General features: G+C 31.1%; 1 protein-coding gene and 1 long non-coding RNA gene across 3 annotated transcripts; one reads left to right on the plus strand and one right to left on the minus strand.

The window, feature by feature from the left end:
* Positions 1-290: 290 nt before the first annotated feature.
* LOC132935223 (uncharacterized) lies at positions 291-31,260 on the minus strand. Its single transcript, XM_061001701.1, is given in 13 exon segments — positions 291-2,039; positions 2,336-2,542; positions 2,838-3,137; positions 3,741-5,111; positions 8,423-8,707; positions 9,203-9,346; positions 9,452-9,534; positions 9,632-11,454; positions 11,456-12,182; positions 13,021-13,244; positions 14,510-14,643; positions 15,975-16,172; positions 30,974-31,260. Coding segments are annotated over 13 exon segments (5,811 nt in total). The 5' UTR covers positions 31,134-31,260; the 3' UTR covers positions 291-1,884.
* LOC132935224 (uncharacterized) lies at positions 6,192-16,033 on the plus strand. Of its 2 annotated transcripts, none has more exons than XR_009663184.1 (5): positions 6,192-6,382; positions 8,293-8,757; positions 15,229-15,341; positions 15,718-15,797; positions 15,869-16,033. It is a non-coding gene; the product is annotated as an uncharacterized LOC132935224 (long non-coding RNA). The 2 variants fall into 2 exon arrangements; XR_009663185.1 differs by having other exon boundaries at positions 8,431-8,757.
* Positions 31,261-72,089: the final 40,829 nt, after the last annotated feature.

The following is a 72,089-nucleotide window of genomic DNA, read 5'->3' on the forward strand; positions in this document are numbered from 1 at the left end:
ATTAAAACTTTGGGCGACTAATAAACATTATTAGATAGGAATGACATTTATTATTCATTTCAACATATCTAGTAGCGCCTACTAATTATTGTTCATACAATACGTAAATGGCTTAATACATAACATAGACTATAGATTATAGGTAATGTATTAACTGAATGATGATTTGTAAGACCATAGACTTTTGACAACTATAATAATATCAGTAAGTAATACTAATAGATAGAAAGTAACCAAGTGTATAAAGTTTAAATTAAAAATCACTCGTTATTGATACTAAAAAAGCTGTTTATTATATAAAAACCTTAGTAGGTACGTAAAATGAAAACACATACATGAATATAATTATAAAATTATAAATAATGATAAAAATATCAAATTAAAAAAAAAGTATATAATAATAGTTGAGTTATTTAAATATAAAAAAAACATACATAATGTTAAAAAAACTAAATCATAAAATAAAAGTAAACACAAATATCAATATCAATATGTACCAGGAATAATTAGTGTATATCATATTTTTTAGAATAATAGTTCTATTATAATCAAATTTACCTACCAAATAAACAATACAATATTAATTAAAAAAAAAAAATGATAGTCATAATATATTCATAATATGTATCCTTAAACATTGAATGAGATACACTTGTATTTATTAAGATTAAGTAAATAAAAAGAATATTAAATATAAGCTTTACACAAAATAGAATAATGAAACTGTAGCCATATTTATGATCTAGATTGTTAGAGATCACTAGAAGTGAAGTCTATTCATACTTTATGTTCGGTGGGAAAAGTTACTTCATCATAAATTACAATTTAACTACTATCTGTTCTGATTTTAATTTATATAGTATCGATAATATTGATAATTTTTTCGTTGTCCATAATTATTAAGACGATTCTATATTCAAATTGTATTTATTTTAGTTTTTAGAAAAAGTGATAAAACTTGATTTAATAAAAATAAAAATTGTAATAATAGGTATTGTACGAATATATAAAACTTAAACATAATCCAAATTCCAAACCAATCAATTTCATACTGTGAATATCATTTCTTTTGGATCATCTATTGACACCCATAATTTTATACTTAAATTTAAAATAATTTGATAGCATGACTTAATCTTTTAAGCAGACATTCTTGAAAAAAACTAAACCCAGAAAGTATTTTAATATGACTAACATTAGAAATATGATTTTAAAAATGTAAGAAAAATATTTAAAGATCTTCTAAATAAAAAAATTCAAAAAAATTATACTTAATTAATATAGGTTATCTAACATTTTAATATGTTATTTATATTAACCTATATGTATAAAGTGAAATGGATATTATTGATCCATAGTGTTATACACCAAACTAAACCTACCTACTCAAAATGCACCTAATTATAATTAATAATAATACTTACCATCATTGTACGCTTTCTCAATGACGAATACGGAATATTACGATAGGTATTAATGAATTACTTTATGAAAATGTATAAAAAAAATGTTATATGTTTTTATTTTATAAGTCTACACTTTTAGACTTATATACTCTATTCAAAACTAAACCAGTACCGGGCGACCAACTTGTGCGCAGGGGCGTGGTTTCGGAACATGGAAAATACGTTACCGCTTGTTACTAATTTCATTTTGAATAGAGTATGGTTGGTAAGCCAATCAAGAATTTCTACAAAAAGTTTGTTAAGTTAGATTTTCAAAGCAGTATTTAATCGCTTGTGAGTATATATTATATTTATGGACTGAATTAATTTCACCTATCCCTTGAGTCGGACCTAGATTATGCATTAATCGGGTTTGAGATTTTACTATTATTACTATAAACTATTGTACAAACGTTGTGTTTACGTTTGATCAGAAAATTTAATTGAAAAAGCGACGTGCTGTAAATAGAATAACCGCTAGTATGACGATTCTCTTGTCGGCTACGGTTCGGAAGCTATGGTTGGTTTTAGGGGGTAGATTTGCTGACTGTGGACGACGATTTTGTTCGTTGTGACGTGATGTAAATGTAGCGCCTGTGAACATATAACAACGTTTTTAGTAAAAGAAAAAACTGAGAATGTAAAATTAACAGTCTGTTGCTAAATAAAAATTTAAAAAATTTAACTTGTAATGTATGCATGTACCAACATTATTAGATTAAAAATTATGAAAATTGACAACAATGATTACACAAATAAGATAATATTTATTAGGAGAGAGCCATCGTAAATTAGACTGGAAATAGAACCAGTTTGATCTTAACTTGATTGTCAAAATATTATAATATAATTAAAGTATTTGCAACCAAATTTTAAAAGTTAATACTAACCATTACCACCGGTGTGCCTGCCTGTGAGGATAGGCGTCATAGTGGTTGGACCTTGTGCAGCGATCACGGGAACAGGCGGCGCAGCGTACCATGCTCCTCCTCCGTTTTCAGCACCGGGAATGGATGGAGAAATTGACTGTGGCTTAAGGGAGTACCATGAACCACCAGTGGTGTCTTGTACTGGTTGTGCAGATCCTTTACAAGCACCTGAAAACAGTATAACATTATACGTCTCTATGAGTTTTAAATTGAGTACCTATAACTTCAATATTATAATAAGCAGAACTTGATAGAGAAAACAAGAGGAAAGGTTTTAGTCGATTTATAATTATTTTCAAAGTGGGAAATTAGGAAATGTTATAAGAAGGAATGAGGAATATGAGAACAGAACTAACCCAAGTATACATAAATATCACATGCATATTAATTTTATAATAAATCGATTGAAAATTTTCGATAAGGAATTAAAATTACTTTATTGTTATTAGTTTTTAGTTATTACCTTCTTTCTTAATTTTGGTTCCGACTAACTTCATGCCGGAGCGGTATGGGTCCGATAGGCGACTGCACTTAGTATCTGTTCCTGCTTCTGTTAACAATATTGTGGTAGTGGTTTCAGGATTTAGACCTTCATCGTTGGGTATTGGCGTTCCAACGAAACATTCATACTGGGCCCCTTCTTTGGAGACAGGACTTAAACGCTTTAAATAAGTATACGTCAACATAACTGGTTTTTCACCAGCCACCGGGCTGAAGTGTTCCTGTGGTTCAGTCCATTGACCAATACACTGGTACTCTCTTTCTGTACCAAAAAATTTTTAATCAATTAGCACACATTTATTACAAGTGATTATATGATTATACAATTTTGTCTTTAAGTATTTTGTATTATTAATAGTGTATTTTTCATAGACCTATTAAGTAAATATATAAAGATAACGCAAAAGCACTTTAAGCGAAACAAGGAGATGCATTTTTAATTCGATGATATGGTTTTCGATACATTGGCTTAAATTGTGATTATATCATGATATATAATTCATAGGTTTTCAATAAAAATCATTATCTGGGATTTAAAATCATCCATTGTTTTATTTTAAATTAATCCATTAACTTAATAGGTCTATCGTCTATGTTCTATGATTTAAAAATGTAATATAGTCAGCGGTGGTAAATATTTTGTATACAAACGAAACATATAATATATAATATAATGGCGATGGTGTAGTGCGAGGAGGTGGTTCACAAAGAGTGAAGAGAGTAAAAGACAAACAGAAAAATAATGTGAAGACGAAGCTATATAATTGTGAAGTATTCAAACACAGGTGACTGTAGTGTTGGTAGTAGTGTTTCGTGTGCTGATGATGGTCGAGATGTCAACTATAGTTCAACAATCGTAGTATACCTTGATAATATCGACTCTCAGACTTAGGCCGTAGTTGGTATGGTTGAGAAGAGGTTTTAGTAGTCAGCGTTGGCAGGTAGTAGTGATTTGGAGGTTTTTGTTGTCGACGCGGATGCAGTGGCTGTGGCGTAGGCATCGAAATGGTGACGGCACCCTGTTCGGTGTGCAGTGGCGGCAATGGTACGGGTGGCAGTGACAAGATTCCACCCAGACCCCGGTTGTTTTGCTGCTGCCGTTGCTGCTGCTGCTGCTGCAGTTGTAGTAGTAGTAGTAGTTGTTGTTGTTGTTGTTGTTGTTGTTGCTGTTGCTGTTGCTGCTGCTGCTGCTGTTGCTGGTACCACCAATGTTGTTGTGCTGCTGTCGTCCAACCACCATTATAATTACTACTAGTACTAGTAGAGCCGTTCCAAGCAACTGGTGCGTCTCGGTTGTTATCCCCTCCACCACCACTACTTATGTATAGCGGTCGGTCGCCACGAACATTCCAACTACCACCATTTGGATGTTGAAGCGTAAGTGATGAGTTATGTGGTGGCTGCGGTGTTTGTTGCTGGCGATCATTGTTATGTTGATGGTTATGATAATTTTGCTGTTGCTGGCGATAGTAATAATCACCTGTCCTGTACCCACCGCTATCCATCGTTTGATGTTGATAACCATTACTATAATCGTTGGTGGCAATAGGATGTTGTTGAGGCAACCAATGTGGTTGTGCCTGTGGGTGTTGCTGTTGCCACTGCTGTTGCTGTTGTTGCTGGATAGAATAGTAATTATTATCCATACTGGTGCTGCCAGGTGGTGGTGGGGGATAATGTTGTTGCCGTCCTCGGTAATAATAATAATCATTATTGTTATTATTCGGTTGTTGGTGTTGTTGCTGCCACTGTTGCTGTTGACGATATTGATAATCGGTAATTTGATGATTGGGGGAGGTAGTGGTAACAGAGGCGGTGGAAGTAGAAGGAGTAGTTGTAGTAGTAGACAATTTTGAGAGTGACGGTAGTTGTCGTTCGGGGGGAGTCTCTTGCAGCGGTGAAGACAATGGCAATATTGATGCCGTAGCAGTGGTAGTAGTAAAATTTGTAGGGTCTATAGTAGTGATGCCTGCATACGGTGGAATTTCAGTAATGCTGGATATCATAGAGGATGGAGTCATAGGACTCGAGATGGTGGCTGTCGACCCAATCGTATGGTGGTCTGTTATGTTGTCTATAGTCCCTGTTGAAGGGCTGTGACTACTGAATGGTACAATTGGTATGTTAGATGATGTAGATGTTGTTACCACAGATGTGGCAATGGTTGACGTATTTGTTGGAGCTGAGTGACGTTTATTCCTCCGCCAACTTCCACCGACAGTGTACCCTCTAGACGCTGCTGATAGTTATCACCATAAATATGCGTAAATAAGATACACACAAACAATAAACATAAAATGAAAAAATAATATAATACCTATACCCATAAAAATGTAATTAACAGGTATAACATGTTATGATCATGAGCTAATATGGAGCGATATGTGTGTGCGTGTGTGTTTCTTTTTTTGATATGCGTATAGTGTTCGACATGACGGCAACAACGACGACGACCAACAGTGTCAGTGATAGCCAGAGTCGACAAAGAATTGTTAATTTGACTGTCGCTGGAACGACGGAGAGGGATCCAGAAGACAAGACTCAACTGTGCACTCTGTAATCGGTATTGAACACCCCATACACCTTTGGACACCACACGCCATGCGTATAAACACGTTGTTGATGGAACGCGTGGCGTGAGGCTCGTCTGGCACCACATTTTGAGATTGTAAGGGATGTTATTTTGGTGAGCGGGAGTTAGAGATCCCGGAGCTTGTAGTTTGATGATACTCGGTGGCGTATGGATTGGCCGGCGGACGGGGATCGGCAGTCGGAATCGCGCAACCGCCTGCCGCTGTAAAGGCGGCGGTAAGGCAGCGTACGGTGTAACGGTCCCACCGTGTCTGTGTGCAACCAACGTCTAGCGTTGCCTAGGAAGTTGCAAGTCAGTAGTTTAGAGTTGTTTTGGTGTGTTAACGCATTTTGTAGAATTGATATTTTATTTGTGTGTGTGTGTGTGTGTATGTGTGTATATTTTGTTTTTTTTTGTTTTGTCTGATCACGCGGACACACATTGGCCGCCGTCCAAAGTGTAATGACAACATTTTTGTACGCTCTGAGAACGGCGGTTTATATTTTTTCCACATGTGCGTGCGTGCAAATTTCCTTTCAGCAACAGGTACAGTTAGGCAAGATGCTCTTGATGCCACCACGTTTGTAACAAACGACGTTGTTGGTGGCTGCATTTAGAAATGATCACGCTTCTCAAAAAAAAAAGGCAAGTGCCTACTCAACGTTTCGTTATCTATTTATCAGTGTATTTGTTTAATAAAATTTGAAAAATAATAGAATATGTCTGTTTAATATGTTTAGCTATCCGTATGAATGAATGAATTTTCTTCGTTGGTAATATGTCTCGGAAGATATTGAGGTGAAATTATATCGGATCACGGAGAAAATAAAATATTTTATAAATGCGCTTTCAAGAAAATTATATGAAAGTTTTATTTGACAATTTCATGTACGGAATTCATCATACACTAGATGGAATTCAAAATATTATAAAAGGTACGTACACATATTAATCATTATCTTATCTTCCTTAATACGTTAGTCACATAAATAGTTATTACAATCAGGGTTCTTTTTAGAATTTAATTTATACTGGAGCGTGAGGAGTAAACTACAAATTGGGTATAGGTGCCAATGTATAAAATAGAAAATAAAATCGTGTAGGTTTAATGTAACTACTTATATTAAGTAATATTAATTAAAAAAAATTGGGCAAGTGGGTACCGCTCTGCTGTACAATAGGTATCTAGAGAGGCCATTGCAATGAATGTGTTAAATTTAATATATTTTACGATATTAGACATTAATAATAATGCACTAATAAAGTAAATTTTACTTAAAAAAATTACATTTTGAAATGTTATTAAGTGTATAAAATACGATAATACACTTTAAAAGTATCAATTACCCTTGAATAATATTTTTAAATTACAACAAAATAACTAAAATAGTTATTCATTGATTAAATATCCAATTCCATCCTAATTTAAAATATCTGTAAGGAAAACTGCAAAAATATATTTGTTTAAATTTTTTCGTAATAGAACAGAGAAAAACTTACTTACGAGAAACCTTGTTATACATTTCCAATACTTAGCTATACAAATTTAACATTTTATAAATTTTCAACTAAAAAAATCACTTGCCAATTTTCAAGATTTTGATGAATTTTGTAAAATTTTAACTTTAGATCGCTGATAATATGATAAAAAAAATTCTGCATAATATATATCTTTAATATTTTTCAACTTCTACTATAAAAACTTATGAGACACCTTATTGTAGTAAAATTTCATGCATTTTTAAATTACAAAAGAACTTTTTATTGATAACTACAATAAAAAAAATATAAAAAGCTCAAAACGAATATTTTTATTTAATTTATTATTTTTATCTTAAATATGAAAAAAAAATATATTTCAAAAATTGTATTAAGTATAGAAGTTTATAAGTTACCCATTTTTTGAAAATTTCAAATACTTACCTATGGTAACTCATTCTTTTTTGTATTAAAAAATAATAAGAAAATCCTTTGATGAGAATTCGTTAATGTATGGAGAATTTTAAATGTCGAACATCAAATGCTCAAGAAAAATTAAATTGATCTTCCGGAATTTTTATTTTTTTAGGGAAGAAAACTTATAAAAATCTTGTAGGTATTTAATTTTTAAATCTTAGATATTTTAACATTTTTATAAATATTTATATAAATAATTTTCAATTTTAATTATTTTGACATTTTTTTTATCAAAATTCTAACTTTAGACTATCATAAAAAAATATTGTGGATTTAGTATAGAATATTTTTTTATATCCACGAACAATAACTTATGTGGAACCTTGTATTAAATATTCACATTTTTTGACAAACAGAACAATTTTGTATTGACAATAATTAAACTAAATACAATTTAAAATGTATTATGCCTATAAATAGCTCAAAAAAAGTTAAAATATATTGAAAATGTTAATATAAACAATCAGTAAAAAAGTTATGTATCTATGCTACTTATAACAAAAAACTATCGATTTTGTTAAAAATTGTTGAAAACTAAATCGATTAATTTGGTTGAAAATTGATTTTGCGTAAAATCCTCGTTTTCCTTAATTTATTTTTTGTTTTTCCAACTATATTCATTTTCCCACCAGAAAAGATACTGAAGTTAAAAATCAATGCACTATTTTGTCTAATTTTCGTGTATACAATATACATACACAATACAAAGACATCATCATTGTAAAATTAATTCAACGCTCAGAATCTTAAATATTTGAGTTTTTATAGAATAATTAGTAATTAGTAATGTAAATCAACTCTAATTATTAATGATTGAACTTTAATTAACATTTCTTTGAAAGGTAAAATATCTTTTTAAGTTGTAAGCATGTTCATTTTTTTTTTTTAGAAATACATTCCATTACTATTTGGAACATATGATAATCACGCAAGTTTTACAATTTTTATTTAAGTTAGAATACTGATACTAATGATTTGCACTACAAAATAAATAATATTAATAATAATAATAAACTGACCTTCAAAGATTGTTTGTTGAGCAACCTCTGTTTGAGAAGTGCCAGTTGAGGAGTCTTGCTCAACGCATTCGGACACAGTATATTTCATTTGGTCAGCTGGTCCCATTTGTCCGGCCGTACAGTCATCTGCAGAAGATACCAACTTGGCACAAAGTCGCAATGGTGTAATCTGATCTTTGTTTGTGGATACCGTAGAAGGTGGTGGTGGAGCTGGGACCACGCCATAAAACACTATACCTGGGGGCACGGGACACCTGACAGGCACACGTTTCTTATCATCGGTTCCTGTGGATTTTTGATCATTTAAGAAACAATTCAACAGCAGTCTTTCTTAGGTAAGAATCATATTATTAGGTTATGGTCTTAAATATTTACTACGAGTAACTACGATACAATCCTAATGATGATAGATAAAAAAATTTAAAAAAAAATTATGTTTAAGTTAAGTTTAAAATTAAATATGATTGAGTAAAGAATATATTAAAACGAAATGACTTTTTTTAAAATCTTGGTATATTATTTTAAGCACATTTACATCACATATAATAATAATCTGTAACGTTATAGGTACTTGCTATAGTACGTACTTGCAAAGTAAAAAAAAATCAATAGATCTAGAACGATCATTAAACATATTAAATTTCTTGTACTTTAACCCAAACCTTTTACCAAAAACAGTCCCTTACATAGGTTCCTTTCACCTAATATTACCTACATATAAAAAAACTAGCTACTGGTATGTAAGTTTACCTAACTTATATAGCTACTGAGCATACTCACGTGTTTCGGTTACCCATGATGACCGGCGTAGGCGAAGCTTTTTCTCATTTCGTACACCAGTGTCCTTACCATGATCATGGTTTTCGTTGCACAATTGCCGTGCGAAGGTCTGCATGCTTTGATTTTTTGACGGCATTCCAGTTCCTGAATATTATTAAGTTACATTTTTATAAATTTTTTTTCAATCATTATATTTTACTGTTGAAATTAATGTAATATAATATATTATAATACATAACAAATGCTCACCTAATATGGAAAATTCTAAAATGTTTGGCCCTCTAGGCACTAACCACAAGCAACTGTAAGTCATTTTTGAGTCTTGTTCATTTCTATTAAAACAATATAATATGCACACTTATTATAACATTATATTCGTTATAGTTTATGAATTGTACATTCATATAATAGTTTAAAAATTTAACTCACTGTTGATCATTGCCAGTCATTTCATTATTTTCAACCACACGACCACCATAAGTAAGGAACTTGGCCCCATTTTCAAACTGTGGAAGTTGCTTAACGTCATTGTCAACAGCCATTTCACAACGCCATGCAAATGTTGTCGTTGCATGCTGTTGTTGATTCTGCTGTGTAGAGCTGCGTCTCCTCCGTTGATTTAAATTTTGGGTATTTCCTTTGTCTGTACGGTCATCCATATCTACAACATGAATGGGACCAAACGCCGTGGCTGATTCTTGGGAATTACTTGACTGTTTTTGATCAAACGTAGTACGACGCGATAGTCGGGGTTCTAGTTGGTAACCACCTGGAAGTGTAAGAGCCTGGTAGGCTATCGGGTCATCAGCTGTACCTTCAGGGTGCATAGGGTCAAAGTCATATTCTATACCATCGTATGTTTGATCAAAATCTCTCATAATGATATCTGGATGGATTTGGCCGGGAGAGGCAGTGTAATGGGTTTCAGCTATCCGCTGACGATACGTACGTTCCATATTCCGCCAATTTAATAATGCTTGTTTATACGGGACTCCATGTGCCTCAGCATATTTAAGATACCTTACTGAAGCTGTTGCTCGTGTATTGTCATATTCATTATATTTAGTGTCTCCATTTGACTGCCGCACGGGACTATTTTTGATATATTCAATAGCCCCCATAATATTCCACAAGCGTATGCGTCTACTAGAAAAATCTGTAACCTTAATTTTTTTAAGAGCTTTCTTCTCATCGTCTTTTATAACTTTGTCTACAGATATAGACCTCCTTTTTCTAGGATAAGTGGGGTCTTGTGTTGTCCCAAAATGTACTTCTGGCTTGTAAGATGGATCCCTTGGTTCCCCCCTGTAGGGGTATTCAAATTGTAAATCTCTGTAACGCTCCGTTGTCGTTGTTGTCGCTTCTGACCACAAACATTTTTTTTTTCGATGCTTTATGTCTTCCGTGTTATGATCATATTGGTCATCCAACTCCCTTTTCTTTCGAACTTCAAATATGTTTAATGGATTATTTGATTTATCTGTAACCTTAATTTTTTTAAGAGCTTTCTTCTCATCGTCTTTTATAACTTTGTCTACAGATATAGACCTCCGTTTTCTAGGATAAGTGGGGTCTTGTGTTGTCCCAAAATGTACTTCTGGCTTGTAAGATGGATCCCTTGGTTCCCCCCTGTAGGGGTATTCAAATTGTAAATCTCTGTAACGCTCCGTTGTCGTTGTTGTCGCTTCTGACCACAAACATTTTTTTTTTCGATGCTTTATGTCTTCCGTGTTATGATCATATTGGTCATCCAACTCCCTTTTCTTTCGAACTTCAAATATGTTTAATGGATTATTTGATTTATCTTTCAGTTCTTCATGATATGTTGTAGTGTTTGTTAGATGATTATGCAAGTCGTCGATTACTTTCTTTATAAATGTGTCATTTTCTGTTAAAAAACCTTCATTATCGCTATAACAATAGCATTTCTTTTTATTATTGAAAATTTCTTCTTCACCATAATTAAGTAAGTGTTTCACATCCCTTTTTTTTCGCTGTACATAATCGAATGGATACAATTTTTTGTTAAAATTCGTTGTTTTCTTTTTAGTTGAAAATGTATACTTCTCATTTAATATTTTCGGTATATCCATATCACCCGGTGTATAAGGTTCAAAATCTCTATCATGGTAATTTATCTTTTGTCGATGCTTTGTGTCTTCCTTGAAATCTTGGTCGCCCAAATCCCTTTTCTTTCGTTCAAATACATCAAATGGATAATTTGATTTCTCTTTCAAATTCCCAGCGTTTTTTTTGTGTTGATGAATATTTATTTACTTTATTAAAAAGTTCCATTTTATCTTTATTATTTTTTGGTATAAAAACTTCGAAATCTGTATAGCAAAAACATCTCTTTTTTTCATTGTTTGTTTCTTTCTTGCTATCATCATGTGGGTTACCCAGGTCTTCTATTTTTCGAAGTTGATCAAGAATGATTTTCCATTTAAATGAATTTTTGTTCAAATCTTTAGAATTCTGTGGACCCATTGTAGTAGTGTCTTTATAATTAAACCTGTTAGAGGATTTCACTGATTCTGGAAATTGCATATTAGTGTTTAAGAGAGGTTTTGGTGGGTCTGAGAATACACTACTTTCTTCGAGTCTATAATTAAATGAATCGAAAATTCCCATGTTATCGTTAAATAATTTTTGTATTATCGAATCTTGGCTGTATTGGTCGGTACTGGTCTGGGTTCTAAACATTTTAGCGGTATTTATATATGGAATGGATCGTCGGCCTCTAAGCGATCGTGAATCATGAGAACTTGAGTGATAGATACCGCTTATTCTAACAGGAGCATGTCGCTGCGACCTTTGCATGTATTGATCACCACCAGTGTTTTCTGGATCTCCGTCTTTTCCATCGTCGTTTTCTTGACCGTAGTCAACGTCGTATTTATCATGGAAGGCAGGTTCATAGCGTATCAGACTTTCATCTACTTTTAAATCTGTCCATGACCCTTGTGACCAATCTGGAAACCTAAATGATACATGGTCGTTTACTTTTACTAGATCTATATATATTTATATATATACATATATGTATATATATTTATATATATATATATATGTATCTACTAAATATAGTATATAAATAATTCGACTAAATTAACTATTTGTCTCGTTAAAAAAAATTGAAAATTTATATATTAGCCATTTTTAGGAACTTTAATTTAATGCACTAAAAACCCATTAATTTATTTAGTTTTTCATTAAAAAATAGATAATATGCATTTAAATAATAAAATGTTATAACAACGTAGCTTTAAAATTAAAATATCAAAACAATTATATTTAAGGCCTTTCTTATCTTTAAATTTAATAATACCTAGGTCGATTCACTCTAATATTTAAATGCGCAATGTTATGCGTTATTAAAACGGGGACTACACATTAATATAATTTAAATTAAATTCCTTACTAAGTCCTAGCATATATTATTATCAGATACCAGTGCTGTAAACTATATGTACTTTGTAAAATTATTTTTTGAGTAAATAAGTACTCAAACATCTAACAATACATATATTTATTATTTTAATACTACTCAGATATTACCAACTAAATAAGTTGACATTTATTATGTTCGTTTGCTAACTTATTGTCTTAAAAGGACATGTTTTTATAATATGTAGTATGTTGGTTATGAAGTTAACTATAAACTTGTATTTAGAGACCAAATAAAAAAAAATTAATTATCTATTGAGTATGTAGAGTATAAATCTCATCTCCTTATCAAATTCCTGGGTACGCTACTGTATATGATGTTATAATATAATGATATGTCGTGTAAATAATGTGGTCGCTACGACACTAACCTGCATCCACGGCCCTGTTCCTCGGACCGCTTTTTCCTCCACATGGGCGTTGGTGGTAAGTCTCTAGTAAAAAGAAGAGCTATCGATCCATCGGCGATATGTCGGAACCCGTTGGGAACTGCATGCTCAGATTGTTCCATTCTCTTCGATAGACCCTTGCACGATTGGTTTCCACTAATCACCATCTGGATGATTGGTGGGTCTTCATTAACGGTTTCGTATAACTGAAGTAAGGTGAACAGAAAAAAAAAAGAAATAGATTAATCAACCGTAATGTAAAATATATGTATACATATATATAAATAAATATATTATATAAAAGCAAATATGGAAATCTTTGTAACGGATTGGCTCTGAAAATACCCACCCAGTAGTTATGCGGTTTTTTTAAATTATAGAGTATTTCGCGGAGCAGGTTTAAATCATAGCTTTATTGATTAAACTTCCAGAGGTAGCATTTATTACAGGCAACAAATTACACAGGGACAGCTAGTATATTATAATTATAAGTACACCAAGACCCAACCCTATCCCCAACCATCAACGTCGTTGTGGTGACTTTAGCTTGCAGATTTCACTGTCATAAGATTATAGTTAAAGAACAAGTCATAAAAGTTTAAAGACAACGATGAACAACGATCAGTGATCTACGATAACTATAGTAATTTTAACTATTATCCCGTGAAATATATATATATATTTTTAAAAGCAATTATGGATAAGTTGCTGATTGGTGTTCGTTGATGATTAGTTGATTATTAGACGTCATTATTGACATAACGCATACATTTGTTTATTATAAGAAATATATATATAATGTATGAACGATAAAATCATCAAATATCGTTTGGGTTAGTTAGTTTTTATATATAATATGAGGACCTTATTAATTTAGTTTGGTTTAAAATGTTATAAGTCGATCAAAGTTGAGGGTGATGCCAGGAGCACTTTGGGTAGAGGTATTGTTTGCAAGCGATATTTATAATTCTGCGATAAAAATAATAAAAGCCTATTATTCGTTTTTTGATTTCTCCAAAACCACAAAATAGTAATTTATAAAAATTATCCAAACACACCTATATGTGTTATATCACCAGTCGACCACGTAAAATGAAATCGGGTTAATGTATAAAGCTTCACAGATTCAAAGCTCCATCGTATGTTGTGTCGTGTCGATCAAATCGTATTGTGATTGAACATTACTTTTTTGGTGTCATGTAATAACCAAGTTTCCCAAGTTTCATCTGAGTATACCAATAGTTGACTACAGCTCAATTTTTAAACAATATTGGTTACCAGTTATAAACATAATAATCAAGCTAGCACTCGCACGGCATAACACACGACGAAGCTGTTAATTAAGAATTTGCGTCGTTGTTTGCATGCGCTCCTCCACTCACCCAGTTGGTTAATCAAATTGTTTTTCATAGGAAATCGTATATAATATAATATTTTATAGAATATGTATGGGTAAACATAATATACTCACAGCACATCTGTAGTCTTCACGTCCGGACCATCGGGCAGTCCGGTCGTATAACAATACATACCAGCCCTCTAGTGTGTCTTCCTCTGTGAAAAACGGGTGTTTTGCCATACACTCAAACGTGTAGTGGTCCATATCTGTTAGTTCAAGAACAGAAAAAATACATGAATATGATGAATATAATATTTAGCCTATTTTTAATAATTAATTTTTATGGAAACAGTATTTTTGTTGACACATTAAGACGTAATCCTTAGCGCTCGTTTTGTGTGCACGTTTACGTGCGAATACGTCATACCTTTTATATTTGGATGTTCTTAAAATTATACCAAGGTGATATATTATTAAATATAATTACGCTCGAGGATTTCATATTTGTGTTATAATTGAGACTTGAGAGAGTGTATGTATGTATGTCAATCGATGGTGAAATGTATAAAAAAATTACAATTTATGTAGAATATTAAAATAAAACATAACATATTATAGGTAAACTAAATATGTTTTCCGAAAAATATATTTTGTCTAGTAAGAAAGACGAGACTGTAGATACGAATTGTTGATCATATTTACTAAGACATTTTATTCTAATACTATAAACTATTAGTCTAATATAATAGTAGGTCCGTATTAAAAATATATTTTTAATACGAATTTTGAGTAAAATTTTGGATTTTTATTGTTCGCAAGCTTCATATTAAGTTTTGCAAAATCTGTTATAGGGAAAAATTTGATGAACATGTTGCTGTACCGCTGTTATTGCAGTATCAGATGAAAAATACATACAAATCTGTACGAAAAAATTAAGAGGACAAACGATCGAGTCACATGACAAGTAAATATGATTTTAATTGTAATGGATTATATAGAGACTTCATATTACTGACGGTGTCATACGTTTACCTAAACTATAGATTAAATAGCACTATGGATAGGCTACGTCAATGCAATTATGTATCACTCATTATTTAAATTTGGATTTGACTCACTAGTGGCAGAAGGGAGTGGGAAATAAGTTTCTATACTCGTATCTATAGTCACCATGTGTCACTAGTGAGTCAAATCTAAATTAAAATAATAAGTGATAAATGATTGCATCGGCGTTGAAATGTTTTTTTATATTTTATTTCTATAAACGACCATTTAAATTCAATATATATATAAATATATGTGTACCCATGTGAAATTTGTGAAATTTGTTCTCTGTGCAGGTGATCTGCAGAGACGTACATTCGGAAACTGCAGTCACAACAGATACGATCACCTGTACAATTTGCGGTGAGATTAAAAGGTATTTATTGTGTGCGTTTTTAAATTTATACGAAAAATATCGATTATAATATATTATACTATTTAATATAGGTACACACAATTTTAGACGGGGAGAGCTTTCTTGAAGCATAAGACCTGACGAAGAACCCGCACCCATCACTCTTGTGCTGTAACAATAAATATTTGTTGTACTTACTTTTCTCGTCGCAGTTTCCGCCGCCGGTTTTGGGACTGCCCAGCCACAAATTAAACGATGGTACAAGATCGTGGTTTGTTGGTCTCATGGAAGCACATCCGCCTATTTCTGGCGATATAGTGCCCAACACCGTTACGTTAAATCTGTTATTCGGGTGGCCAAATGGTGGACAGGAATCTCTGATTCTTTCCAAGACAGCTACAGAAAAGAAGACAAATACAACATCAAAATTAAATTAAGTGTATTATATTGCTTGTATTCAAAATTGTTATTGTACGTACACTCATATAGCCGTATATAAGCAAGACGAGTATAGGTTTAGCCTAGGTGTTAATAATGTAGATAATATAGGTATTATGACAGCGAAGAATCGTCGTAATGCAGGTCAAATTACACTTGGATATTTTAATTAATACTTCCGATAAGGATAGTGAACACGCTCACGATACTGTAGATATGCACATTACTTTTAACCTTGGTTAATACATTATAATCTCAATACAACGATTCAGGCGACTGACCTCGTCATCGCAGCACCACCAAAAATATTATCGCGTTACAAAAAATGCCTATACAGGAACTCGATTAAACGGATTTTTTTTACAAGAACATATAATTATAATTTCTCTATATAACAACTATTATATCATAGATTTCGTATTTTGTCCCAGTTTTAATTACCGGAAGTTCTAATAAATTTCTAATAAATGTCCATTATATACTTTAGCCACCACGGTCATGCAAGTGTTCTTGGAACCGGCTAAGGCGTTTATGGCTAGACGCAAAGGTTGCGCGAGTGTTCGCGGCAAGTCCCGGACCCGGCCCCGAACCGCCCGCGTGCCCCTCACTTCGCCGTAGTACTTGATTCCCTTATATTTGCCCATCTCAGCTAAGCAGACAACCCCGCGTTATCATATTGTTACCGGACGTCGGTCCTCACGTGTCAACTGTTACAGTTTATCATATATCTGCATGTTTCTAAGCGGTTTCGTTTAGTGCAGTGCAACAGGTATGGTTTTTTTTTATCTATTACCTACGCTGCACTAGCGCCGCGTTGGGTAGGCTAGGAGGGGGAACCGCATATAGGTGATGGTGGTATGTGCAGTTGAGGTGAGCGATGTCATAGAAATCTATAGCAGGGGCACGGACGACCGCTCGTCTGGGAACGGACTACTTGTTAGGCGGATTAGGGAATGAGTAGACGTCTCTATATGTTTAGGATAATGTGTTGTATTTTTTTTTTTCTAACCAAAAGTAGGCAGGGTATTTTCATCGTGTAAAGTCTGAGCCACGGGCGGGCCGAATACGGGTGTTATCCGGAACCACCGGGGCCTACCCGTCGCCCGCGCCTGATGCATCTAACCTAAACCGCTACCGCGATCGGACAATTTCCAGGACACAGCATATACCCGGTTAAAAGGCTCACGATGAGAAAATTTTCGAAAACATAATTATTCGCTGTGATCATTAGATTTGAGTTTTCTAGTCAATCATAATATAAGTACAAATATAGGTACCGGGTACATCCATCATTAACCAAGGATTATCTGTTATGAATGTATAACCTTTGATTTATATTCCAAACCACCACCATAATATTATGATACCTATTATAAGAGGACGTTACACCGACATTTGTTGTCTCCGCCTTACAAGTGCGGAATATAGCAAATTGTACGCTCAGCAGACCACGTTTAGCTCTGCTAATTTAAACATTTGAGCGAATTATAAAATACTCATAACACGCTTTAAAATTAAAATATAATTAAAATCCGATGAGAAGTCCTTGATAATAGCCTTACCTTTACATTTTATAAGAGGTAAATTCACTCTATTTTTTAAACTAACGGAGCTACACGTATTCCGCTGAGCGTATAATTATATGTTACACATTTGTAAGACGGAAACAACAAATGTGTGTGTAATGTCCTCTATATTTTCTTTTACAATTATTACCATATATAGGTATATTAGGGGCAATGCATTCTAACATAACGTGTTTTACTCCCCAATCACACCATCAGACTATCTACGACGATTCAATGCTTCATAATATTATAATAAATTAACGATGTACACATTTATATAAATTCGGAAAAACCTTTCGACACACTTATTAATCGATCTAAAAATAATCGAGCCCCAAAAAGAGCCACGTCCCATTTTTTTAGCTGAAATTCTCTCGATTGATAACAATTTTTGTATTCGCCCTACCTGACACAAAGCATTGGCTAACGCAATTGATATGTATATAATATCAAAATATGTAATTGTTAGGTCGTGTTGGTCTTTTATATACTTTACTGTAAATTCAACTTATTTAGTACATAAATAAAGAACTCAAAAATTAATGGAAGCAAAATCATTAAAACTACAACGCAACTATATATGTGGCTGTATATGGAAAATATATAAGTAGCTCTATGTTTCTCTATGTATATGCAACTATTAAATTGCGTTGTTGTCTCGTATATAGTTTATATGATGACTTTAAAATTTAAACATTTAATGCGATCATCCTAAACGATAAAATCATTTTTTACCTACAATTTTGGGTGGGTGTATTTTTAATTTTTTTTTAAAAATAATATTTAATATAGCGTGTTTCTTTTTATATATCTCAATATTAATGATGCTTGTTTGGTACGTAAGTAAAGTACGCGAAAAGTATAATGAATACAATAAAATTGTAATTACAATGCAACTATATATGTGGCTGTATATGGAAATATATTGGTACTAAATTTTTATATACATGCATCTATAACTCGTGGTTTTGTCTCGTATATAGATTATACTAAATACTTAAACTAGAAATCAACACGATCGTTCTCAGGTACATACACAAAAAAATTCGAGTAGGCTTCATAGTATTTTCCGTGGGGGGAGGGCCAAAACTCCCCCTGTTTAGCACCTGATCGTTCTATATATCGCTCTTATGGTGGCCATAACGTAATATTCGATTAGATTCGAAAATAGTTAGAGAAACTATAAAAGCATAAAGCGGCGACGTAATTATGAATAAATTCACTTGAAACGTTCGACATATACGTATAAATCTTAACGATAAACCTTTTTGATTGTAACTTTTTTGGTCATAAAGACCGAAGAATTTGATTTGTGTATAATTTGTGCGCCACGGCAGGCACCCGCTTTGGCGTGCCCCTCCTTGTTTACTATTATATTCTTATGACTCTTTTTTTCTTTTTCAAATTTTCAGTCGTGAATCTAACCCTTTTGATTGTACGCCAAGGCAAAATAAAAAAAAAGGGAATCGTACTACAAAACGACCCCTACCCCCGTATTTGTCTCATTTCCGTTTTTTAGCCGCAAAATCTCTTGATTGGTTTGTACTCGCCCTACCCTGCACTAAGTACGGGTAGTGAGCTATTGTAGCTAACGCGATTTATATATATAAGTAGTATTATAATAAATTATAATTATTGTTAAGTCGTGTTGGTTTTTCATATATCCTACTGTCCATAAAAATTATCTGGTACGCAAATATAGTACGTGGAAATGATTGAATACAAAAATTTTTTAACTACAATGCAACTATGTGCTGCTATACTAGATGAAAATGTAAAATGCAGGTATGTTTCTCTAAGTATGCTACATACAACTTGCGTTTTTTTTCTTGTATATGGTGTATATGATGACTTTGGAAATTAAAACACTTGAAGTATATCCAGCGCGACGGTAGTGGCGCGAAGCTAAGTAAAAAAAAATAGCGGAGTAGCCACTAACGTATAATAACAGGACACCGAGTTTTAACATTGAAAAATCGCCCTAATTTATTTCGATTCTTTGCCAAGCTCTACAGGGCAAACGGCTGAACATATAAAGTAGTATGAGGTATCAATCGATCAGAAATATTGTGGAGGTGGGAATTGTGGAATTCTCTAGCAGATTGGTTAGATAGTTTGTAAGTCATAAGTAAAAATGTCCAAGTACTTTTAAGACCGTATTTTGCGTACGGAACAGTGGTGATGGACAAGCGGTGGCGCCAGCGGAACAAAAATATCGTACAAATCCCCTGAACCACCGCTTATCCGTCCCACTACTCTCATCGCGGCGGCAGCGACGATGTACTATGACGACGCACGGACGATATTATTACTCTATGGTGACAACTGACAATTTCAAAAACAAACCATTTCGTGACTTGCACTCGATTGTTCGCGACGTGTTTATATTTTTATTATTATTTCCTTCTATATTACTATTAGGAGGCCAGCGGTTATTAAATATTATTATTATTAAATAATAATAATAATTATTACTATTATTATAGAATACCAGATAATTAACACATCAACATTAAAAATAATTGATATCACACAAAAACACTTCGTTATAACTCGGTGTAAAAAAAAAAAAATTACTAATGATTAAATTATTAAAAGACGTGATATAATATGGAAATTAAGTAAAATGCCATTTTATAATATTACAAATACCTATGATGACAAATAAGATCAATTGTAATGTTAAATACTTAGTCAACATATTGTTGATACATCATTAATTTCTGTAAATACTGTAGTGGTTACTTAATTGTATTTATTTAAGTATACACTTCTGCGTCCTGCCAAATAGTTAAACATAATATGTTGACTGAGTATTTAACATTACAATTGATCTTATTTTTCATCATTACTACATTTTGTTTTTTTTAACTTAGCTTTTTTTTTACACGGAGTTATAACGAAGTGTTTTTGGTGTGATAAATTATACACCAATGCGACCGCCTTGTAATCATTATTTATATTATAATGAACTGTGTTAATAATAAACGGAGAAATGATAGAAACCTATTACAAGTGTATTGTTGTTATTTGTTTAATTGTAATTGTCTACTCATAACGTACCACGAATCTTACATATTGTACGTCATGTATAATTAATAAATGATAAAATAATAAACAATAATGTTATAAGAATTACATGATTTGTTATTTTTGTTTTATTATCCTACCTCTATTATAGTAGGTACTAGTTAACTGATATGCAACATAATGTTTAGTGAACCGTAATAATGAGTCTATGTGCACGATACGATACGATAATAATATTATTTGTGAGTTAGATGAGTTAGAAAATAAATATCACAACTTATTAATAAATAATATTTGTGTTTTTGTTTGTTTTTTATGTCATAAATTACACAACCTAACGTAATTCTGTTAATCTGTTTAACCTGTACAACACAATATTCATATAAAATATCGATTTATGACATTCATACTAAATGTTTTAACCACAAAAATTGTTTTAAAAATAATAATGTACAAAGCGGATTATTTTTTACTGGCCTGGGGGGGGGGGGGCATAATAAGACACGCACAGTATAGTATGGTCCAATATCCAAGGCTGGGTATTAACGAGTTAAAAACTTAAAGTTAAGGTAAAAAATGTATTTTGTTTTAACTTTTAAACTTAACTAGTTACTTTTGGCTGTTCATGAACTTAACTGTTAACTTACTAAATTTCTTTTTTAATTAACGTTGAATTAACAAATTAATTTTTCATTTTAAAAATAAGTTAAGTTAGTTTATTTTGTTTTTAATTTAATTACATTTCACTATTTCAAAAAATCAACTTATCCAGCCTTGCCAATATCTACCACTGAAAGACGTTTACGCTGATTTGGTACGACTAGCAAAGCGACTGTATACAATAATTAATATCGTATTACACGTATGAATGAAAGCTTTGCTGAGTAGGTAACCTATTGGTGAAACTAGTACACAAACACCACGAGTATCTCATCCCTACTGCTTACTGTTCGTGTGCAGTAGCGCCAAACACGGGTATCAACTGGGGAAAATTCCCCAGAAATATTTATGGTTGGGTCAGGTGGGTGATAATAAGTGATCAGTCATTAGTGGTATTTAATATTTAAACATCGTCATAATTTAACAATAATGGCAAGTGTAAAGAATAGGCAATAATAGTATGAGTATGGCAGGTCACCAGGCAGTATATTGCGATTATAATGCACTGTTCGAGAGTAGCTAATACATTTTTTTATGTAGATGGGCAACAGTATTTTTTCCTCATAACATGAAATATAGATCGGCGCCACTGTTCGTGTGTATAATATCAAACATGCGAGCGTATATTTAATCTAGGTATATGGTAATATACACAGGTAGGTATATTTATCACGGTATCGGGTATACTTACTGACAATTGTCATAATTTTATTACGAATGTAAAATAAAATAATAAAACATACTAAAGATATGTAATTTATTATAAAGTTAATGTATTAAGTATAATAATATGTATATATATTTATATAACAGTAAATTTAACAATAAAAAGGTATATAGGTACTATGGAGCAAGCGTGTGAGTACAAAAATAATTCGCCTTCATATGATATTATACTATTATGTTATAGAATATAAGATATAGATACTTACATGATGTGCAGAACATTGACAAAACAAAAGTTTGCTCGAAGAATGAAAAATAAAATAACAGTAGGTACTTTTAGAATATACGGAATAAACTTAATTCCTAAAAGACAATACACGTATATAATGCGGATGTAAATAATTATCATCTAACTATTAAGACTATAAACATTAATAATAATACGAAATACAATCAACATAATATAGGTATTGTAATACAAACTATAGTTCGTCCGATCCGAGGTCCGATCAATATATTATTACAACTGACGGTCGACGTAAAAAAGTAAAAATACGACGTAAATGAATTGGACAAATCGACTCATACGCGGACGTCTCCGCTCTTGGGGCGCCGCAACTTTGGACTTTGGTGACTTGGGCACGCGCGAGTGCTCTGTCCGATCGCAAGCCGGCGGCTGTTCTTCCGCCCGGAACGTGACATTTACGAGCAGCCGAACGGTCGGCATGACGCCAAATCTCTGAAGTCTGGACATGCCGTCTAAAATGGAGTACGAAGTACGCGATAGACGACGGTTAATAAATAAACGGTTGTTGTGGAAGTATGGTGAAGGGGGGGGGGGGGGACACACGCTGTGAGCTCGACCGCCAATGACAATAAATGTATAATATTTAACCGCTCGCGAAATATCATCACCTCAATATACGAACAATAATAATTACCACAGATATTCATGACACAATTATTTGTTTGGCACGATGATACCGGCAGGCTTTGGTATTGCATATATGGTGCACAGGAAGTAAGTACATACAAGTTGCGTTCATTTGAAAACATACATATTATTATATATAAACATACGATCACACACACGGTCAAACATTCCAAACCGAGAACTTAATAATAGTATTTTCCAAGGCTGGGCAAGTTAACGATTTTCTTAACTCGTTAAGTTAAGTTATTTTAAAATAATAAAGTTAAGTTAAAAGTTACTCGTAATTTTTTCGCCAACTCGGCTGTAATCAATACATTCATTGCTCCGCTCAGAATCTGATACAAATCAAATATACGACAAATTTTCTACAAAAATATAGAAATTTTACATTGGAACTAAAAAATCTAAAATATACAATTTCGATTTTTTTTTTATAGATATTTAAATATCAACTTTATTTACGAAATTCGAAATTTAAACAAAGAGTAACGATTTTAGTTATTTTGTTGTAATTCAATAATATTTTTCATGGAAATTTGATACATGTTATACACAAACAATGATTTTTTTAAATGCCATATTTTCGGCAAAATTTAATTCAATCTAGTGTGTTATAGTATAGTGTATTACTTGTAGTTAAATAAATTTCTCTAATAATAATATATTGTAAAATATACTAGTAACAGTATAGTAACATAGACTAACTTTGCTCAGAATCATTTTTCGTATGCAATGATACATTTTATCATTGAATTCAAATTTATTATAGTATTATATTTTTATTCCTCAATGACGATGTGTACTTTACACCTAATGTACAGCAGAGTGGTCATCTACTCTCCCCTTTTTTTATTTCAGATTTAAATTTAACTTTGTAAAATTACACAGACATATTGGAAGTTGTAATAGTATTATACATAATAATATACGAATGCGTATTCACTATTCACGTAGATACGCGTTTCGGTACGCATGCGCGTGTACTTGCTTGACTGCGGGATGGACTCGGCGGCGGCTTTAATTACATTATGTACACGAGCGATAATAATCCGCGATAACCACTGTTGGAAACACACGGCCAGACCGGAACCGTGTTTCCGGTTTATGCGGTGCCGCTTTGTTTTTTATTCGCGAGTAGACACACACGTTGTACATGTCATAGACATTGTCATATTGATGTACGAAAATAATAAAATATAATGTGTCCGTATGAAAAACGCATATTATTATTAAAACCGAAACCGTCAACGGCGGCGATGGATCTAGGTCAGCTACCTTTGCAGCCGTGTGTCGTACTTAATACGCGTATCTACCACGCTACGAAATACGAATATTGTCATAAGCATACCGTATTAACATCGCGTTATACCTCTACACGTTTTTTGTTCGATGGTCACCGCCGACCGGAAAAAGGACTTGGAAACAACATTTTTACCAACGTAAAATTGTGTACCTAAATATATAATGTTGGCATTGAGGAAATATAAAATTATTATACAGCTCACTATTTTGAAATTTTCAATTTTTACGAACTCAGAACGACTATAATAATTCTTCATAATAAGGATTAGATTTATAAATAAGCAAACTAACAACTATGGATGTGTATACCTATACAATGAACATATTTTGTCCAAAAGAATGATTCAGTACGCTCTCTTTGAAACAAACAATCGGAATTCAATTTCAAACATATTTCGGTCGTCGATGGCGGAATACATTAATTAATTGAATAGAATGACAAACTGTATATACAGTATTATATTGTATATTATATATTTTATATAATTTAATGGCACACTCGAAAAAAAAATAATAAGGTAATTTTTGGCGCCTGGTGTCAAAATAATTTACCACCCCAGAAATAGATAATGAAACATAATTTAAAAAATATAAAAATCTGTCAATTACATTTGAAATTAGGTAAACTAGGTAAAGACCAGGGCTTGCGTTTGAAAAAAAAATTCCGCTTTATGTTATTTACAACTAAGATGTTACACAAGTTTAGCGTTTATCGTTATTTAAAATAGTGTTTATACCTATTAAATTTAAAAATAATAACTGGGGGTATAGGTAATGGCCCGGATACGGAACATAATATAATCAATTCTTAGATTGTTTGCAAGAAATAAACGAAACCAATAGACTTTTTAAATAAATAGATTTGAAAATATTTCGTTTTGCGTTATTTTTCGTTTTATGATATTCTATAAAATACGTTTTGCGTTATTTTTCGTTTTATGATATTCTATAAATTATGTTTTGAGTTATGCTTTGTTTAATGATATATAATATGTTTTGTTAATCGTAATGTTTTATTTTGCGGTATTTAATTATTTTTGATTATCGCTTTTCGTTATTATAACGGTTACAAATATTTCAATAGTTTTTTTGTCAAATTTAACGTTATAACTTATAATCATAACGTTATTATATCGTTTGTAAGCCCCGGTAAAGATACTATTAAAATTAAGTTCAACGTGCGTACAGAACATGATGTTTGTAAGATTAATAAAACATATAATTCATAAAATGTGCGCTGAAAGTTATACCTAATTTACGGAAGTAATTGAAATATTGAAAAAAGTAGTTATAAAAATTGAAAAAAATACCTTAAGGCATAAATGCATTACAAAAGTTTCAAAATCAAAATCATTATAATAGATACATAATTCTAACTAAATGGTAAGGAAGATTTTAATGTAAACTAAAAATAATCCATTTTTTTTACAAATTCGCAGCCCTAGTAATTTATAATTTACATATTATATAGCTATAATAATATATAGTAATTATAACACTATTATAATAACAATTTATTAACTGCCGATAATATACTTATTATACCTATGTACCAACACGTTGTTTCAATGTACACATACGGCGATGTACACGGCTCACAGTCATATTATTATTGTACGGAAAATAATAATAATAATAATATGTAGGTACCGGAAACGGCGGAAACACCGGTGGACCTTAACGCCGTTGCCTCCGACCCGTCTACCCCCTTGACCGTGTAACGCGACGACTATTACAATATTATATTATTATATGATGGTATATGACGTATTATGTACCTATGTGCGACCGAGGGAGATTTTTTTATCATACAATTTTTCTAAATACCATCACGCACAGGAATAATACACACTGTATAGACGAACGACACAAGCAAAGGATGAGAATGTACATTATTTGTAGGTAGGTACATGTACCTACACATAAACACATGCACCAACACCGACGCACCGACACACACACACACACGCGCGCACGCATGTTTACCTATTTCTATATACATATTATGTACTAGTATTGTTATGGGTATAAATGTATAATAATAATAATGTACAGTATTATAGTGAGTGTACATGAATAGTCGAATCATTCGCCTGCCGCAGTGGCAGTCACCCGAGACGAGAGAGTGAGACAAAGAAAGAGTGAGAGAGAGTGATTTATAGAAGGTAAGAGATGTAAGAGACGTAATAAAAAAAAAAAAACACCGCCCGCCGTCAAGACTCGTTGCAGGATAACAATAATTATAATTACTATTACCTACTGTGGGTTTGAAGAATCGGAAGCAAAAGAATGCGAGAAAACGGAGAGATGTTCTGTACACAGTATACAGACGAAAACGACGTCGCGATATTTGTATGCTGCGAGTACCTACTGTTTGCATAAATATTAAATGTACAATTATAGCAAATATCATACGTGTAACGTAAATGAAAATCGTGAAAATATTATTCTCGTACCCATGCGGATATGATAAGAGAGAGAGTGAGAGAGAGAGAGAGAGGTAGAGCGAGAGTGTGAGGGTTATGAAGTGGGCGAGTGAGCTAGCGCGATTCTGTTTGTTATTGTTTTGCTCGTGTATTCGTGTGCGTGTCGTCGGTTTTAAATTCACGGATGATGAGGAGGAATGCGCGCGAAAGAGGGGTGTCACGGGTGGTCGGTTCATTAATGATAGTACACTGTACACACTCACACACACACACAGACACATACACAGACACACACAGACACACACACACACCCACACACACGCAAACTAACAAATACACACGGGCACATATTGTTATATATATAATAATAATACATAAACAAGGAAAAAAGAGAACGATTATCTCACCACGACCTTGACGGTCGCGCCGCATACCAAACACACCCGCCACCGCAGCACATCAGCGTTCCCCGACCGACGTTAAAACTCGTCGCCGTCTTTCTCTTCAATGAACCAGCTCACACACGCACACACACGCACACACACGCACCAAACGCACCCACACACCCACACACACGCACACGCATGACACACGTAAACCACACCGCCGTTGCAGCGCACAATAATAATAATATTGTGTGTAACGATGGTGGTAATAACAAGATGCACGCGTCGGTGCACCGACGACCGGGCCGGCGCGTAGTAAAACGCGTATGAATAAAAAAGTAATAAAGAATAGTCAACATAATAATATTATTATCATTTCGCGCGGCGCCACTCGCACGTAATTCTACAGGTGGTAGAGATCGTTTAGCGATGACCATCGGTATAATACATACTTAAACCTGCGGTGTCTAGCAATCGTTAACATTAATCATTAGGTACACTATAATATTATATTATAGTCGTAGTTCAGAAATATTCAAGTTTTTTACACGTTGTTATACAGCGGACAACATAAAATAAGTAAAGCTTATAATATATCATAAAGTAATTTTTGCGGCGCTAATGTGTTTAGGCTATAGGTAGGTCAGGCAAAGGTGTATCCACTATGGACGGGTACGAAACGGTTTTTTGGCATAACGATCGAGCTACTTGCGTGTGTATTTGTTACGGGACACATATTTTTATACAATAATATATACTAATTTACTAGGTATAGTGTTATAGTAATATTAGTAGTAAATAAGTGATTAGGTTACTTATGATAATGTTATATTGTTACGCAATAGAATTTCGATAACTCAAATAGCTAACAAAATATCAAGATAATCAGGTATATGAAACATAATATATTATTATAATATTATGTATATCTACTCTACTCGCGAGTCTATAATATTATATGCATAGACAGTAAAGGACACGATATTATTACATTGTCATCATAGTACTACTTATAGTACGATAATTCGGCATAAACGGTGATGAGATTTGACGAGAATTTGATTTGTATAGGTTGTAGATACCTATAAATTATTATTTTTGTTCGAGTGCTTTTGTGCTATCGATATTCTACCGCGGAGTTTTATATAAAAGTCCAATTAAGATATATAGTAGAATACTTACTTTCCGCTTTTTGGCCATCAACTTTGCATTGCCTAAATTTATACACATCATATTGTGTCATCAAATGCCGTACGCAAACGTATTATTTAGAGTAAATATTGCAGTATGACGTTCACCCGTTAAGATAATTCACATAAAGTCACAAATCGTATATTTTTAATTTATGCACATACAAATGAACATAGGTGTTGATAACAACAAAACATATACATTTGAATTGCAATACAATTGATAACATTATCCATGATTACGATCCAGTTGCGTTTCGTGATGTTTTTCCTCCGAAAAAAACAAAAGACCTAATATATTTAGGTACGTGTGGGTTTGAAATTAAATTGTAACCGCGGTATTAATAGTCTATATTGTTTTAATATTATGGTATTTAAAAAACAGAAATATAACGAAGTGAATAATCACTATATGTATATATAGGTATACGCAGTAGCAGTCGAATGATTTTGTCATAGGAGATGGTGGGGGGAGGGGGAGGATTTCTTTTTTAGCACTATTTGATCATTGACAATATAATTTATGGTTATATTTGATCACAAACATTGAAAAAAAGGTATGAAACCTTATTTCTCGGAGGAAAAATAAGAATAGGTGTATCGAATAAAGCGTGTTTTATTGGTTGTGGTATGGTTATCCAGTAATTAGTATAAAATATATATTCTTGTTCGAGTTCGACAAAATAACAACGGACTTCAACGGTAAGTATAGGCATTATATAGAATACGATGTATGGGGGGGGACCTATACCTATAAGTGATGTAATTAATTTACCACATACAAACGTTTGTGTTTAAACACGTCGATAAAACGACAGTGTATAAATTAAAATTCACTGTAACGGGTGGGTGTAATAGCAAAATCAATTACATATGAATATTAGGTATTCGCGAATTGACTAAATTTTTTGGGGGACTCAAGCCCCCCTCCCCAGGTTAGCCATATTGCTTAGTACCACAAAATATCAAAATTAGTACTAATTACTAGATTTTGAACTGGGGGGACTTGACCGAAATTTGGAGGAGGGCTAAGCCGGGTGGGGCCCTCCCCTATTTGCGCCAATGAGATGAATATTATATGCGAATGCAAATGGATATAAATAGATCATGTATACTTATGTACAATATACATACATACATATATATATTGTACAGTTATAAGTATACCCAAAGTTATTGTGATAATAGTAATAATGATAAGTGATAACCATAGTCATATATATTGTGCTTAAATGCTTAAGCCTAATAAATATATAAATATATACAAATCGATAACAGCTGAAAAGGGTTTTCTCGAGTATCCCGCGAATCATATTATCATGATAATCATATTTTACAGCATTATTCATACATCAGTTAACACAGTTAAGTAACTAAAACATGGTTGATGACTTGTACAATGAAGTATATATACATTATACATACGCAATAAGTTCGCACACATAAGACAACGACGAATTGGCGCTGTTGTATTTCTGTGACACGCGCCGTAAGTCGTGACATTATTATTATATTATTTGGGTTTGTTTTCTTGACATTTTTTCTTAGAAATATATAAAGATTACTCAATTTAGTAATCGGTGGAATTTTTTTGAATATTTTTTCTGCAATTACAGCTAATATTTTTGAAGTTAATATTATATATAAGTTTTGTACGAGGTGACCACATTTGAACAGTACGCAGTTTCAGCGTAATCAAAAAACGAGATATTATCATTAAAAAAAAAACAATAAATTATAATAATAAAAGAAACCTTTATTGGGGAACCATAATACAACGCACTATGCTATAGTTAAAAATGAAGACTGGACCGCGTGCAACAATAAAATTAGTTTTGTATCCGATGGACAAGAAAATTCTTATTATTACGCGCTTGCGGTGATTATTACAGATGAAAATAAATTGAACTCCGAGGGTACCGGCCAAAAATAATTATTTTAGAATATATTGATAAAAATAACGGTGGAACGATTATATTATTTAAGACTGGGTCGGAAATTTGAGTACAAAACGAGTGAAATAAAATGGTTTTTTGTAACGAATTTATTTTACATAATTTATTTTTGTGGAGCGATAGATAAAAATACGATAATATAGACTACTATTATAGGTAGATGCGCGCATAAGTGTTAATAAAAATGAATAAGAACAAATAATAAACATTTACACGTGACATATCTAAGTGCGATTTGACAGTTATTATTTTTTTCAAGGTTTTTTTTATTATTTTAATTTACTTCAGAGTACCGACACGGATGATTACAATATTTTACACATAAATAAATAATATACATTACATACAAGTACCTGTCTAATATTAACTTAAAAATAAAAACCACTAAGTACTGTTAATATCCTCTGCACATTATATTATTATTATTATTACCATTATTATTATTATTGTTAACGATTAGTTTAGTAAAATTGTGAAACATTAGATAGGTAAATTTTATAATAAAACAACAATAACAATGATAATGGTAAAATAATCTAATAATAGTCTTAATAATAAATGAGAATTTACCTATTTAAAAAATATAATCCGTATATTTTTTGTTGAATTACTAATTACTAATAAGGTTATATAATTTCTTACCATGAACATGAGAGTCTTGTTCATGTCCTGTTGGAAATTCTTCGGGGAGTTCTTTGGTTCCTGCCAGTATGGGGACTGCGATGGCCAGCAACATGAATAATCTTGCCGGGAACGCCATCGTGTTGCGGTTCCGCCGAGATAATAACGTAATGCGAACCATGAACCGTAATTATTATTAGAAACGAAATGCACGAAATTGTATCGAACGCAACGAACACGGAAGAAAATTTAGTCACGAAGGGGAAAATGTACACGGATCGCGGAGGGCCAACGTAGAGTTAGACCGGACACATGGGGAGCGCGGAATGAATCGTGTTGAGCGTTGTGCGTGCCTTTTTATAGACCACCGTGGCGGCGTTCGTGGAGGTGGTTCCCACCACCGGTTGCTGGACGAAGGCGCATCAGGCGAGCACCTACCGGAGCATGGGAGGACCTGCAATTCTATTGGAAGGACACCTTTCCCGCTCACCCACCGGCCAGCCAGCCCACCAAAACCACCCACCCGCCACCGAATAGTGCACACACCTATACGCATGCGCACGGAAACATCTGCACGGTGGCGGCGGCGGCGTTGTACGTCGAAAGCGGGAAATCGCGGCGAGAAACGTCGGACATGTATATTAAAATATAGGACAATACGACGATAATTGAGAAGATGTTTATAGGTACCTATAACAAAATGTGAATAATGCAATGATATTTCGAAACACGTCCGCCGTCTCGATCGTCACTGCACCGCGCAGTCACTCGAATATTCTAAATCTATAACATTATTTTATGTCTGGGTCGAAAATCGAAATAACACGCATCCACGGCTCGAAATCATCGTATTATATATTATTACAATATTATTGGAAGCTATAGATTTTCAGCCAAACGCCTATAGATTGGCGATCACTATAAATACATTAAATTATTAAGTATTATTATATACATTGAACGATCGTAAATAATATGATAAAATGCCATTACATCGGTACATCCACCGAATATTTTTAATTTTTATAAACGTATACTGCAGTCATACAGACTACCTGTACCTATATATATACCAATCTTATTATAATACGACAGTTTATGAATGTGGGTACAACAATATTGTGATAATGTGTATTACGATGATCTTTCCGGCGGTGCACGGAAACAGTCGTCACAAACGTCACATTGCTATTTGCTGCTGTGGCAGTGTCACGTGTGTTCGCATTATTATATTTATAGGTTATTATTAGGCATTTATATTTATCTATTAATTATTAGCACACGATTCCTACTAATATTAGCAGTGTACATCGGTTGTCGGCACCCATGAACCATATTTTAATGGGTGGTTTGGGTAGGTATTATATTATAATACTATGGTATAGTATAATAATAGTGTCGTTATATTAATTATTATAAACAATACAATATAATAATAGTTAAAAACTATACGACTGGAATACTCGCGATACTATAATATAGAGTGCCGCGGAAAACACGTTCATCGAAAAGCTTGAATTATATGCGAAATGTAAATATTTACCAAAACTGATTCTATAATGTTTGATTAAAGACAAACGTTTTAACAAGTTGACGTTTAACTAGTGGTTTTACAATGGTGTTTATTATTTTTTTATCCAGTATACAAAATTTCTACCAGTAGGAGCGCTAAGATTTCAACATATCTTATCTTTTAACAAATTGGATCAAGATGGTATTTTAGAGAGGTCATTTTTCGATTTTTTCAATAGTTATTTAATGCCACGGGAAAACCCACCGACAAATTTCGAAAAACCGCTAAAAACGGGATTTTAATTTCTAACAGTTTGTTTATCAATTGTCAGCATAGAAATGAATAAAAAATAATATTATAATATAAATTCAACTTATAGACTATAATAAATAATAACAATAAAAAAATATATATATCTATAGATTCCAGACAGATATACCGTCTCCGCTCAGAATCGTTTTTCCTATACAATAATATTATATCATTGAATTCATATTTGATACAATCTATTATACATTGACCCACTTGTAACCTACTGTACAGCAGAGCGACATCCGCTTACCCGCTTTTTTTACTTGTTAGGAATAATACATGAAGTATAATATAATATTATAGTTTATTGGTTGGATACTTATAGATGCACCAAATATATATATTTATAATTTGTAGACATTCCTTTCTTTACGGCTATACCAAAATGCAAAAGGTAAACATTTTTAAATTTTAATTCATTATAAAATATTAAATATATACCCTTCAATCCGAAATACATGCGCCTCTGAATAAAATACATGTAGGTACCTCGTACCTATTAACTTTGATGAAGAGAAGAAGTGAAAAAAATGGTAAAATGTTGAAAGTAATATATCGGCCTGCTTGAAATTTAGCACCACGCGCCATTAGAAAACTCAAATATAATTGCGGTCCCTGCTGTACCTCGGAGGCACGGCGAGGCTGTAAAATTTTCGTATATACATTCGATTTGTATAGGCTATCCGTGGCGTCTAAAATAATTAATATCGTACACCACTGAGACGTGAAATTATAGGTAGGTTGTACTGTTGTAGGTGTGCAGCTATATGATCATATAGTATACCATCATAATTTATAAAACCTATACTATATAAAACCGCACTCATCATAATACTCATAGGTTCTTATATAATATAGACATTAGTATAGTGTAATACAAGCGTAATGGGGCAAAGTAATCATTAATTTTTACATGTCAAAATTGTATTTTATCAATTTGTTTTTCTTGAATAAAAAAAAATATATTACGCCATTTGCACAATATTATAATAATTAATAGTATCTACTTAATTATTATACGACATTCTAAGACGATCAAATCATACATATTATACACATAATACATATTACAAATCATCCATATTGCGTACCATAATATTATTACATAATCGATCTATAACTTTATGTTTTAATGTCGCCGTCGCGTCGTTGCCGAATGCTAATGTAGTGCCGAGCATATTCACAAGATGGCATTATAATTAAAAATAAAATATTAAATTATATTATTATGCTGCGTGTGGAGTATGTATAGTACTTACGTCGGTATATAATATTAAGTGGTATTCCGCGTTAATCACGGCGCTATAATATAGTATAATTATTATAATATTTTAAACGAACATATAAATACATAATATTATAATCCGATGTCGCATAGAAAACGAAAATCACACGCCTTTGTAACGCGTTATTTCTAAATTTAATATTTGGAATGAAGCACATAATATGTATATTGTATATGGTACATCTGGAATTTTGGTGATTTTGTGATTTATTTTTTTCTTTTCTCGCTTTGACACCTATGTCTGTCTTCCACTGACACAAAAGTTCATAATATTATAGCAGCGTTTTCCAACCTTTTTCCCTCACGACACACTAGTCCTATTCACATTTAGCCGTGGCACACTTGACTGGCACTGATATATGACTGATATATATAATTTTTAATATTAGGACATTAGGCTTTCATCATATTAATACCAAAGTAGAGAAAATTACTAGTAAATAATTTAAAATGGTGTGTTTATTTAGGCTAGGAAAACTCTTGTAAAATCATATTTCAATTTATTACAAATAAATATTAAATTTATTGATATGGAAAAACCGAGACATTACATTACGGTTATGTTACGATTACATTATAAAAATCTAGTCCTAGTGAGAACTTTGGGATTGGTTCTCTTTCAATATATTTTAACTTGTTATCGAAATATTACCTATAAGCGTTTATTAATAATAATGACATTTCTCGGCACACCTATGGAGACTTCACGGCACACCAATGTGACGCAGCACGCCGGTTGGGAAACGCTGTATTATAGGTAATACATAAATACATTAAAATATAATATACACCACTGCAAGGTATGCGAGTATAATATTACCCATACCTATTATTCGTCCATTCCACCGAACGACCGTCGGAAACGTCAAGTCGTCGCACCGAATATCTAACGCGGCAGACATTATTAATTAATTGCATATCGTATACGGACGTGTAGCCACTACAGTTTATAGTCTACACCTCGCATTATCGTATGCGCACATGGACGTGGTAAAATATTACAAGTCGCGATATATAATATACATTATATAGGTAGGCCGGTCTGTGGCTCGGTCCGTTGCCCGTGTTCTAAGCTATAGCGGTAAACAAAGTGTGCATGCCATTGGTACGTCCGTGTAGAGAACATAATATGTATTGTTATATGAAATAAGATATTATAACACATAGGTAATAATTTCGGCGCCGGTGTCCCATTGATCTATTGTCCATTCCTATATACAGCAATGCGTAACGACGCGCGCGCAGTCTGACTGCAGTGTATGCCTACGCATATAAGTACTTAAGTAATAGTAGCTACCTGCCTACATATATTTTAAATAATACACGCCAATTTATTTTATGTACAGTTGAAAAACGAATAATGTGGCGATGATCATATTTGGGTGGTTTTACATAATATATTATGTTAATAAAGCGTAACCGCGACTGCAGTTATACATATGGGTACCTCTATTGTAGTAGTCGAACGCTGTACAATATATTATGATTGTAATAATAGGCAGGCACGTTTAAAATTATTCAAATCAAAATAGTCGATGGTACAGCTGATATTTCTCTACGTGCAAGGCTGTTTACACAAGTGCGGCCGCTGTTTTATTCAAGTATCTATTATTTTATAATAATATTATCTATTCGGTGTCCACTTACACGAATATACAGACCATGTTTAACTAAGTGTGTTTGCGCATAGCATCTAGCATTGATTATACTACTTTGTGTGTTAGTACAATAACGGCGAATGGGCAGAACTACTTTTTACACAGTGTTGATTCTTTATGTTATAGCTTATCGATTTCAAGTGTCGGTGCCACTCGATAACATATTATTATATGTTTATTGTTTTTTTTTTTAGTATTAAATCAATAAATAATAGATACCACATGATGTCACATATCTTTTCGCCGCATAATATTGTATTATAATTGTGGTGACCACCACATATAAAATTCTAAAAAAAAGTAAACTATTGAGTAGGTAGGTACTCAATTCTAGCAATTCTTTCACAAAAAATATGTTATTTAAATTATGTACCTATATATTATATTAATTATGTTGGAAAAACATTATGTTGTACTAGTATTGTACCTACTATACTGTAATAATATGCAAAATTATATTGGGTCAAAAAATAAAATATAAATTAATAATTAAATTATGGAATGTATGATATAAGACTGATATTTTCAAAAAAAAAAAATATCTAAAATTGCATGTACTTAACACTATATTTTGTTCAGGACACTAGGATAATGCACAATAAAAAAAGTACTTACCTATTATGTCATACGAAAAAAGTACGTCTGCAGGTCACCACAAATAATTATTATAATATAATATATTTACATACCTATACAGCACATTAGAAAAGTAACAACATATAAAATAACAACAATTATTATTCTCTTGTGATTTGGTTCGCCAAAAAATCAGCTTCAATCTAATTTTTAAAAAAACACTAACAAACGAGTTATGTACCTGCGGCATACACGCTATGATATAATTAACGACTGGCGCGTGTAAAAGGCAATTTATATTATAATTTATAACGCTGATCAGTGTAAGGTGTAGGTATAACGATGACCGATAAAATGGATGTCGACCTGCTGAAAAACTGCAGTATAAAAGGTATGTATCCATATTATTATTGTAGAGGTTTTTAATAATATAGTTTATTACGGCCGTTTCTGCCATAGTGACCAGTGTAGGTACCTATACGGATAGTCGAATATGTATTAAATAATTGAACAATGGACACGGTTGTATATGTCTTACAATTTGTCTCCAAACTTTCGTTACCTACTATTTTCGTTGGAACAAAATAATAATATTTTATAACTTGAGTTGAGAAAAACCAAATTCCGAGTAATTATTGAGAATTAAATTCTTTTCTAATATATACGACCTATAATTTTAGCCTATCCGTCACTGTATACCTACATAATAATATTAGTATCATTGTATGAACACAATTTACTAATAATTGTATTATTATTTCTGACATTCAAATCTGTTGAACGGTGTTTACATATTATTATAGATACACCCGACACCGTACAAATGGATCATATACATATTTTTATTATTATTGTCGATCGTGAAAACGTATCATATTACATTCGTGCTTTTTCGTTCCATTCTTTTGTGCGTCCAGTGATTTTATACCTGTATATTACAGCACCAACCATTAGAGACGAGACGCGTCGTGTTAGGACTTGGAAACGGGGTGTATAGACCAAGGGCGTGCCTTATTTATTCAAGCCTATTTACAATAAGTGGTTTACCATTTAATATACGAACTAAGTGCGTGGTACAATTTACAATTACGGGTATACAGGTCTAGCGCACGGCATGCACACAATATCGCGGTATTTATGATACACAGTGTATATTTGTTGATAAACAGCACTCAATGACACTTATAAATTCGGTCCATGAACGGAAACCGACATTCAAAACAAGACTTGAAAACCTGGGCCTAAAATATGTCACACGCAATATAATATTATGTTGCGCACACGAAAATCCACGTAGGTTAGACCCTTACAAACTTTACTCAGTTACTCGATAAAAGGTGTCTAGACGACTCGGTGACAGACCGGTCGCCGTGGGTGTAGCGAACTGGGTGACGAGGATAAAGAGCTTTCAGAGGCTTATAGAATATGGAATATTATAGATCTGACCTGCGCATCAAAACCGGTCCTCGCAGACGGCTGCAACATTAATTTAAGCAGTAGTTCCGAACGATGCGTGACACGTTTGTTCCATTTGATAATATACACGCCTACTAGACATATAAAATAGATGTCTTACAAATGTTGTGTTTTGTATACCCATATTGTATTGTAATATTGGTATAGAATAATAAATTATACAATATTATATGGTTACAGACTAGTGATTACATGCGGCGATGGTCAGCTCTCGGGCGGCCCTTCGTACACGATTTGAACATATGATATTTTTATAATAATAATATGTTGTACAATAACAATTGTTTACCGAGCAAAGGCGATAATTTGTGAAAATCTGACCGGTCACTTATAAGAAGCTCAGACATAGCGTTCACTGCATGTGTAATTATAATTAATACAGCCCACGCGACACGCGAACGCATTCGGTAGCATCGACGCCGCCTGAGCGCACATTAAATTATAATAATATTGTAGACACGACCGCTCGTCGACGTGTGTATGATAGAAATATTAAAGTAAGTAGTTTGGGAGGTCTTAATCATACGTGTACCTACATGTGTTCTTCACTAAAATGGTATTAAAATCTATGAAGTTAAAACTTAGAATACCCGTGCAGTATACCTGCATTAAATAGTAAATATAACGGCAGTGTATTTTCGTGTGATACTACGGCCACTATCTACCAATATCACTTGTAGCAATTTAGTAAATAGTATTTAGTAATAAATTATTATAGTTTTTTAAAAAAGTTAAACCAAAATTGGGATTTCAGTAATTCTATAGTTTACCTGAACCTATATAGAAAGTCCTTCTGACAAAGTGACAACAATATAATATTTTCAATCCATTCAAAATATCGTGGGCAAATCTGTTAATATTGTGAAAAATAGTGACTTGATAAATAAGTGCGTAATAGATACTATAGTCAGGCAGGTAGTTACACAAAATATAATGATTTTTTTGTTTGACAATTTGATTGGACAATAACCATAAAATTACTGTCATTATTTGATATTTAGTTTGGAATTGCTCGTGTATATTAAAAATCGTTCACATTATATACCTTACCTTAACATTTTTGACAACGGATCTATTTTCAACTATTAAAATCAAGGCTTGCATTTCAAAAAAAAAAATCCGTTTTATGTTATTTACAATTGAAACGTTACTCAACTTTTGCGTTTATCGTTATTTAGAACTAAAACGTTATACAAGTTTTGAGTGTATCGTTATTTAAAATTGTGTTAATAGTTAATACCTATTAAATTTAAAAAATAGTAACAAATGCGGGTAGGTAATGGCCCAGATACGGAATATAATATAATCAATTATTAGATACTTAGATTGTTTGCATAAAATATATATTTCTACGAAACCAATAGCCCTTTTAAACAAATAAATTTAAAAATATTTCGGTTTGCGTTATTTTTGGTTTAATGATATATAATATATTTTGTTAATTGTTATGTTTTATTTTCAGGTATTTAATTATTTTTTTATTATCGCTTTCCGTTATAATAACGTGGCACACTATCTATGTTAATATTATAATTTAATTATAATTTAATTTTAATTTAGAATATGTTCTAGGCAAACAGGTAAAACGTCGGACGCGTCTTGTACGACGTACGTGCCGTATTACTTTTTTCATTGCTTAAGGTTCGATTTTCGTTTGGTATTTTCTTATAATCCAAGTCACACACACACACATATACATAAGTATAATAAGTCACTTATCTATACAAACTTGGGTACATATGTCATATACCTGCAATACGCATTGATGTGAGTATTATGATACGTACCTATAAAAACGTTGAACCTTCTCACAGTATCCTTACATACAATATAACACACCGTGAACTATTGTGACGGTTATAGAGGTAGTGCCGTTTACAACGCTGGTCCGAACATTGCGAACAATAAATGTATACTTAGTTTCTCCCCTGTGAATTGAAAATACATTTTTAAATAAGTGTGTTCCGGACGTACCGGTATCCCACAAGTGATACACAGGTACCTACACAATAAGTAACGCGTTGAGTGTGTATACATTACTATAATATGCACCTTATATAGTACACAAAATATACGTAGGTAGATACCTAATTTTATTGTGTTTCATATATATTATACGCTCCTCGCTATAACTACTATAGGTACTATACGCACCTCGTCTGCCTACCCCATTTCAATTTCAAACGAAATGTCAAAGGCCATAATATATCGATTATAACATCCAAATGCACATAATACCTGTGGCTGTAAACACCTATATTATACGAGTCAACGTCTATGCAACAATACATTTATACGCTTTGGTCGGTGTGCTGTGCATAAAATGCATAATATTGTAAAACAGAATAATATACAACACACATAAATTAACCACCATAACTAACATTGTACCTATTTGACGTACACTATATATAAGAATATGTGGCCTGCAGGTTGTTCGTCAGTTCGTCACAATATAATACATAAGTATAGGTATATATTTTTTTATATATAGACGAGGTTCAAAATCATTGAATCAAAATCATCCTAAATCATTATCTACCTTTTTTTCAAAATATCTAATATTATATTATTACAGAAACAATAATCTTGAATTTTGACCTTGACCGGTGTAAATAATATCATTATTAAATGCGCAATGCAGGTTGTCCAGTGTCACTCAGGGATTCTGTTAAACTAAAAAATGTACTCTGAACAAAATTTGTCCGATGGCGGCGCCCTAATGCTGAGTAACCTAACGATAGTAACTAATATAAGAGGATGATACAGGTTGAGGGTATCAAAGCAAGAATACCGTAGGTAAAATATGTTATATGGATATATTTATTATTTTAAATAATTGAATATCATATTATTAAAAAAAAATCTCTTAATTAATAATATAAATTGACAATCGATAATATACTACATGATATACCTAATTAAAACAGGCGCCTATCAATGTTTATCATACTCAGAAAATTATGTAATTATTAACGATAAAATAAGGAAAATTACATACCAGGAGTACTCAAAACACATAGTTAATTTAAATTCAATAAAATAAAGTAAATAACAAACAGTAATATGTAATAAATATAATAATGAAGTACAATTATGGCACGTGACATCAGTTAAGGCCCAGCGGAATATTAATACATGCTACCTATATTATACCTATGTTACACGACCAGTCATTTCTGATTAGTCGATTTCAAATTGAGCGCTTTTTTAAATGATTTAATATTGTGTTATCATATATAGCTTATTGCTTATCATATGTGTTGAAATATAAAATAAAAATAAAAAATATATTAGTTAGGTAATAAAAATATATAACAACCTGTAGATGTGTATCAATATAATATAATATAGGTATATATTATATAGATGATAATTTTGTATGACATGCTATTGTACAGATGACTGGCATCTAATATTTAAGCACCTCTGAAGACAAAAGTTTATTCTGTTCTTCCGGTTGGTCGCGTTTGCCCTATAGCTGCAGTAGTTGTGCTGGCCTGTGTGTCTTGTGTGGTGGGATTAGTGGAGGTAATGGTCGCCGCCGCGTCCACTCCAATCTCGATCTCCTGGTCAACTGCGACCTCGGTCACCTGGTCGATTGAGACCTCGATCACCTGGTCGACTGCGATCTTGATTTCCTGGTTAACTGCCTCGGGTGGGCAGCTGCAAATGGGACACTTTTTGTCATCCTTTTCACCAAAGTCATACGAGTCGTATTCTAATACGTTGTTTGAACATCCGAATGCAAAGCCAATCTCAACCAGTTCGTGTATAGCCTTGGTGTACTTCTCGGGGGCGTTCATCGCCATGTAAACCTGGGTACGCCTCAAGTTTTGGTGGTACCACCGAACGTCATACGGGTCGTATGGGAACGTCGGTATGGCAATCGGTTCGGCTGTTGGTAACCGATATTTGCAGCCTCGGTGGAAGCGCGGGTAGACAGCTGGGGCTGGTTGCTTGTTGGTGGACGACCCGAATTTTTCAGCCGCGATCCGGCGTTTTTCCGCCAGTTCAATCTTGGCTAGGCGCTCGTCTTCTTGCTCGGCTTCCAAGAGCCACTTGGAAAGTTCCGCGTCTGACGCGAAGCATTTGGGTGGTTGTGAACCGTATCTAACACGTGGCCGGCGCTGCGAACCTTCGTTATCCGATTTTGTAGGTTGTAGTTCCATGGCCAAAATATATGGTTGTGACTGCAGTGGTCGAAAGAGAAAACGATACGGACAAAATAAAACTCACTGCACACACGTCGTCTTCGTGTGAGGACCGTAACGATTATGTCACTGTTATTATTGTCGTCGTTGAGTCAGACCCTCGCTGAATGGAGATACAAATGCTTGTTGCTTGTATACGAGTTCACGTGTTGACGACGAACCACTGACTGTTCGACCCGAGCACCCGGCTCGTATGGAAGATCTTTATCAGGTTCATATATTATATTTTTGTATTGATTGTCCGTATACCATAATGATCGTTTAATGTGTGCCTTTATCAGCTGATTGGCCGCAAAGACAATGGTGGTGGTAGTGGTATTGGTAGTGGTGGTATCAGCAGCGGAGTTTAACCTAATGCATATAATATACAATGTACATATAAATATTAAATAATGCGATAACGAAATTTGTACTGAATGGTAATTGGTTTTTCATCAACAGATAGACACGCCCTGTTACTCTGTACATCTACTGCCCGCAATCTGCATTTATTTTATAAAACCGTTAAAAACGAACTGGTCGTTTCGGAACAGTTTTAAAAAGTTAATTCAAAACATTTTATGTATAAGAACATGAATTTAAATGTGTTATTATAATTATAGCAAAATATACCTCCTATATACCGTAGATACCTCTACCCTTGTTTTTAGTATTTCGATTTAATATTTTAAAATATTATATACACATATTGATATATTTTGGTAGGTAGGTACTGAATTACAGAGAAAAGTGTACCTATAACTTACATTACAGTATGAAAACTATTTATTTATTTAATCTTCTAATATTTAACTAGGTATATACCTTGAAACAATTTAATGAATACCTAAACTTTATTATCATAAATTTAACAAATATATTATGGAAGTATTTATACAGTGGCACCGTGTTAAAAATTTGACGCGAATGAAAATTACCAAAAAACACTATATACAGTTATTTTTTTTTAATTTTGAACAGAATAAACAGCTAGTACGACTAAAATTATGTTTACTCATCAATATTAGTTATATTTTTAACATCATACTTACCACTTTTGTATATAAAATTATATAAGTAGTAAGTACTTACCTATTTGAAATAGAAAAGCACTATGACATTTTTTTTTTGGATTTGGCATGTATACAATATTATTCGTGCGTGATGACAACGTTAAAAATCCTATTTTTATTGCAAGATGTTAAATTTTGTATATATAGAACGAAAAAAATGTGTTGGACCTGCATTTTGGTACCTTGGGAAGGCATAGCGGCCTACGGAAAACACTTTATCGTAGCATAAACGCGTTAATTTTTATTGAAGCAATATTGATCATACCTAAACCAATATTTTATAACACAACTTTAATATTAAAGTCTATTTGACTTTGATTTACAATCTTTACAATATATGAAATAATCATTTAGTGTTCTATGCGTACCAATTATATCAATGTGTAATACGAATTCGATAATTGGTAAATAAAATATTACCATAAAAACATAAACACATTTTTTGCATATCTCATATAACTACCTATGCGTGTTTATATAAAAATATTTTTTTTAATTTTCAATAAGATATGCTGCTTGCCGAAATCATAAGCTGATAATTGGTATAGATTCCATATGTGAGCATATTATACCATCATCTGATCTATCATATAAATCCCATAATTATTATTTATGGCTGAATATCAAGATATGGTTGTATTGATTGGTACTGCTGGACTGCAGCTTATGTAGATAAATACATTATAGTACCTAATATAGATTAGAGTTTTATAACATATAGAATATACAGATGAATTATATCAGTTTTTTGTCCTTTAAAAACATCTGCAAGAGCTCTAAATTTATTTCAATAGCGTTTAGCGTTCCAACGGGTCATTTGTCGCAGTGGTGTCAAAGAAAAAACCGTGGGTGTCCAATTATTTATTTCCACCACGTTATCTGTTTAAAAATAATTCGTGAATGTAAATCGGGACTAGGCAAGTCATCAAATAATCAAAATAGATTAATGTTTTTGAACAATATTATAGTTAAATTATTGTTTTAATCAAAATTATTTTCAAATATCGTCGCGCAAAAGTATAAATACTAAGTAATAAGTATAACCTACGGTGTTGCGTGTTTGATATATTTTTTTATAATGATTAGAACGTGAATCATAAAATGATTGAGTAATCGTTACGTTTGGTAAACCGGTTAAAACCACGTAAATTTATGTTAATTCTAAAATTATAGACTGTTGTTGGAAGTTTTTCGTTGAATTCGATTATGCAGTTGGAAAATGATAGGTTCGTTTAAACTCGACTTCGATCTACTTACCAGGTATATGTGCTGCCCGAAACTTTTTGGCACTTATTCTACCCGAATAAGTTTTCCCGGATGAGATATTAAATAAGTATTTAAATAAAAAACATAATTTTAGAACTATTTATCTCAAAATAATAATTATTCATTCAAAAACTTAAAACTGATGATTTAGTATAAGAAACCATACAAATTATGCACAATTGATTAATAAATCATCGTCGACTTAATTTATAAAGAAATAGGTACCTATTAAAAATTCACGTTCGGCAGGTAGAACGGTAACGTGCGGTCGTCGGCAATCATGTGAAACAACAAACGTAGGACCTACATGGTAAATGACTGAATGAGTAACATTGGTTCATGTTATTATATCAGCGCCACTGTTGGGCACATCAGGCCGTCCACGACCGCATTCCGGTTTATTCTAATATATTAGAATAAATTATTGTCATCACCGATATAATTATTATTATTGAATAAAACTATGGCTGTTATTACGTCTTATTAACCCTAAGTCAAAACTGGCATACCGTAGGTTCGAATAGAACGAAAGGTGTGAATATTTTTGCGGTATGCATGTATGTAAATTATTATTTATGATATTCGTCCATCTAAAATTCTAGTGCGTTACAATATTATAAGAGTTGAATAAATAAATACTTAGTACATAAATATATCCACGGGGATCTAGGACAATTCGTCCCCGGACATTTTGGTCCCCGCGAAAAAACGTCGCATGCGGACAATATTGGCCCCCCGTCATAATTGTATACACAATTGGTCGCCGGCTTAAAAGTTAAATACAAAATATTTTTTTAGCGCAGTTAGTATTGTAATGCGTGTAGTGTAATACTTTACAACCCACCAAAATTTGTATATCTATTGTGATATCTATTGCGACTATCATGATATCTATCCTATCCTAACCTAACCTAACCTATTAGTATACCTATTGAAAAATGAAGTTAAACTTATGGTTGAAATATATTTGTAAGTAATATGAGTTTGTAAGTAATATTCAGTAAAATGTTGATTGTCTCAAGGAAAAATATTGGCCAGGGATAAAATTATGACGGAGACCGATTTTCTGCATACAGCATTTTTAAGCGGGCACCAATATTTTTCCGTATACCATCCACGGGAATTGTTTACCTATTTTGTACGGGCGTTTCTGTATATGAATTCCGAGTATTCCGATCCGATGACTCACATAATATAGAACATTAACGTAGTACCATTGTGACAAAAAAGGCGCCTGTTGAAAAAATGCTATATATTCTCTACATTTAAAATATAATATGATCTTAACTACCTACCGTCGCGTTTCCACGGGTGTGTCTGAGTGTCTCCTATATTATATTCATTCAACCTTCAATAGTGATAGTCTCTTGTATAAATGCATTACAAGCGATAAAGGTATCTGGAGACAAGGAAAATAAAAATATATATAAAACATATTAAATCCATTGTAGATTATTTTTCACACAGGAAAACGCATTGGGTAAATTAGGTACTTGTAGTTATATTGTTATAAGATATCCATTGGTACCTCCAGAATGCTCAATGTTAACAAAAGCACCGACTTCACGACGCCGCCTAACCCAACATACCCTGTGGTGGTCTTTATTTCTCATACACACAAAATAATATAAACCGTACCGTTATATGTGCATACAATGTGTAGGTACCCACATCCGGGCGTCTTTGGGTTGACATTTATCCTTATTTATGTAGTTATTTTTCATAAAAAAAAAAACACAGACATTTTTGTTATAAGCCGTATCCGGAATGTGTATAATATTAAACGCTATCAGCTAATCGTTCAATTTAAAATCGTAAATTGTAAATTGGAATTAAAACATAAAAAACACATTTTATATATTTTGTACATTTTAATATTTTATTGTCTGTAGGCCAGAAGTTGTTATTACACTTTATATTTAGGTTTAAACGTATAATATAGTTAGTAGGTACTATTGGGTACAATACGTTAAATATTTTAAGAGCGCGATAAACAGTAGCATAGGACTAGTTTTTTCCTATTACTTATTTGTGTTTCGAAACTAATCGGATGAACGGGTCAAAGGTCGTCGTGGCGAGATAATTCTCCGTGAGATTTGGACGCTTCCGAACACATGTAGGTAAACACTGTGTACCACCATATTATTAAACGTTTGAACATATTATTTTGTTCTTCCATCAACTATATTGTATTATACAGGTCATTGGTACATATTATAATATTATTTCGAAACTTGTGAGTGAGTATTAAGTAGGTAGGAATATAGGTTATAACCTTATATCAAATCACAAGAAATCGACAAATATTATATTGTTTGTTTTTGTTTTGGATTATTGTAACTATATTATATGTACCTACACCTATACAAATAGACGGAACACCGACATAAGACTTCGTGGCCCACCGGCCACCAGACTTCATTAACCAGCACTGCATGACAATCTTACATTAATATTATACACTCATTTGACTGCTTATTTATTTGCCTTTCGTGGTAAAATATGTATGCAAGCAGTACATACGGTATTAGTAATTTACTTATAACACAGATATTATGTAAAACAAATATAAAGCTTACTTTGTATATTGCATTATTGCTTGCTATATAAAACCAGTGAAACCGGCCGCAATAATATGTTTATAAATTATTACATTTGATATACCTATAATATTGTCATTATAATGATAACAGTTACAGACATTATGTATACGAATACACAATATTTGTTGATTGATCGTATTAATCTATAATAATATGTTTAAACTTCACTTACAATCACTCCATGTTTCCCAATAAAATAGAAAAATCTATTTATTTTTATTCAAATAGCAAATAACAACATTTATACAGGGTTCCTTTATTAGTTGTTCATGATAACGCCAGAGACGCAAATTATTTTGTGGTTAAAAATGTTACTTTTCATTTTGATAACCACCTTATAATAAGAATTGAAATTTGAAAACACATAAGTTTTTCTCCTTAGAGTTAAAAAAATAAATTAAGTTTTAATCTACATTCATTTTGTATAGGCGTTTGAAGGTCAAAACTTAACGAAATTAACACAAAAATAACGATTTCTCCTCCAACAATTTTTGTTATTTAATTGTAATTCAAAAAATATTATTGTGAAAAATTGAAATTGTTTACATTACTTGAATTATTATTTCCTATATTCAATGACATGGTAAAAATATTGAGAACAATTGTAAGCTATTTAATATTTGTATGCATTTTCAATGTCAAATTTGATTTTTTATGTGTTGATTACATTGTTTATGCTGAGTAAAAAAGCTTGAAAACATAATACTAAGTCTCTCGTTCATATATCTTAGAACAACTTTAAAATATTAAAAATACATTTGCTCACATTTGTTGAATAGACATTCAAACTTAAAATTGTTATGAAATTGAAAATTAAAAACAAAAATAACGTTTTAAATTAAAAATTCAAACTTCAATATTTTGTAATTAAAAAATTATTATTCGTAAGAACTTAATATTTTTCACTATTACGTATATAAAGTTTATTTATGTTATTATTTACTATGGATAAAGGTATAATACAATTTTTAAATCATGAACACTAATTGTTCTGTTTTACATGTACCATATTGTACAGAGATAATAACTAATAAGTCAAAGGAGCACAAAATACAAAACAATTGGAAAGAATGTTCAATTCTAAGAATAATGGTGTAGGTTATACGTTTCTTCTCACATTATTTAATAAGTTATGAGCAATAAATTGAACATAGACGCGTGACGTTATTGGGCCCGGCTCATCGTGAAAGTGCCTCACTTCAAAACGATTCACAACGATTTACCAACCTAAAAATTTTATTTTTGAAATTTAATTTCAATATAAATGTGTCGTTTTATGTGTTTGAAACGATACAAGTATCAGAATTTCAATATAACGTTTGGTTTTTCAAATATTAAAAATCTTAATAGAGATATATTTGAATTTTTATTTTATATTTAGTTTAACAAAATATCACTTTAAAGATTTACTAATATTTTTTTTTACTAAACGTTATATTGAATTTCTGATACTTTTATCGTTTTACACACAAAATCACACATTTATACGTCAACTAAATTTCAAAAATAAAATTTTTAGAAGCAAGGAACTTTTACACGTATAAGATAAGGAATTACGATGAGCCTGGCTCAATGATGTCACGCGGCTATTCTACATTTCATAATATCTCCTAAAGTATTCATTTTATTGCATCGGATCTTCAACAGTAATCATTCAATATAAAATTTTTTTTGTGTTTTGTGCTCTTTTAATAACAGTGTCTAATAACAGTCTGTACCGGCGTTGTGGAGAGTGGTGACGATGCTTTTGTCCCGTACAGGTTCCAATAGATATAGTATTAGTTATCACAATATTACTAATAAAAGTATATTCTAGTATATTTTTCTGAGTTAATAATACGATATATTTATATTTTATATCCTCGTGTCTAATTGATACGTTTATTCACTTGTAATGCGTCTACACAAGGAACGATCATTGTTAATTCAATGCATATAATATGAGACACACTCATGAAACCGTGACAGTAGTTATAGAATTAATTTTTAAAAATTAACGTTTTATACGATTAAGTTTCGTTTTGTCCTTAATCGCATGCCCTTATATGGTAAAATTTAAAATGTAGGTAGGTACCAATATTAAATCCTTATTATAAAGCGCAAACGTCTTCGTTTAGCAACTGTGGACATTAAACGGTCGTTTCGAATACAATGATAATACGATGGAACTGCAGACGAAATAATAATATTAATTTCCAATTTATTGAATATACAGAATTTTTAGATTTTGGTAGGTATGCCATTAATGTTCTATATTTTGTGAGTCACCAGATAGGAATTTATACACAGAAACGTTCGCAGTAAATTCCAATTTCCATCCCTATACAATATATTAAATTGTTATACATTAAGTATTTGTTTATTCAAGTCTTTATTTATTCAACACGGTAGATTTCTATATGGACGAATATTATAAAAGTAAATCGATAAGTATACCTACTGTTTTTACCTCCATGTCTATTTTGCAGTCTTGCAGTAAGCTAAGATGTAATTAACAAAAGCCAAATACATTTAGGTGATGAAAAATGATTTTGCGGTAATACCGCCGGCGGATGCATTTGCGGAACGACAGGCGTCGGCGCGTCGCTGTTCTTTGTTAAAATCGACCTTTCCGCATACCGCTGGTACAATAATAATATAACCTAACCTACGTTAACATTTTCCAGGAATGGAAAAAAATTTTGTTCTTTGATAAATTTTGATTCATCACACATCTCTGGATTTCTCACTACATCTATTACAATACAGTCAAGTTCAAGTGGTCCTGGCAAGTGACTTGAGCCGGTACTGGTACTTTTTCGTCGTACCTATGCGTCTATTAATCTTCCATTATGTGTATTTAACTATCTAAATATAACTTTTATTTAATTTTTAATATAATATATTAACTTTTTATTTCAGTGTGCATGGTAACACACGTTATTGTAAGAGTACGTAGTTTAAGAGATTTTGAGTAATTTTTTGCTATTCATACCACATTACCACGAACCACGGCCCTATCTTAACACCATTTTTAGGTACGTCGGTATTAGTTTTTAAATTAATAACAATAGTTCATGATATAAATACCTACTTATTATTTAATATATTCAATGTTTTTAGAAATATTTAGTACAACTACCGTATAATAATAGTAATATAAATAAATAATAAAATGTCCTTAGAAAATATAGACGCCGACAAGCCGTTTTTGCTCAGATTAGTTTTTTGTATGATTTATAACTGAATTTAACACATTAATTAAAATACAACAATGACCTAGTTAATGAAGAAGTCTATACTTGAAACCTATATAACTGGGTGACTTCATCAGTTTTTAAATAATAAATAAATATTTTTTAATATTATAAAACAAAGTTAATAATTATGACGGGAAAATTATGTGAATCGACCGTCGTATGAATAATGGTAAATCTGTTTTATTAATAATATTTTTTCCTTGTCTAATTCGAAATATTATAGTCTAGCTATCACCGGTCATAAATCTTAATTACTTGGAGCATACTAAAAATAAACAAATTAATTCAAACACGATGTAAAATATGAATCATGTTTTTAATATATTGTCTGAATTACAAATATGCTTTTCTATAAAAAAAAAATATAATATAATAACTTTAAACTGCAAATATATGTCAAGAACTAAAACATTTTGTGAACAGTTTGGTTTAGCTTTGATCGTAAAAATATTTATATTGTGATATAAGACAGTCATTACAATTTACAAAAAAAAAATTCTATACAAAAGTTCAATGGTGGAATATTTCGTCATAGTAATGAAAGCCAGGATTCGATTACAGATAGAATACATTTTTTTTTTTTCAAAAGTATAATAGATACAAAATAATATATGCCTACTGCCTAGTAAATAATAATAATAATACATTATTAATCATTATTATGTAAAATGTATAAATATATATAATGTAAAATCCATCTTGATAAAAAATCAAATTTTTCAGCACACTTTAAGGTTGTTACTGAGAGATTATATAAGTACATTTTTTGAAAATTTAAATATTGAGTTAATTTTTATGGGCATTTGTCAGCGGTTGCCTAATACGGGTCTGTGGCTATTTACGATTTTGAACCATCGAAGTGTGCTGCTTACACATAATATAGGACATATATTATTATTAATAATTTTTAAGTCTGTATTGGCGTCGTCCACGTCAAAATGTATATGATGCATTATAATGGATGTATTATTATACTACAGTCTACAACTTACAATTGTAATCTAGATAATATATTTTCTTGTCTAAACAATAATACATAATACATGATAAAACCTAATAATAACAAGCCTGAATTAAAACCGGCTTATAAGCCCAATAAATAGTATTGTGAGCTGGTTTTAATTAAAAAAAAAAATACAGTCCTGTTTCCTGTTTGAACGGGATCAGTACACATAATTTTCCGAAACTACATTTTTATACAAAACTTACATTTATACTAAACCTGATATGATGTACTATTTATATTTACTATTATATTTTGTACTAATTAATTATTCATTATAATAAATAAAATTCTAAGTCTGAAAATGTTAGTATGATTTCACTCATATATTTATATAAAAAATCAATTTTTATCTATAATAGTTAAAAAAAAATTAGTATTGTGTATTAAATATGCATAATTTACACTGAAATTGTTTGTGAGTAAATAATTCCCCTGTCAATGAAAGTTATTACAACAATATGCTTTTTACGTTCTCTCATTATAATTTCACGTAATGCATGATACGTTGGCAACGACGGAAAAACTGATTTTGGAAGACCTTTTATTTCCATTTGTATTATTTCTCTGGGCGTATAATTAGTTTCACGAGCAGTTCTCTTCAAATTCTCATAAGTGGTAATTATGTATTTTCTAGAAGCATCGGAGGTATGGTTATGCGGTGTCATATTAAATCTTAAATAATGCTGTCCATCAATAAAAATGGTACGAGCGCATCCATGACAATGCATAGAAATACGTTTTTCGCAACGCCAATAGTAGAAGGAACCTCTATTTTTATCTTTTGTCATTATGTAATTATTGATAACAAGTTTTATATTACCTCTATACATAAAACTTTCACAAATTTCTGCCATCTTCCGATTTATTCAAAAGTTGAAATTTAATAACAAATTAAAGAGTACTTTAAAAAATTAATTTAAAATACGCTGCTTGTCATTCGTTGTGGCGTGTCACACTGCAGTGATGAAGTTTGACGTTCGAAAGTATTCACGTTCTTTATATTTTATATGCAATATATAACACACATTTATACTATAATATGATATATTTTATCGGAATACACGCATATAATTATAATATAAGTAACTATTATTGTGGCACGGCGAACGGAAAATATAAACGTTGTGAAAATTAAAAACGAATAAAATCAGTACTTGTAATTAAATAAAAATATAAATGTTCGTTGTATTACTACCGAAGTTGGGTGAATACTAAATCAATTTTGAACCAAAAAAATGCATTACCGTCTATTATACACATTAACGCCTATCAACTAATTTGGATTTGAATCTCTTATCGCAAAATAACATCCTCTATTTTATCTCCTGGTAACAGACACAATACACAAGAGTACAGACTCGTGTCTGTGTTTATAGAAGCTATTCAAACTAATTATGAATATGGTAAAAATGTAAATATCAATAATAATAAACTGTTGTACCTAGTTAACCAATGATCGGTATGTATCTATCTTAAATGTATGGTCGAGTAAACATATTATCGATAAAATGGAGGTATTGTCAATTAAATAAGTTTAGGGTCAAAATGTTAAATACTTTCATTAAATACACAGAATAATATTAGAATGTTACCTTTTTTTATATTATGTAAATTCATAGGAGTTTGGCTTTTATTATGTAAAATTATAATATCAGTATAGTAATAAATACAGTATCATTAAATTACAAGAAATAGGCATTGAATGTACTAATATTAAATATTAAATTGGCCCCGTCTATTATTTTTAAAATAAATGAAATTCGAAAAACACGTAATTTTTGTGTTATTAAAAAAAATTGTTCATATTTTTTATTTTGTTCTCTTCTCTGCAATGCCGTGATTGTTTTAGATTCTGAGCGAAGCGATGAATGTATTGATTCTACAATGATGTGTGTTTTTTTTTTTATTTTTTTTTTTTATTTTTTTTTATTTTTGTGTCTGTCATCACCTTTTAGGACAGTAAAAGTGCTTGGATTTTCTTTAATAGTAACTTTTCTGATAGGAAAGTGAATCTAGTTGGTACTTTGGGGGGTCAAAAGTAAAAATTTCCCAGTAGTTTTCACAAGCGACGTGAAAAACAAAAGAAAAATTAAGGAAAAACGGGAATTTTTACGCAAAATCTGTTTTTGAGAAAATCGATTTTGGTTTTTGGTGTAACTCTAAAACAAATGACCGTAGGGACATGAAATTTTGACTGAATGTTTATATTAGCATTTTCTATACACCATAAAATTTACAAAATATTTTGACTCTTTTTGAGCTGTTTACGGCCACTGTCAGTTTTCAATTTTTTTAGTTTTTTTTTCTATAAATATCAATAAAATTTTATCTGTTGATTAAAAAAGCTTGAAAATTTAATAGAAGGCTCCTAGGTTATTGTTTCAAAGGCAGATGAAAAAAATTAAAAATCCTTAGTCACAGTTTTTAATTATAAGCATTTAAAGTTCAAATTTTGACAAAATACGGAAAAATCACGAAAAATAGCAAATTATTTTGAGTTGAGAATTTATAAAAATTTTTCTTTTAAATCTAAGATTTGAAAAAGTAATATAAGATTACTCATAAGTTTGTCTACCTTTATCAAAAAAAAAATGTCTAGAAGAAACTTAAATTAAATTTTTATGAGCGTCTGCAATTTATATTTTTACAACATTTGATATTTACTCGATTTCTCATGTAACAATTTTCTTATTTTATTGTAATTAAAAAACGAATGACTGTAGATACTTGAAAATTTCACTGAATGTTTATATTAGCATTTTCTATACACCATACAATTTTGAAAATATTTTGACTCTTTTTGAGCTGTTTACGGACATTGTCAGTTTTCAATTTTTTTAGTTTTTTTTTCTATAAATATCAATAAATTTTTATTTGTTGGGTAAAAAAGCGTGAAAATTTAATATAAGGCTCCTGATATATCGTTCTAATAGCAGTTGAAAAATATTAAAAATACATAGGCACAATTTTTTTTTATAAGCATTTAAAGTTCAAATTTTGACAACATTTATCAAATTTATAATTTATTAATTATTTTGTGGTTAAAAATGTATAAAATGTTTAACTTTTATGGCTAAAGATTGAAAATTTAAAACAAGGCTCCGAGTAAATAGGTTATATATAAATTACTTTATTCACAATAATATCATCAAATATACTTGGTAAAATCATAGGCTGACTGACCGTTTTCGCTCAGAATCGTTTTTCTTATACAATGATATTATATCATTGAATTCAAATTTAACACCATCCATTACAGTGACCCACTTGTAACCTACTGTACAGCAGAGCGACATCCACTTACCCACCTTTTTTTGTTTTAAACGTTACCACCGGTACCTATATACCAGCTATATACTACAATATTTACTAATTTTTTTCAATACTCGTATACGCATTTATGTGCATCTGGTTTAATTAATTTGAAATTAATGATATCAATGAAAAAGTTATTGTTGTTATTATTGTCGTCGGCACACGGGCAAAACATAGTACATAATATGACAGTAAATTATAAAAAGTAAAAACAAATAATAGTTGTAAACACGGAATGATACAATGCCGTAGATGCTAGTTATTTTCACACAAGTACCTATAATATACGATATAGTATAATAATTGTTCGACATAAATATGTTTTAAGGCTGGATACATGATAAACTGTTTGTGACCAATTTTTAGTAAGGGTTTCGTCGTTATGGTTATTTCTTAACAAAAACATATTTATGATTCATAGATTTTCCTTGTTGAGGAAAAATATCGAGTATCTTACTAAGGTTTTTTTCTTTAATTATTGCAGTCTTAAAATTATATATTTCTTACTACCTATAAAATGTACAAAATACAAACTACCATTTAATGACATTTTAAGCTGACAACACTATGTAGTATGTACCCTCCGTCAATGATACGCGGTATAGAAAATGTATATATCATAATTATATATTTATATACACCCAGCCCAAATAATATTATAAGTTATAAACTCTAAAATATGATCAAAACCATAATATTTTACAGAAGGCGGATGCACCTATACGATGCTAATATTACTACAAATAACTAATACACATATTACTATTATTATTTCGGATAAAACCGTTTGTCAGCGTGAGGTCCTTTTCGTTCAGCGATAACACTCACACATTTACACAGATATTTTTCTCGGTAGGTAGGTACTCGTATCTTTTATGTGACACGTTTTAAAAATACCTAAGATCCTTTGTACGCCACGGCCACACAATAAAATGTTATATTGTACAGCTGGTAGTGTACCTACGAGCCATGACGAATTCTACCAGATTTTTGAATTTTCGTTTTCCGTTTACGACCATTATTGTGCACTAACGCTCGCAGATGTTTGAGTATACAGACAAATATCGAGTAGCGTTTTATGGTTTTTTTTTAGTTGTTGTCAGCTTAAAATTGCATTAAATGGTAGTTTGTATTTTGTACATTTGATAGTAAGAAATATAACGTTTCAAGACTGTAATAGTTAAAGAAACAACCATAACTCTCTGCTCGATAATTTTATTTTAGAGACATTTGCACTCTTATATACATGAGAATATTATGTTTATCTTTAGACAATATATTATATAATACATAAGCAATACATTTTATTACATAGAAGTCTTTTTTAAGTACTATAGCTGCTTAGTCTTTAAGACCAGCCATCAGATTACACAAATCGTAGTCTCAATTCTTTATTTGTGCATGAGAGACTTTTGATGGTCAACATTTTAAAATGCACATAATGATAATATAATAATTACTTTTGAAAAAAAAAAAATGATTAAACGCAATTATTTAAAAAAAAAATTTGAATAAATTTATAAACTTAATAAATACCATGTTAATAGTCATGTTGGCAAATACCAGATGATAATAAAAATAATATAACCTAAAAATCCCGTTATTTAACGACAATGCGTTGACACTAGTCATTTATTACATGTCATTGTTTTGCTCATCATATTATCATCTGTCACATGTTACTTTGGTAAGCGTCGGCCTTAATATGGACCATCTCCGCTAAGAACCCATTTTCGTACGTAATGATTCTGGTTCATAATTTAATTCAAACTGAACATATTATATTACCTCAATGAAGTGGTACACTCGCACCCACTATAATACAGCAGAACGAGTTCTTTGGTTGTTTTATTTATATTTCATGTCAAAACTGTGAATGATGAAGAATATTCCGTTTAATTATTATTATACATTTGATTTTTATATAAATTACCTATTCAGCATTCACGAACTCAAATGTTAAAAAAAAACCCACTCATGAATACATTTTGATTAAATTATTTTAATTTTTACAATAACAATTAATATAATGTTTATAATGTTGCCATAATATTATGAGCATTATTGTGTCTAGTTGAAAAACGAAACAAAAATACATAATAATATTACGAATCAGTATAGAATAATTATGCTATATAGTCGGGGTAGTTCTAAAACGGTGGTTTTCAGTTTTCATTGTAGATATACGTTTCAAATACGATGTTATTCAAGACGATATAGGTAATATAATATTTTAACGTTTAGTATGATATATAGGTATATATTTTATGTACATAAAAAAAGCATCTTTATTGTGTGGACTTGTGATATGTATTTATAAATATATATTATGTATAGTATGTGTAGGTATCCTATAAATGTGTCAGTGGCAGCGCCAGTTTGCTTTTAACCAGATAGGCGGGCTGCAGCAGACATAATATATATCTGCCAAGATTGCATTGACGTCGTGGCGACAGTGTTTTTGTCGAAATGTTGTATGGGTAGGTATTAGTCTAATTGATGTTACTACAATTTTCAAATATCCATAATGTACATAAATGTCCGAACATTAACCTACCTATAATAATGATGAGGCCCAATGGATATATCATATTTAATTCAAGATACGTGTATTTGGTACGTTAACGATCACGTGTTTAATGTGAATAGCCATCAGTGAGTAAGTGACACACCCAAGAAGACACGGCGATATAGATGGGATAGGAATTTTAACGATTAAATTCCGTTTTGTGTAGAGAAGACACAATGTAAGCGACATCCTGGAAACAGAATTATAAGCGATGAAAAATGCTATATAGCACGCCTAAGAATTTCCAGGGATTTGAGTATTTTTGAAGGGAAATTAAATTCTATTATAACGATAACGACACCGTTATATATATATATATTATATGAATAATCTTCTTGGAACCAATACTGTGCCGACTCGTGTGTACCCAACAAACGGACAGGATGTCGAATACAATATAACTGAACTGTAAAAGACTTAACGTTGGTATACTTACATGGGAATCAATGTTCAATTTAAGGTATAAATAGTATAATAGTGTATTAATGTGAATTATATATAATACATATCCGCTGTATTGACTTTTCTCAATTGGCATCTGTAAACACAATGGTACATTGGTACTACGCGTTAAAGATCTACAATATGTGAGTCATTTGATCGGAATTCGTCTACCTTTTTAACTTGCCATGTGACGTACCTACCATATAAATATACCTACCTACCTACCTACAATAATTATTCGACTATATTTGCGTACGGTATTAAAGTATTAATCCAAGTCATAAAATATCATAACAACGCTAGACTGATAGATGAACGAATGTTATAAGTATTTATCGAGTACTTTGTACATTATTATTATCATTATATAATATGATTTGTCCGTCTTATGGCTGTGTCGTGGCGTGGTCAGGAAATTACATACCTGTTTTTAGCACGCAAAATGAAACATGAGGGGCATTCGGAGGGGGGATGGCACCGTACACACATTTCTGGTTTTTCACACTACTACTCATAGTAGCCAGGGGCGGAGCTTGATCAATTACGCATGTATATAATATATGACATAAATATCAGCTATGGTCCTAATTTATTAAAAATAAAAATATTTTATTTCTAAAATTAAAAAAAATTATTAAAAGTACTAAGGATTTAAAAAAAAAAACATTAAATTTTAATTTTAAATGCTCACTATAATTAATCATCCATTAAAAGATATGTATGAAATGTTTATATACATTATACAGGTACTTGAATGAGAATCAAATAAATATCTATTATTTGTACTAGATTTTAAATTTATTTTCGTCCGTATGAAAAAAAAATAAGAATATCATTAATAATAATATATTAATATAAATTTATACAACTTAACAAATTAATAAAAAAAAATGTTTTACTACTTTTACGTTACTTACGAGCAACAAAAATTTGAAATACGTCTCTGAACCAAAGCCATTTCTTTGTAAAAAAAAAAAATTATAATAAGTGAAAATTAAATTGTTTCTGTTTCATCAGCCTGTTGGCAAACGCTCAGAGTTTTAATGTTTTAAAACACGTCGGGATGTGTTAGACGCTTTTACGTGTGATGTGAAACAAGCGGTTCGTGATGGAAAAAAATGGCACATTTTAAAAATAAATTGAAACCTTATTCATGCTAGTGCCTATAATCTATAGGGTTATATGGTTGCTCAATGCCGTAAACCGTGGTACAATTATTGAAAATATTTTATGAATGTAAAATATTAAATAGGTAAAGTATAATTAATAATGATAAATGTTAGCAGTAGCATGCAGTAACGTACGATGATTATAATAATATAGTAAACGTTTTGTCTATCTTACCTCAGTACCTATTATATTTATTATTTAATTATTTATAAATTAACGTAACTTAGATTTGATTAAAAGTAACTCGTTTTTTATTAAGATTATTAATAAAAATCAGTTCAATTAAAAATTAACTTAATTCAAATTAAATTAAAAACAATTTAAGCTCAAAAGTTAAAATTAACATTAACTTTTAAACTCGAGTTTATGCCCAGACTCGATTATAAACAATACGGCGCTGTTGATGGTGCATTAGATACATTAGTATTTCATCCTCATATGGCCATAATATGCAAATACCACGATGATTTTTTAGCTCTGAACCTTCGATAAAAAACCAGCCCTTACGTAGTAAGTGAAAATACATTTTTTTGCTAATTTTTTTTTATGTATATTTAAGATTTTTTTAGCGCATATTTGGTTGGTTTTTAATGCATAGAAAAATAAATAAATATATATATATATATATAGCTCCACGCTCTAGTAGGTAGGCGTGTTTAAAATACGAATGGCAACAAAAGCATACCTAAATACATACTATGAAATCTGAATACATTTGAAAAGTATTGCTAAGAAGAGTGCGGGTAATTCAAAATTATGATATAGGTAACACTTTGCGAATTTTTGCACACGCGCAAAAACGTGTAGACCGTCGCACGTTCATTTCGCGATACACCTTGCATAATATTATGATAATAATAATAATAATAATAGTAATATATTGCGTATAATAATAATATTATACCTACATTCGCAGTCCTATTATGGCCATAATATGAAAATACCACGATGGTTTTTTTGGCGAACCTTCGATAAAAAATAACCAGCGCTTACGTTGTAACAATCCATTTTTTTAGCTTATTTATTTTATGCATTTTATAGCGCATATTTGTTTGGTTTTTTAAAACATATAAAAATAAATCAATAAATATATAAATCCACGGTCTAGTAGGTAGGTGTATTTAAAATACGAATGGAAACAAACGCCTACTTAAATACATAATATGAAATCTGAATACATTTGAAAAGTATTACTAAGAAAAGTGCGGGTAATACAAAATTATGATACAACGACTCTCCAACAATAATAATGCGGTATATAGGTAACACTTTGCGAATTTTCGCACACGCGCAAAAACGTGTAGACCGTCGCACGTTCATTTCGCGATACATCTTGCATAATATTATGATAATAATAATAATAATAATAATAATAGTAATATATTGCGTATAATAATATTATACCTACATTCGCAGTCCTATTATGGCCATAATATGAAAATACCACGATGGTTTTTTTGGCGAACCTTCGATACAAAAAAACCAACCCTTACGTAGTAAAAATCCATTTTTTAGCGCATATTTGTTTGGTTTTTTAATGCATATAAAAATAAATTTATAAATCCGCGGTCTAGTAGGTAGGCGTGTTTAAAATACAAATGGAAACAAACGCCTACTTATAAATACATACTATGAAATCTGAATACATTTGAAATGTATTCCTAAGAAGACAGCAGAGTGCGGGTAATACAAAATTGCGATACAACGACGCTCCAATAATAATGCGGTATAGCTAGGTAACGCGTGGTCGGACGACTTTGCGAATTTTCGCACACGCGCAAAAACGTGTTGACCGTCGCACGTTCATTTCGCGATGCACCTTGCATAATATTACGACAATAATAATAATAATAATAACTATATATTGCGTATAATAATAATATTATACCTACATTCGCAGTCCTACCCACCTGTGATGTTGCAGTTGAAACGCGCTCGGCCATCAGTGCACACCGCCGCGACGTGTAACGATCATGTGCCGAGGGCTGCGTGTCCCGTGCTCGAGATATTGTCGTAAACGGTGCGCGTATTGCCCGTCGTCGTCATAGGTGTAATATTGGTTTTGCAATCGGCCGAAGTCTTTGAGAAAATATTATTATCTCGCAGTTATGTTTCGCAGACCGATCCGCTTATTGCTCGTTTTGAGATCGGTCGAAGCTTCATAAACAATTCGCAGTTTGACTTCGCCGACAACCGCACACCGATCCGCTATTATTGGCTATTGCCCGTCGTCGTGATATTAACATTATAATGTTTTCGCGATCGGTCGAAGTTTTACAAACATTTCGCAGTTATATTATTTCGCCGATGACCGCACACCGATCCGCTTATTATGACTATTATATATTGCTCGACGTCACATAATTTCGCGATCAGCTAAAGTCTTACGGAAATCTCGCAGTTATGTGTCACCAAAAAAGCTGCGGCACATACCGCAAAGACACGCATTTGTTCGATTGAGTCAATCGGATTGACTATACGTATTTTCGTGTTTATGTGTAATTTTAAAATTGTGTGCGCGCGCTTGTTACGCACTGACGGCCACGATATTCCAACAACGCTATCCCGCCCGCGAGCCTTAAAATATTTTTATATTTTTAGTACAAATCCCATATTATATACAACGTTTGAAGTTTTAATTTTTATAAGATTGGATATTCACTCGATTTGTCATGTAGCGATTTTCTTATTTAGCTGTAATTTAAAAACAAATAACTGTAGATATTTTATATTTACACCATATGTTTATTTTAAAAATTCCTGTACTTGGTAAAATTTCAAAATATATTGACTCAGTTTGAGCCTTTTGCGTCTTCAATTTTCAATTTTTTTAGTTTTTTTTTCTATAAATGTTAATAAAATTTAAAAAGCTGGAAAATCCGAAAATGTAATACAATACTCCTGATATATTGTTACAATAACAATTGTTAAACAAAAAAGTGGGTAAGTGGACGTCACTCTGCTGTACAGTAGGTTCCAAGTGGGTCACTGTAATGGATGGTGTTAAATTTGAATTCAATGATTTATAATAGCAGGGATGGGCAACTGGTGGCCCGCGGGACGGATGCGGCCTGCGTACCATTTTTCAGTGGGCCGTGCTACATTTCAATTTAGTTTATAAAAATATAAAATGTTAGGATTTTTCTGTATTTTATTTTATTATAATAATAAAATTATGAAAATCAATATAATGTTTATCTTAAAAAATAGATATAAATTCTTAACTAGTTTAAACTATTAAACTATTAAATGTAAATAATATTATACTATTTATAGGGGTATTATAGTTAACATTAAGTTTTTTTTTGTTTTCTATGTTCTCTGGCCATCTAGATTTTCACACATTCAAAATTAGCCCTCTAGTAGCATTGAGTTTCCCATACCTGTTATATAGTATCATTATATTATAAGAAAATCGATTCTGAGCCAAAACGGTAGGTCAGCCTAAGATATTACCAAGTATATTTGATGATATTATTGTGAATAAAGTAATATATATATAACCTATTTACGTGGGAGCCTTGTTTTAAATTTTCAATCCTTAGCCATAAAAGTTGAACATTTTATACATTTTTAACTACAAAATAATTATTAAATTTTAAATTTGATAAATTTTGTCAAAATATGAACTTTAAATGCTCATTAAAAAAAATTGTTCCTTTATATTTCTAATATTTTTCAACCGCTATTGTAACAATATAACAGGAGCCTTGAATTAAATTTTCCTGCTTTTTTACCCAACAAATAAAACTTAATTGATATTTATAGAAAAAAAACTAAAAAAATTTAATTTGACTGACATTGTCCGTAAACAGCTCAAAAAGAGACAAAATATTTTCAACATTTTATGGTATATAGAAAATGAGAAATTAAACATTCAGTAAAATTTTCACGTATTTACAGTTATTCGTTTTTGGATAACAATAAAATAACAAAACCGCTAAATGAGAAACCGAGTGAATATCAATTCTTGTAAAAATATGAACTTCAAACGCTCATAAAAAATTTAATTTGATTTGCTTGTAGACATTTTTTTCTATAAAGGTAGAAAAATTTATGAATAATCTTATATTAATAATTTGCTAATTTTTGTGATTTTTTCATATTTTGTCAAGATTTGAAATTTAAAAGATTATAAAAAAAACTGTTAATAAGGATTTTTAATATTTTTTAAATTTCATTGTAACAATTTGGTAGGGGCCTTGCATTCAATTTTCAAGCTTTTTTGCCAAATAAATAAATTTAATTGACATTCATAGAAAAAAAGACTAAAACTTTTAAAATTTGACCTCCCGAATGCACCAACAAGATTCACTTTCCCATCGACCAAGTTACTGTTGAAGAAAATCGAAGCAGCTTTACTGCCCAAAACCGTGATGGCAGACACAAAAAATAAAATAAAAAAAACAACACAGATCTTTGTAAAATCAATACATTCATCGTTCCACTCAGAATCTAAAAATACATAGGAACACATTTTTTTACAAGCATTTCAAAATCGAATTTTAACAAAATGTATCAAATTGAAAATATAAAAAGGTGGGTAGGTAAGTGGATGTCGCTCTGCTGTACAGTAGGTTACAAGTGGGTTACTGTAATGGATGGTGTTAAATTTGAATTCAATGATATTATATCATTGTATAAGAAAAACGATTCTGAGCGAAAACGGTAGGTCAGCCTATGATATTACCAAGTATATTTGATGATATTACTGTGAATAAAGTAATATATATATAACCTATTTACGTGGGAGCCTTGTTTTAAATTTTCAATCCTTAGCCATAAGAGTTAAACATTTTATACATTTTTAACTAAAAAATAATTATTAAATTATGAATTTTATAAATGTTGTCAAAATTTGAACTTTAAATGCTTATACAATTGTGCCTATGTATTTTTAATAGTTTTCAAGTGCTATTAGAACGATATATCAGGAGCCTCATATTAAATGTTCACGCTATTTTACCCAACAAATAAAATTTTATAGATATTTAAAGAAAAAAAAAACTAAAAAAATTGTAAACTGACAATGTTCGTTAACAGCTAAAAAGAGTCAAATTATTTTCAAAATAAGAAAATCGTTACATGAAAAATCGAGTGAATATTAAATGTTGTAAAAATATGAATTTCAAACGTTCAAAAAAATTTAATTTGACTTTCATGTAGACATTTTTTTTTTGATAAAGGTACACAAAATTATGGATGATCTTGTATTACATTTTAGATTCTGAGCGAAGCGATGAATGTATTGATTTTACAATGATGTGTGTTTTTTTTTTATTTTTTATTTATTTATTTTTTTGTGTCTGTCATCAGCTTTTAGGACAGTAAAAGTGCTTGGATTTTCTTCAACAGTAACTTTTCTGATAGGAAAGTGAATCTAGTTGGTACTTTGGGGGAGTCAAAAGTAAAAATGTCCCAGTAGTTTTCAAAAGTGACGGGAAAAACAAAAGAAAAATTAAGGAAAAACGGGAATTTTTACGCAAAATCTGTTTTTGAGAAAATCGATTTTGGTTTTTGGTGTAACTCTAAAACGAATGACCGTAGGGACATGAAATTTTGACTGAATGTTTATAATTGCATTTCCTATACACCATAATATTTTCCAAATATTTTGACTTATTTTCAGCTGTTTTTCATTTTTTTATTTTTTTTTTCTATAAATATCAATACAATTTTACCTGTTGAGTAAAAAAGCTTGGACATTTAATAGAAGGCTCTTAGGTTATTGTTTCAAAGGCAGATGAAAAAAATTTAAAAATCCTTAGTCACAGTTTTTATTTATAAGCATTTAAAGTTAAAATTTAGACAACATTGATCAAATTTATAATTCATTAATTATTTTGTAGTTAAAGATGTATAAAATGTTTAACTTTTATGGCTAAGGATTGAAAATTAAAAACAAGGCTCCTACGTAAATAGGTTATATATATATTACTTTATTCACAATAATATCATCAAATATACTTGGTAATATCATATCTATGACCTACCGTTTTCGCTCAGAATCGTTTTTCTTATACAATGATATAATATCATTGAATTAAAATTTAACACCATCCATTACAGTAACCCACTTGTAACCTACTGTACAGTAGAGCGACATCCACTTACCCACCTCTTTTATTTAAGTCTTGTGTAAAATTTTTATTAATTCTCAACTCAAAATTATTTGCTAATTTTCCTTTTTTTTTTCGTATTTTTTCAATATTTGAATTTTAAATGCTTATTAAAAAAAAATTGTGCACATGTATTTTTAATATTTTTCAACTGCTATTAGAACGATATATTAGGGGCCTTATATTAAATTTTCACGCTTTTTTACCCAACAAAAAAAATTTATTTTTATTTATAGAAAAAAAAAACTAAAAAAATTGAAAACTGACCATGTCCGTAAACAGCTCAAAAAGAGTCAAAATATTTCAAAATTTAATGATGTATAGAAAATGCTAATATAAACATTCAGTGAAATTTTCAAGTATCTACAGTCATTTGTTTTTAAATTACAATAAAATAAGAAAACTGTTACATGAGAAATCGAGTGAATGTCAAATGTTGTAAAAATATAAATTTCAGACGCTCATAAAAATTTAATTTAAGTGTCTTGTAGACATTTTTTTTTGATAAAGGTAGACAAACTTATGAGTAATCTTTTATTACATTTTCAAATCTTAGATTTAAAAAGAAAATTTTTTATGAATTCTCAACTCAAAATAATTTTCTAATTTTCGTGATTTTTCCGTATTTTGTCAAAATTTGAACTTTAAATGCTTATAAATAAAAACTGTCTCTAAGGATTTTTAAATTTTTGCATCTGCCTTTGAAACAATAACCTAGGAGCCTTCTATTAAATGTTCAAGCTTTTTTACTCAACAGGTAAAATTGTATTGATATTTATAGAAAAAAAAGTATCAACTAGATTCACTTTCCTATCAGAAAAGTTACTTTTGAAGAAAATCCAATCACTTTTACTGTCCTAAAAGGTGATGACAGACACGACACAAAAATAAAAAAAATAAAAACACACACATCATTGTAAAATCAATACATTCATTGTTCCACTCAGAATCTAAAACTAATAAAAATGGAAACTGAATATGTCCGTAAACAGTTCAAAATAATTCAAAATATTTGGAAAATGTTATGGTGTATAGAAAATGCTAATAAAAAAAAAAATTATAATAAAAAAAACAGCTTTGCTCAGAATCTAAAATTTAAAAAATGTTCAACTTTCATAGCTAAGGATTAAACATTTAAAACAAGGTTCCACATCAGTACCTAAATGAATTACTTTATTCACAATAATATCATAAAATATACTTATTTCGACTGATCGTCTTCGCTCAGAATCGTTTTTCGTAAACATCGATATTATTTCATTGAATTTATATTTAATACCATCCATTACAGTGACCTACTGTACAGAAAAGTAACACTCATTTGCCCACCTTTTTTTTTTATTTTAAAGTTCGTTTCCGAAGATCTTATTGTGTTTATCACGCAGATCAGACGCCGTGCATTGCACCAAAATAATATTTAAAATGTGCATAGTGCATACTGCATCGAAATGAGTAGGTACTCTTTACGTATAATAATGCAATACATGACAAAAATTTGTTATGAAAACTGAGACATATTTTTATAAAAAGATTTTTATTTTTCAAAATTAATTTTGATTTGATCGGTTGGTTATAACTTATTATTGTGTCCAATATACCCATTACTTTTCTCATTAATATTAATTTTACCAATATAATACGACAAATATGACCATTGCGTCGCTGTGTTCCAGGAATGGAAAGAGCCATGGGATTTTTTTTGAACTTTTAACTTTTATTAAGACCATAATTTCAAATTCTTGAAATTTATTGTACCACTTATAGAGATATAATATAATGATGATGTATCATTAAATTCAAATTTAACACAGCAATTACAACGACCTACTCAAAGATGTCGTACATTCAAAACTAATAAGTTTCTTCATTAAAGAAATATTTACACAACAACCACTGATATTATATTTTAATCCATAGGTAAAGATTTAATTTTTCCCGTTCCTAAAATTGATGGTAGTTGGTTTAACATAATTGTACACACATTGAAAAAAAATATCGGGTAAATGGATGTCGCTCTGTTGTACAGTAGTTTACAAGTGAGTCAATGTATAATAGATTGTATTAAACTTGAAATCAATGATATAATATCATTGTATAAGAAAAACGATTCTGAGCGGAGATGGTTTATCAGTCTGGATTTTTAAATTTTTATCATTTATTATAGCATTTAAGTTAAATTAACATTTTAATATTATAATTGTTTATTTGTTGCTACGGTGATAAACAAATCGTTAGAAATTAAAATCTCATTTTATGCGGTTTTTCGTAATTTGTCAGTAGTTTTTCCCGTGGCATTAAATAACTATTGAGAAAATCGAAAAATAACCTATCTAAAGTACCATCTTGATCCAGTTTGCTAAAAGATAAGGTCCCTACTATTTGTTGAAATTGAAGCACTCTTTCTGGTAGAAATGTTGTATACAGGATATATATATATATAAAAAAAAAATAAACACCATTGTAAAACCACTAGTTCCGCTCAGAATCTAAAACTAACTTTGCACTTATTATGCTTCGAGTGTTAATTTATATTGGGTATATAGTTTATTATTTATATTACTATGCATAATATACTTGTGCGCCACTTAAGGCGAAAGTGTTTATGAACCAGTTGCGTAATAATTATTTATATTATTATTACTATTATTATTATTATTGCTATAAACCTGTTTATTGACAACGCCAAGTCGTAAGAAAATTGGTTGACAAATTATTATACATTTATTATTACATACAATTATTATAAATTGCATGCCACATTAATATTATCATATAATATACTAAGGTATTAAATATGAGATCTATTTTATTCAGCTTAGAACAGTTAGTTATTATTTTTTTATTAAGTGTGAAAGTATGCGAACTGTAATATTGATCTGTTCAATGTCAATAAATGATAAGGAGGAATGTTGTTAATTGTTATACTAACTCAGATTCGCTAACAATTAATTTCATTACAAATAATAACACGTTATGGATGTCGATTAATATAATTTTTTTAGATTATAATTTTAACTGTGGCATGCCAGCGTTTAGAATTTTGTTATACCAACATTAATACTATCGAAAATAATATTTTTCCTTCATCAATTCTGCAGCGTATTCTCCACAGTTAACCTCGCAAAAGGTCGTGAAATAAATATTTTATCTAGCTCGTTAGTTGTTAACCGTTACAATAGTATATATAATAATATTATATTATTGTGTTATTGTAATTATTATTATTTGAAAGTCGAAGTACAAAGTAGATAATTTACTGCGATAATAATTGTTGTACGCTTTTACATAATATTCAAACACGTTTTAACCAAAGTTAACTACCAGTTTATCTCATTTGATTTAAATGCTGTAAAAACAATTCGATATATGTTTGCGTCTTTATGATAAAACATAATATTATTATAGTTGTGGCAGTATTACAGTTCAACGAAAATAAGGCACTCTTACCGCTGCCATTGACGAGCCGCACAACTGGGTTGGGGGGGGGGTCTGATGGGGATTTAGCCCCACTGAGTTGGAAGGGTGAGTGGTTTGCCGCTGCCGCAAGTGGTTGATCTTCAGTACGACAAGCTAGTTTTAAATTATGAAAATAATGTTATGAAAAATAGGAAGTTTCAACGAGTAACTACAATATTAAAAACAGCAGTTGGACAGAAATGAAGCCGTAAAGGCTGACTAAAACACGAACTGCGTGGGAATAGGAACGGGCAGCTGACAGACCGGCGTGCGGCCGCTCAGCATGTCAATCAACATAATATTATTTTAAACTCAATGATCGACAAGTGACAGTGGCACCTTAACAATCGTCAAGTCACCAATATTATTGCCACGGCCGAAAATATAAAATTATTTCATTATTATTATAACGCATAATCTTTTATACTTTTATTATGGATCGATTAAAACAATAAATATTTTTCCAACGGTATTTATCTACTAAATATATCGTTTAGAAATGATTCAATTAACAGTACACCTACATGGCTACATAGCCTTAGGTACATATTATATGTAACTAAATACTATATTATTATTTAACACTCACGTTACAAACCTATTTAGTTATATTTAATATGTATGCACCTACCAACTATTTATTTTTATAGTATAAATCAAAACATTTCGAAAGCGTTTACCTACTTATACTATGCCGTATAATTATATAAGCATCAAACCAGTTGCGAGTTAAAAATATTTTTGGTAGGTACCTGTTGACTTCGGTCGTGTAATCGTACAACGTACGAATGACCAAAATATTATTTTCCCATGAAAACTTCGTGCCACGCACAACTTCAAATTGAATTGCGGCCATGCTATGCATCAGTAATATATTTTATTTTTGAATTCAGTCCCTATTTTAGTGAGCAGTATAGCAGTACAGAAATGCACACGTGTACCTAATATACATTTAAAAAGTGTGTATGCCGTACCAACCCAAAAATCAGTTTAAAATACAAACTTTCCACAAGTTGTAAAACATATGTACCTACCTTACAACGTTTTTACTTGAGTACAAACAAAGAGTGCCCCAGCACGATTTCTATTAAAAGCATAATATATGGAACACATTTTACTTAATCATATAATTTTACTAATATATTTTATATTATAGTATAACGATACGTTAAAAATGTTACCATAATATACGTATTCTATAGAGTATAGGTACGTGTAGTCTATTGTTCAGTAAGGTGTGTCTTCACACACTAACACAACAACAATTTTATTACTACAGTGGGTAGTGTATACGGCCTAAGAATCTTGGCGCCCGTCACCCTCCGAGCACAATGATAATGATATAACGTGCAGACGACACTTTTGGGTTTTACTTTTATGCTGTTTAGTATTATAACGGTTTATAAATTCCGATGGCGATGACGATGATAATAATATTATTAACTACAGTAACATTGCACACGACGTGAGTTTTATACAGACACTCCTTAAAATGGGGTAGGTTTCCACGTATAAATTCCATAATACCTTTTATTTCTGCAGACAATATATTTATACCTCAAACTAAAATATATTATTATACGCAGTAGGCATGGCGTCAGACTGGCGGACAGCTGCATCCCCTGTTTTAAAGACCTGTGTTTAGTGGAAACACACGTATTTACTGGAATTTCTTTCGTTTTTGTTCCTTGATTCTTACCCTGCTGCGATAAGTAAAATTAATTGAACTCTGCTATTTCTATAGAACTCGCAGGCGTCATATTGGCGTTTTGAGGTTTTCAAATACTGTGTTATAGATATTTTTTCAGACAGTGTACCTTGTACGAATTGGTGACCGACGGGCGGTATTAGAAATTAAAAGAACTGGAAATAATACGTTGAGGTGGGTCGACGCCAATGCGCCGACAATGGTTGTCTTTCCACTAAGCCGTGAACATATGCCGATCTCACGTATTGCTGTCAACCGTCTACTAATTTATGGGGCTATGGGACTTTCTCGAACAGAAAGGACAGTACCTAAAAATGTTTTACAGAAACCCTCGAGACATACATTTAGGTATTTTTATATAAATTTATATATTTATTTATTTATTTATTTATTTATTGAATTGTTTACTTATTTATTCAATATCAAGGCTTGCTTTTGAAAAAAAATTCCGTTTTATGTTGTTAGCGATTAAAACGTTATACAGGTTTTGCGTTTATCGTTATTTAGAACGGTGTTAATACATTTATTAATATAATAACTAATGCGGGTAGGTAATGGCCCGGTTACGGAATATAATATAATCATTTCAAATCTCCATATTATGCACGAAATAAATATTTCTACGAAACCTATTTAACTCTTATAGGTAAATTGATTTTAAATTATTTCGTTTTGCGTTATTTTTGATTCAATGAAGTTCTATAAATTACGTTTTGCTTGCGATATTTTATAAATTACGTTTTTCGTTATGTTTTGTGTAATGATATTTAATATATTTTATTAATCGTTATGTTTTGTTAAGCCGCATTTGATTATTTTTGATTATCGCTTTTCGTTAGAATTATGTTTACAAATTGCAATCTTTTGTCTGTCAAATATAACGTTTTAATCATAACGTTATTATAACGTTTGCAAACACTGTTCAATATACGACGTGAGTCTTATATTATACCATAATTATAGACACTATGGGAAACAGTATAAACATTATACAATATATCGGATAATATTACTATTTACTTTTAATAATAAATTTAATACAGAGTGCTTACATTTTAATCTTCAATAGAAAATAAAACGTAAATATATAATTACAAAATACATCCCGAGTGATCCATAAAATAATTTACGAAACCCCAAAAAAATTCAATGAGTTATTAATAAATATGTTGTATAGGTAGGTATATTACCTTTATGTATTATACAAAAGTTAAATTCATATACTATATTCGTACATCGTATCTACTTATTTAATATTATTCATAGGTTCATAGGTCTATTCATAAGTTTTTTAAATGAATTAATACTCTACATCTACTATACATCAGTCTGGATGATAAAATACATTAATAAAATCAAAATGTGTTGTACATTCATAAAACATTGTAAAACATGATAGCATATTATGTTGAATTTCATTCTATCGAAACGGTGCAGTTGATTATCAAATTATACGCTTTATAATAAATATAATTAGCTATAAAGCTACATGCCTACATATTAATAATGATTATACCTACATAGATAGTGATTATTATTTTTTTCAACACCGTTGACTACGTCATAGAACACATTTCAGTGTAACGATGCTTACACGTGGTGGTGCCCATGAGTACATGAATAAAACAATAATAATATGCTTTATACAGGTACAAAATGTACAATACTGTTAGAAGACTGAAGAAGTTACCATATTCTTAAACTCAAAACCCACGGTACATTGTAATATTAACATTAATCGCAGAATAAAAATCCAAAGTAAATAATCACGGAATTTGTAATGTTATTCACATACCATTTTTCAATGAAGGATATTCAATAAATATTTTTAATACTTACGTTGAATAAATATAACATTATTAATATTTAATTACAAATATGTATGTATATTAACCAACGATGATGATTATGAAATCATATTTTTAAACGTTGAATAAGTTCAACAATTATTAAAAATTAAAAATTGAGTATTGAAGAATTATTATTATTAAATGAAAATTAAAAACCAATGTTTAATAATGAAAATAAATATTTAATACACTTTTATGTACTACTACTTACGACTTGCTTATATTTAATTATATTATCATTTTCTAACAATACTAGATATTTTGTTTTATATTATGACATTTCTTCAGATTATCAGTTCTCATATT

The sequence above is a fragment of the Metopolophium dirhodum genome, chromosome 1 (assembly GCF_019925205.1).
Source record: "Metopolophium dirhodum isolate CAU chromosome 1, ASM1992520v1, whole genome shotgun sequence".
Taxonomy (NCBI): domain Eukaryota; kingdom Metazoa; phylum Arthropoda; class Insecta; order Hemiptera; family Aphididae; genus Metopolophium; species Metopolophium dirhodum.